At 33.6% G+C, this 72,089-nt stretch overlaps 1 protein-coding gene across 2 annotated transcripts; it reads left to right on the top strand.

The window, feature by feature from the left end:
• The first annotated feature begins 20,433 nt into the window (after nucleotides 1–20,433).
• LOC110442030 (transcription factor Sp9-like) lies at nucleotides 20,434–41,477 on the top strand. Of its 2 annotated transcripts, none has more exons than XM_021485433.1 (2): nucleotides 20,434–20,580; nucleotides 40,073–41,477. In XM_021485433.1, exons 1-2 carry the CDS (start codon nucleotides 20,560–20,562, stop codon nucleotides 41,348–41,350), a joined length of 1,299 nt encoding a protein of 432 aa, XP_021341108.1. In that variant the 5' UTR covers nucleotides 20,434–20,559; the 3' UTR covers nucleotides 41,351–41,477. The 2 variants fall into 2 exon arrangements, with proteins under 2 accessions (XP_021341108.1, XP_021341109.1); XM_021485434.1 differs by having other exon boundaries at nucleotides 20,434–20,584.
• Nucleotides 41,478–72,089: the final 30,612 nt, after the last annotated feature.

Genomic DNA, 72,089 nt, shown 5'->3' with positions numbered 1-72,089 from the left:
TTTAATTAATTTTTATAAAAATAGAAACTATGACGCAAATTGAATTCATTTTCAATACAACTAATTGAACAACTGATAGCTAATGACTATTAAAGAAGACTGAAGCTCTGTAATGATGTTCGTCACAATGGGCAATCAACATTTTAGTAAATACACTTCTAACTTAGTAAAGGTAATACTAACTCACTATTGGCGTAATGGCTACTATTGTTCGATACCGTGGTATTGGTAGTTAAGATAATAATAAAAAAGGTCTATGCCACGAAAGACTTATGAACATTATAGAAAACAGATATTTCCTTTGTGGGTGATTGTCATTTCAACTGTCAAAGCAAGAGGACAGTCCAAAGTTTTGTAAACTGATTTCGCAATATTAAGCACTTGTTATGTTATAAGAAATGACACGAGATTGGTACATTTGTCATTTTGTGGAAAAAGCCTTAACAGTTCAGTTTCTTTGTATCATAAAATTTGATACATAAAATGTCCATGATATGATATAATGTTGTACAGAATATTTAAATACTTTTACATGCACCTGTTTCGTCCTTCTAGGACTCATTCTTGATACTAGGGACCAAATGTTGGAGATCGAAAACGACTTCAGTTTCACGAGCCATCCTCAAACATATATTAAGATAATGACAGAAAAATAACTGTTCCTTAAGAAGGAATTTGCTCGCTCTGATAGAGATTTCTCATGGAAAAATGTGTGGTGAAGGACGGTTATTGAAACTGAAAACTGTTAGGGTACTTCCATATGGATTTTATTGTTAAATGAAGTCAGTATGCATTGACACTTGTACTAAATATATATTTCAATTGCACTGGCATTTTGTAATATATGAAAATCAACCATTTGTATCACATCAAAATAGCATCTCAAATAAGAAAATTAAAATCAATAATATTTGTACATGCAGTGATATGATAAAATTTGAATACAACGTTTCGTTGGTTGTTCTTTTGAATCGTTATGGAAAACTACAACCATTGGTAAGCTGACATGATATACATATTAAGTCATATCTGGTAAAAATCTTGTTTTTAGGGTCAGGTAAGAAGTCAATTCGATGACGAACAAATTGACAGATAAATACAGAGTCTGATGGAGTAATGATCAAAACAATAAATAGTCATCTTCAAACGATTTTTTCAGAAATGAAGAGTGTGATATTCGCTTACCTTTTAGGTACCAAGTGCATTGAATTTGTGTTTGTCCAGTTGGCATTCATATTGTCTATGAATGCCAACTGAAATAAGTTCAATGCTTAAATGCATGATGTTTAGCGTTTTGTTTTGGTACAGCTTGTATTTAAAACAGTCTTGTGTGAAATTGTGATTAGTCGTTGGTTATCGACTGTATGACAGATTTATGTTCCATTCTATGTGTCGCTACATCATAGTATACTGCATTGGAATAGACACAATCAAAACAAAACCTAATCACCAAATCAACGGTCTGGATATCAAAGAGTAGACAAAACATATTAATTTCTTTTTATTAATATAACGCTTCCTTTTTATCCGGTGTCGACTTCCTGTATCTTCGGTAAAAATCGGTAAATATCGGAAATTAATGAAGTGTCATTTTATCAATACTACGAAGGATGATCTTTCTTTGTTTGAGGTCATACTTCGTTAATGAAGTCAAAGATATAAACAGCAATTCACGATTTTCAATTTCTTTTGCATCGAATGATTTTTGTTCTGATATTCGGAAGAGAAGACAGGGAAATTGGACCCACATAATCGAGTAAGTCAATTAGCGAAATTTCCTATACTTCATCAAGAGAAAAACCGAGGAAAAAACGGCAGAGGATCTCGCGAGATTATCGTGTTATGTCCACTGATTTTCTTCAAATGATGACATTAAGTTCACGAAATTATACTAGATTGAGGATAATTATCTTAATACAAGGCGATTAGGGCCATCGCCCCACGACGGAGTAATTACAATTAGGCCGCTATTCTTCTGAACCAACATCTTCACAGCATTAACAACTTCACATCAGGATTAAAAATAATTTCTACATGCATTTTTATGGAATTAATATCAACTTTGTACATTTGCTCGTGTAAAGTAGAAATTTGAGTCATAACTGAACACGTTTATTTGTTCAAGAAAAATCAATATTACAGAAAAAATATTCGTTTCAGATTCTCTTGACAACGGCTGGAAGATGATCAGACACACTATAACGTAGTCTAGCGCGTTTCCAGACTCAGAAGCATTCGCCAATTTCCATCTCTAACAAATTATTTTCTCCAATTCGTCAAAAGACAACACATGCGTTCGGGTAGGGTTGGTGTATTCGTGAGGTTATTTTACATGAAATTATTACAGCAAGGTAGTCATGAAACGAAATATTCATCTAAACGTTAGGAATTCGGTCTTGAAATAGGAAGGCCTGCACATAAAGCATGGGAAATCTGAGTTTGAATATCCTGGCGTTGTTATGATATTGTGTGAGAGTGGTCAGGTTATATCGATGTTCAGGCTAGAAGAACCATGTCTGAATGGCATCAGTGGAATTGCTATTGCTGAGAAATATATTCATTATTTTTCTATTTTGTAATTTGCATTGAGATAACTATCACTTAATAAATAAATCCTTTTGAGAAAAAATAATGTTAAGCATTATTTAACGTAACGATTAGGGCTTGCATGTATGTTTCATCAAGATATTTTATTTATGAAAACACTGTTGCTTTCCGAAATGTAATGATTCCTTATCTTGTTAGCAAAATTGATCTCTTATGAATGAAGTGTATGTCCTAATAGAAATCAGCTGTTTCGATAAATATATCCATGACGGTGATCTTGATTTCTTGATCTCGTATTTCATGAGGAAACACGTTTGAATTGCTTGTAGTAAGGTACTTTATTTTTTATGTTTTTTGAAAGAAATAAACTGCTTCAATAAATTGCCCCTGTCGTTGACCTATTTTAAAATTCTCGTATTTTTCGAAGAAACATGTTTATACAGTTTTGTGCTACAGAATGCATTTTGTTTATAAATTGATATATTACTATTTTTATTTTAACAGAGAAGAAATTTCAATAAATATGTCCATTTTGGTAACAAATTATCAAAATCTTGGGAAACAGGTTACACTGCTATGTACTTATTGTATTACAAAATGTATATTTTAATTGAAATAAGTTGTATCAGTCAATCCATCCACGTTTGTGACATATTGCTAGATCTATCAGGAGGAGATTCATTTAGCCCGAGGATTCAATATTCTGTTTTTCGTTTGCAATAATGAATTAGATTTATTAAAATAAAAATAACTTTTGATGTAAACAACAAATCGTGTTAACTAAATGTTAAGCAGAAATTTAAACTTAAGTATAATTTTCTATACTTTTTCATTAGTAATATTGCTACGTTATGCGAGCGAGTTTAAACATATGGGTGCAATCAATTGTAACTCTTGTTTTTACATCTTTAGAATATTAAAACTGATTTTATTAATTTGTATAATTGATTTACATACCAATGCAAAAACAATTTTGCTGTATGTAATGGCGTAAATAGGTTTTTATCAATCGATTCATCAGTATCAGTATCTTACAGAATATTTATTTAATACGAAGTCTGGTTGTAAATTACATTAACTGAAATTGGCTAACATGAATAATTATGTGATAGTTTGCCTTTATGCATATGGAGCATAATGCATTGTACCCACTCGAAAGGAGCACACACCTAGCAATGCAAACATAAATGGAAACATAACATGTGCTTTGCATTACAAGCTTAATGCAAATGCTTTACTTCTATAATATAATGTTGTTATATTGATGTACTGATATAAGAATGATAAAAAGCATGTTGTGGTTGCACTTGCCTGATAGGGTTTAATAATAATCTAGCTTTCAAAATCCTTAGCCAATAACTCTATATTCCCCATTCCATAACTTCATGAATGTATATTTCTGCTTTGAGAAAAAGCCAAAAAAGTCTAAAACAACGGTTCAATAATTAAATCAACTCATCATTATAACTGTATGATATATTTTTATTTCAAAAATGAGAAATATTGCATCAGTGTTGTAAACTGTCAATTAGAAATTCATTTTAGTTTGCAAAAGTATAAAAATAAAGTATAAAAAAGTGAAACAAATATATTCCTAAATGTCTGTAGAGTTCGGGTGACTGTCATTATTTATGAAAGAAAAATTGAAATATATTAGAAAATATTTTTAACAATTGCATAAAGCTGGTAGTTTCACAGGGTAAATTAAGGGAATTCTTACATTTGTAAATTAAAGTGATCACATCTTTATGCATCTTCAAACGAGAAAAATGTCAATAAAATATATTCAAGATTGTAAAACAACAGGTCTACTAATTCATATGATACAGCAACATGGTGCAAGAAAAATTAATATCTTTGCAAAATGCATATCAACATCATAGAAACATCATCATCTGTTATAAATATTATACCGATTAAGTGTGAGAAAATAAAAAAATCGCATTTAATACATGAGGAAAGACGTTTTTATTGTGGAAACGGATTTCTTGTTAGTAATGTATCCTGATGGGCGTTGATGTCTTTATAATGTTTAATGTGTGAACGTGTTAAATAAGGGTAGAGATATTTCTTTGATGTACCGCATTCCACGACATTCCGACCCTATACTGAAATGGCTACCAGTTATGCTCCAATCCGATAATAAGCTCATTAAATATGTTTTACAAAGCGTCCGGCTAACACTTCATTTGAGCGGTATTTTTTTGCAGGAGGAGTCGGAATTATGTGATTTCACACTTATCTGGATGTATTTAGAGTTATTCCCCGACGTGTTATCTGGAATGTGTGTTATGAGAGCGGACGACAATATTTTAAATTTGTTATTACTTTGTTATTAACAGCGGATGTCTGAGAGCAATAATAGCACTTTTTCCAATATGAAACCACGCTTTGCCCAGGATCACATGCAGGCAATTTCTCCTATCTGATGACACATAGACACATCCGGGTCCTATTTGCACGGAGACGATTTTTTTTTTATGTTTTAACATCAAACAGTAACAGTTTGATATAGGAAAAGCGTTAATAAGACACAGAATGTGACGTCACATGTCCAAAGTCACTGATGATTACATCATGGTACAAAAATCTCACATAAATAAATAAATCATGGCCAAATCTACGGCATAAATGATACACGTTTAATAATCATTAACGTCTCTCACCAGATTATTTAATAGCATGTTTACCCAAATCGTTAAAGGAAGGTCGTTGTTTCAAACGAACAAAGCATTTGAAATATTCTAGTTTTGGACGGCAATATTGCTGATTTAAATGTTACTCATATTCTTCATAGAGGATTTAACATAAAGTAACCAATAAAGGTAAGTACTTAAATACATAAATAATTGAATAAATAAATACATTTGTAATCATAAAAATAAATAAAAATAAAAATAAGAATGATGAATTCGCCCGGGTCTTGGAATATGTCTGAATCTCACGAAGGTAAATGAATGTACCAAGTGACATGGTATAAATGATATTTCGGTAATGTTCCATCATCCAAGGTTTCTGTTGGTACAATAAAGCGTCTTTCTTCTGGTTTCTGTAAAAAGAACGATATACGTTATATAATTGATCTGAAACGTTTCGCACTCATTGTTATATACATTAACGAATCCTTGTAATGATACTAATATCCCCCAGAACCATCTCATTTCAAAACACGAGTGAGCGAGATTTTTTAACAACAGGAAAAAACCGCAAGTGTAGATAATTTATGATGATGGATTGGCAGAAATGGACTTGGCATATACATCCCATGCCCTTCATATTAATTATTTGTTATTAACAATATATTATACAGTCGAAATATACATGCCCATGGTGGCTTGTTGCCAATGGACAATTCATAGTTTCGTATAAAACTGACACCACAATAACCGCAGTAGAAGTAAAGACTTGTCATTCTTTATATATTTTTCCCTCTAGTTAGAGCGTGATATTTCATGTTTACATCAGCTGCTGCTGTAAGTCATGTTAGCTCATAAAACACTACAAAATGTTTCAGTATAAGCACTCAGTTTCGTGTTCGATCCTCACCAGGTATAACGGTTTGTGAATGACGCCATCAAGAGCTGAAATGCAAAAAAAAAAGAAGAGAAAATAAAATAAAAATAAATAAACAAATAAAATAATTGTAGAGAGATGGAAAACAAAAAAACAAAAAGAAAAAAGACTACATAACCGGAAATGTCTTATCAAACATAAAACGAGACACATCTCTGTCACCAAATCTGTTTCTGTCATTATGACGTGATGTAATATTTGGATACTAGAAAAAAACAATATGCCCCATTCATCCACTATCGATGTATTTGAATCTGACCCTGTTAATATGGAGCTTAAAATTGCAGTCATAATAATCCACCCTCAATACCAAAACGTAAAGTTGCAACTTCTTTGCATACAGTATGGAAATTGGATTGAGTTTGTTTACACTACAAGTAACGAAAACACATAAAAGATATTAAAAACTGTAAACATAAGTTTCTTCAACACAAACATTTACAATGGCAAATGCCTTCAAACAGTTCTAGCACCGTAAGCACGAAAAAGTGACGCATATTGTCAGGTTACTTCATTTTGAATAAATAAATCATAAACAAAATAATAAAAAAAAACACGGAAAATACTAATTCATTTTACTTTTTATTAAAACTGTGACCTTATGACATGTATACTAGATAAACCTTTACTCTTACTTGAAATCCTTCTACATTTATCTTGCTCGGGCAGAATATCCGTTCATTTCCCTTTCCCTATAATATATAACCTCTTTTACCCTATATCCTCCTCTTTGTGTCCCTTTTCTACCAGACATCTCATTCCTTTTCCCTCTCTACTTTTCCTTGAATAAACGCTATTAAAGAATTGCTTATATATTGATCAAACTCAAAATGTAAATCAAATCGAATGTACATGTGTAAGAAAATTATTTTAAAACAAAAAGAAAGTATTTTGACGTTTTATATAAAATGCCATAACTACAACATGCATTTATGAAAACAACACATTGATACAAGCTGGTAGATGTGCGAACATTTACCCAGATGATGGTTGCAATACGTCATGTGAAGATAGTTGTCCACTTGGTTGGGGTGAAAACATGTCGGGATACTTAGTAGCGTTGCTTCATTTAAATATGATATCTTGTCCCTCAATTTGATGTTTATTTACAGTAGTTGAGTTAGGTTGTTAAACGTGGTCTTATGAATTTTGTGTATTTAACCATAAGATCGTAAAGGACGTCCATCGGTGTACCTTTGTTAAGTGATAGGAGGTGTTGTGTCGACAATATATATCATGTTCCTTGGAGGAACATGTCGTTGTTTCACTTTGTAAAGAAGTTTATTATAAGTTATCAAATATTATTGTCATTTCATATCATTTTGGTGATTTTATTACATAATATGCAGAGTGTCAGTAATTAATGTAGAGAAACAAAATTGAGAAACATTTCAGCTTCTGATATTAATGTCATCATTATGTAAGTGTTTCCACTGATGATCATGTATTTTTGTTTAGGCACAGTTATCATATTTTTCTGAATGTTATTAATTGAAAATGGTTTCGATTCGAAAAATGTAAGCCTTTTTGCCGAGTGTAAACTTACACGGGTGTACCTTCAAACAACGGGATCTCAGGATTTTACCTTTGCCTGGACGTGTGTAGACAATCTTTTCACACCGTGTCACATCAATTACTCTTAGGTTCAACGTATTAACTGCATCTATAGCGTGATATGTGATGACATTTGACTAAATGATATTTTTATAACAGGTATTTATCATGGATCCAGTCTGTGGTATTTCTGTTCTTTTTTTATTCTAGCACTTTTCTATAGAATTTTAATTGATGCTAAAATTAACATTAACGATACATATTTTATGCTTTGTATTAAGAGAATTGACAAAAAACAGCTTCAAGTTATAATAACAAAAAATGTATCAATGTCATTAAATACGTTTTAACTGTATTGGGAAGAAACTAATTGACAATATGTCCTTAAGATAAACTTCCTGTAATTGTTTCCAGAATTCTGTCCATCGAGGATAATTCCTCCGACCTGACCTGAATATAAACCCCTCGCGAAGAATCTACGATTTACAGCACAAGTATTAAAGTCTCGAAAGGGAAAGCGCGAGTATAAAAAAGGAAAAAACCATTTCAACGCAATGATAAATTTCAACCTAAATTGAATAAAGCGCTAGGATAAAAATGGCTATAAATCCTGGGAACGAGCCTGACGGGGAGGCAGAACTACTTTAGTACGAACCTACACCCAGACACTGTTAGAGCTATCGACTAAAGGCACGGCCAACTTCCATATATATATATATATGTGTGTAGATAAAGAACACACAATAGCCAGACGTCATACTCAACATTAGTACTATAAATCTCTCTCGGGGTATACCATGCAAATTTTGTCAGAGTTTTCCTAGAATCACTGTTGCTTATTATCGTAGTCTGTAGCTCTATCGTATGTAAGCGGCATCAATCAGGCCCCGGTGCTTTTCTATCAATTTTCCTCTCGTTAAAATCTCTCAATTGTCGTGATACAGGATCATATGAAGATGGATGCAGGAAAGCAGTCATTTTGCAGGTAAATTCAGCATCCACGAGTCAGGCTAGCACACGAGATAATAGTCTAGAAAGGGGTTTAAAAAAGAAAATTGTCTTGAGAAAATTGGACATAACCAGAATGTTTTCTGAGATTTACAAGTTTAAAGAAGCTACTCCCAGGGTGGTTTATGGGACAAATATCCCATTATAGGTCGTCAAACGATCAAAATCATTTATGACTTCTCATTTCCAAAAATGAAACGACGGTCCATGACAAGCTTTCAATTGTAAAATCAATGCAGAATCCGAACAAGGAACAACATATGTTATTATTAATAAGACATTATATTCGCTTGAATATGGTAATTTTGATATCACCAGAACTAGACTTCGATTTATTGCCTTTTTCGTGAAATCCCTTTATAGAATTCATAGGATGCATTTTTGCATATTGCCGAATCAGTCATTCAGTTGTATTCACAAACAACGACACAGCGAGAACAAGTGAGGGAACATGGTGCATGGCATGAAAGGCGTTTTACCTCGATATGTCATGTTGTGGAAGGGCATTTATTTTCGCAAATGCGTCTCAATAACATCATATATTTGTGTACTTATGCCGATTATTTAGATGACCTGAACTAAAAGGAAATATAGTTTTGTTTTTAGACGTTATATCAGCAATAATATCGGCTTGTCGTCATCGGATCAACGATCGTTGCACCACCCGCCATGCTGCTTATTCTAGGGGGAGCTGCTTAATGATGTGCGTGAAGTTTTTTTTTAATCTGGTGAAATAATAATGAAAAGAGTCAAAAATGGTTAATTCCCTTTGTAAATATTATAGAAAATAAGCAGAGTTCTTGACAAACAGGATTCAAAGTTTATTAATGCTAATATATGTAGATGTAAATTTATGAATAACAGTGATAAGTAAAACCATTGCATGTGTCTTGGTCATTTGCAATTTTCATAATGTCAGAATCACATCATAATGTACAATATAAACCAACCCACTAGCGAAAAGATTTCATCTTAATGCAACATATTGTAAACCAGTTGTTTAGTTAAAAGGTCCCGATAAAGGGCCATTATGTAGGAAGTTTATGACCACAACATTTTATATAGAGATGTTATGAGTGAAAAACAAAATTAAAAGGGTTTGACTTGGCAACGCATTATTTTCCGAGCAAAAAAGTGCAATGTGCACAGTGTGACCTTTTACCTTGAACTCTGACAATCAAAATTAGTACATTTGTACGCTATGATACAAAGTGCCATACCATGATGTAAATATAAATGCACGTGCGTAACAATCGAACTACAAAGATTTTCTAATATTACATATTAATTACAATAGCTATTTATCCAACTAATAAGATGAATTCATCAATCTTTAAAAACGAAATTACATATACATGATCTATAAAAAGAATGAAATCCTAAAAAACCGAAAAGACAACAAAAAGGATTAAATGGACACCACAAGGAAAGATAGAACACCATGAAATAGACACGATTCGGTTTTTCATACCACATGTTGAACCCATCAGCATATCCTTTTTAAAATGAACTTGACTTATGCATGTTGTCTATCCCACCTAATTATATAAGCTGGTTTGTAGACGAAAGAGCGCACCGGATGTCATTCTTAATCTTCAGAAAAAGCACAACCAAAGCCAATAACAATATAAAATTTGAAAAAAACCTCTATTAACATTAAAACGACGCTGATTTGATTTGACCTATATACACTACAGAGAAGCATATGACACTTATTCTTCCGGAACTCCTGGTCTTATTTTCTTATTGCTTTCTTAAGAGTTTTTATTTAATTCAATAATTTTGTTCAAAATGTTTTCCATAGTTTTATCAACTTTGAGCGCGAAATACGTTTTTACACTTCGCTATTCTCTTGTATATTCATATTTTCATACTACATATTTAATATAAATATTTTTTTATTATCCATTAATACATAAATGCAACATTTCCATTAAATTATTTAAGAGTATGCACTCTTTCATGTTTTTCAGTGCTAATGTTTATGATCTTTTTATACAAGCATCAATGCTGTACTATTAACGTGACATAATGCCACGTGGTCTGTATCTTATATAACTAAAAACACGTGTACTGTACTATTCAATACAAAGTACACACATGTACTCTATAACTAGACTTTAAACTGTAGTGTACTATACATAGGAAACGGTGACATATATAGTCTACAAGTAAACTTTTTTACACCGGTGTTTTATTAAAAAGACTTAGATATGACTAAACCTGTACTGTACTACACATATTAGACATAGCAATACATGTAGTGTATCTGTGGACATATTGACACCGGTGTTTTACCAACAAAATAGACATAGCTACACTTGTCGCGTACTATACATAGTAGACATAGCAACACATGTAGTGTACCCGTAGACATATTAACACCAATGTTTTACTAAAAAAATAGACATAGCTACACTTGTCGCGTACTATGACAAGGAAAAAAGCGAAACATGTCCTCTACCAGTAGAAATTTTGACAGCGATGTTTTACTAAAAAGCAGAAATAGCTACGCCTGTTCTGTACTACACGTATAAGATATAGAAACAGATGTAGTTTACCCGTAGACATATTGACACCAGTGTCTTATTCAACAAAGTACACATAGCGACACCTGTATTGTACTATACATAGTTGATATATCAACACATGTAGTGTACCCGTAGACATATTGACATCGGTGTGTTATTAAAAAAAAGTAGACATAGCTTCACATGTCTTCTACTTACTAAAGAGTAGACATACAGTAGCTACACCTGTACTGTACTACACACATAAGTGTCATATATAGGTACATGTTCTAAATTACACATAGTAGACATAGTAACGTATGTCCTCTACCAGTAGAAAGTTTGACATCGCTTCGTACCATAAAATGTAGACATAGCGACACATGCCCTCTACCAGTAGAAAGTTTCACATCGTTTCGTACCATAAAATGTCGACATAGCGACACATGCCCTCTACCAGTAGACATTTTGATAAAGGTGTTTTACTATAAGAAAAAGGTAGACATACCGACTTATGTGTTGTCGACAGCAACGATTGAATTGATGACGTACTCGGCTCAGTACCAGTATAACTTGTCAGATTTACTTACTTATCGATTATAAATAGTTCACCAAAAAGTTTATAATGTCATAACATCGAAAATAATATCCTACATTCATTGAAATTAATGTAATCCTTTCGTCAGCCCTAAACGATTGAAATGATTTATATGAGATAATATATAACCGATTGGTGGAGTGTGTATCACTGTCTTGTCAGTATTAGAAAATGTACACTTCATGTCGACCCGTGTTAGAATGTGACAGGACTCTAAAACCTATCGACTCTGAAAATTTGCATAATTTTTACTTTTCTGTATATTTTAACAATACATATTGCTAATTAGTGCTGGACGTTTAATTTGGTGGTGCTTTCATTCTTAACGATGACTTCATAGAACAAACCATGTGTGGACTTACTGAAAACTGTCTCCTAATTCAAGCTTCTAGAACATATGTCAAAACAAATGTGCTCATGCAAGCGTATTCGACCGATGCTTGCTCGCGTAGAAGCAACATGCATTGCCTGGCCTCCGCCTACGGTCAATAACATTGTAGAATTTATCTTGGGTTGGTTTGACGTGATATTATTGCCTGAGCTTAGAGAGATTTCTGTTGTTTATTTGAACCTGTTGCAACTAGAAGCATTTGGAGACATCCGCGGGTTTGAAATGTGGACGACAGCTTCGTTGATATTCCAACTAGCACACTGTACAGCATGCTTTTTAGGCACCAGTTCTGCCCTTTCCTATATATTACCCCAGACGGTTCAAAATCCAGGTAATATAAGACAATGAAATATGTACGGATTAATTAAACCGCCTGTACGTATTATACATATTAATTTTCTAAAGCGGTTTTTTTTTACGTTTCTTGGTTAAATGATAATAACATACCACATTTATATAGCGCCCTATATGATTTGCAAAACTACTCTTAGGCGCTTTACAACACATGAACAATAGTATTTCTACAGTGACAGTTATAAATATAGTAGAAATAAAACGCATATTAATAAGCATGATACATTATGTAACAGGACATTTATCTCCATACACATATACAGTGTGCAGATGACGGCTGCAAAAATGACCCAAAAATATAGATCATCTACTGTAAATATTTTTTTCGTGAGTAATTTCTTTACGATTGATCTGTGAATAATATTTTGGCGATGAGTCAAGATTGTCAATTGAAAGTATTTCTTCAATTTATTCCTTGATTGAATATTTTATTGAGTAGTACAGCATGGATTATTATCACACTGCCAACAATAATATGATTCATCAGTGTTTGATTTTTTTTCTTGAGTTTTTCAACATTAATATCTCAGAAAATAACACAAAAATAAAACTTAACCAAGGATATGTTATTCACAATATGTATGCATACACATATCAAACTTCAGTTCTAATTGTATTATTTATCGCTTTAACTTGTGCACATGCTGCCCTTAATTTGATCGATTGTGTGTTCGAATAACAGTTTTGTTGACATTCCGGTATTGTATTTTATATTTGTTTTCAAATCCATGTGCTCTTATTGTTTGATTGTTTGTTTTTATAATTAGTTGTTTGAAAAAATAATGACGTGCCTGGCAACAGGTTTCGACGATTACATATTAAACATAAATATTATTGATATTCCGGTCGGTGTTGATAAGGATTCATAATTGTGCAATACTATGGGTATAATTAATTTATCATTAAAATTTTAAATAAAGAAAATAATTTGCCACTAACAATTGCGGAAATTAAATCAACACAACACTTGTTCTGATAAGTCTACAACATGAGAACGAGTTTTGTGGGCGTGGTTGGGCGTGAGAGGGTGGGTGGACGGGTGTATAGTGAGGGGCAGGAGGGGGAGGATATGGGAATATTCTATAAAGATGATTTCAAATCCTGATACAACGGTTTGCGGATATTGATATTTTAAATATAACTACAATTATTATGTATCTGAACCGTAAATAGAATTAGCGAGAAACTCAAATTGTTTTTGATAAAATCCTCGATCTTAAACAGCACTGCGTTGTAGTTCTTAAAATTAATAGCTGTCATGCTGCTAGAAATATTATCTTACAAAATATATGTTATGGTCAATCAATTTATAAATAACACACTAATTTCTGTGCGATTTTCCGGATTCAGAAATTACAAGGATTTAAATTTAACATAATAAAAGGTTCTTTAATTCAACTTTTCCCCTTTGGAGCCTTCAACCCAATGTATCCGTTATTTATTTGGAGAGCTACACCACCGTACACCCCAATCCACCCAGAGGATGACCGGGAACTCCTACTCCTCAGTTCGGAACTCCTCAATAACAGTGCCTGGAGCATATAATAATGGTCATAGACACTCTGTGATCAATACTGGGGCAGAAAGGTTCCCGCCATCCCGCCAACCCTCGTCACTGTAGGGGATCCTATACGCACGAGTTACTGCATACGTACAATAAGTGTAACACTTATTCATGATGTTTGAATACACAACGGACCATATCTGAAGTAGCTAGATGTTGAAAGGTGCTCGTTATGATATCATCACGGGATCAATTTCTAATGAGATAATTATAATGATGTAGGTAGATAAGAAATTATTTTATACAGAAATATCATCATGTCTTGATGAAACTACTGTGTCTTTATATGTTTTACATCTGTCCTAAAGCATTGTTGCAAAGTAAATATGTAAATAGCTTTTTTTCTTTAGAATATGAATCAAAACTGAAGATGTTTCTGATGGAAAGAATACATAATCCATTACCAAACATAATTTTTAATTTAATGTTAAAGAAAACAAAAATTGACAACTTTTTCAATACAAAGTAATTCATGAAAGGATGCTTATAACATGGCCAACACAAAACGGAACCGTGTTTTATAAGATGTGCTCGTCGTTGTACGGAGTACATGACTCCACACAGCTTTAATGGAACTGCTTCCACAACAAACTAAATAAAACCTATGACACCAAGCCTTGCTGTTAATGATAAGTCCTGTATAATTCTTCCCGGTGGAGGGCTAATGTATGGCCTGTTCAAACACAATAAACAAACCTAACGTACAATAGGCGCAATTTTTTTACCGCTTCGGCTGCTACCGATTCTCACAAAATTCGTTTCATTGAAATTAAATTCACCAATGATAACAGCAAGGACCTTACGACACCGTATCTGGTGTTAAAATAATCTCATCTTTTCACAATGGTAACTGAACACTTTCGTTTAGGATCATCTTTGTCAGGTTATTAGTCTTGATGTTTACGTCATACGAACAAAACATTTTGAGGATAGTGTTGGCACTCTTCCATCATAACACTATAAAGTTTTAAGTGATATTGATTTGTTAAAGCGACACTTAAATATCGACTTTATTTGTCGGGTTTTCTGTTAATCTAATATCACAGTAAACACTTCATGAAAACAGCATTAAAATTAACACGAAGGTTAAACCGTGCGGATGTTGACCCATGGTTTGACGTTTATACGATAAATCTATCCACAGGTTATAGAACCAAATATTTCCCCTGACATATATTTAACACAAACAAAGCACACCATAGCTATTTAATAGATCTCGGCCATAGTTTACGTTCAATACTCTTCAAACTAAACTGTCACTCACTGGTTGTCAAGATATACTCACAGACTATCTCATGAATCATTTTGTTGCTATTCTATTTAAATTATTCACCCCTGAAGACACATTTGGACTCTTCCAATTCAAAGGTTGGAATATTTCATTATGAAATTTAAGGGTTGAATGAGTTAAAAACAACAGGTAGTTAATAGATTTCTTTAGAATCTGCAAAGTTGTGATACTATTTGTTGATAATACATGATAATGACTCTGGAATATCATAACACAGATTTTATAAAAGTTACATGCAGGTATTGGTTCAGAAATGACAGATTGCATGATGCTTCAAATAATAAGATCTAATGATACAGAAAACGAAACGCTTTAAAACATTTTTTTTTCCATAATTTAATTATATCGTTTAATTATGCTTTACAATAAACATCACGTACCTATTTACACCTAACACCAATAATAAGCTAGTCAATGGATATATGATGCCTTGATGATATATAATAACATTTTGTTATAATCTATTGAACTGATATTTGTTAAACTGTTTCTCTCTTTACAATTTTTGCAGCTAACACATACTTATTGCTTAAATTATTATACAACTACTTGTACGCTCAACAAAAGCAAATGTTATAAGCAAGTTCAAATATATACAACAGTACTTGCATTCCAAAAACATCGTGCAAAGCACAGGTATTAACATTTGTTGATTTGTATTTCTGAGACTTGATAATCATACCTGCCTCAGAAACACCACCTTCCTATAGCTAGCTTCAACCTGTCTCTATTTCCATTAAACCTGCCTTAAACATCACCTGTTTACAGCTACATAACTACAAGCTAATCTTTCTAGTGATGTGATGATTTGTGTTATCTCTATTAATAGCTACCACATGTTAACTAAAATAATTTTTGCTTTCCCACTGGAAAAGACGTCGCAGACAAATGTTGACAGTTTAAATTTGAAAAAATTGAAAATTGAACTGGTTTTGTGTAAACTTATCCATACTTACTTGTTTTTCGTTTTCCCCACTTTGACATTCTTAACTTAACACTTTAAACTATCCCATCTTTTAAAATATGTAAAATGTACCATAATAATTTGACAAAAATTATATGAAACGAATATCAAAATAAACCATTGTAGGAGCGTGTAACGGTAGTTTCCCCTCACGATGTCGCGTTATATCAACTGTTTGTGTAAGGGAAGGAGCTGGGCTGTTGATCGCACACTAGTGTACACTTGTATGAAGTGTGAAGTGAAATGCACTGTCAAAGCTAGAGGTCGGCCATGCAACCAAGTAACTTACAGCTAATAATGGTAAAATGTCAAAGTTATACGTTCCATAAGCTGGAACAAATGTGATATTAAAATTAATTACACGAACACTTCATGTGATACCAGCTGAAAGAATACCCTTTGTTCAGTATTGTTCCGAGGCTCTTCCAAATTCAAACATTCCACACAGTGAACCGTATTTATTTTGTACTCTAAGGAATTAAGTTTGTTTGAATTTCATTTTTTTATTTACAGAGACGAAGAAAATGTTTTAATTGGATCAATTTTTGTCGATGATCAAATCAAACAAGCCTTTCTTTCACAATCGATGCTGAGAGTAAGTTGATATTGTGTCGTAAAAAGGCGATGCAATAGTACAGAGACCTTTGTTTGCTTTTCGGTTAGGTGGTGTTGTTCACCTCTCGAAGATCTGTCAGTCACACAATGGCGAATGATTCGGGTCACCGGGGGCATTTGTTGATATGTTATTATTTCGTATGATTGAAGTAAAAATAGATTATTTGTCTTCTTGAGTTTTCGTTTTGTACATGTCCAACTTTAGATAAGTGTATGTCTACAAAAAGCCACAACATACCATTCCTAAAAGAATAATCAAAAGAAATACGAAGTTTGAAATCACCTATTTAGAGATTTAGTAATTCGTTGATGAAAGGCAAATACAATATTTTATTTATTGTTGCACCATCAGGTTATTCCGTAATTTGAAATCACCAGTGGTACTTAAGAATGAAAATGTATGAAAAAAGTGTTCTGAAATGTTAGAAGATATACTGTGAAATGAAAACGTGTCCTATAAAACCATATAACGTTTCGGATGTACAACTTGTGGCTTTAATTCGTGTTATATTCAATTGTATATTATTTAAAATGTGTAAGAATCCATTCCAGCCACAACATCATTGACGTCTAGTATTTTATGCAAAAAAACTATTAATAATGATTTAACATTAAAATAAATGACAAATCTCCAATTACAAGTTATGTCCTCGGTTTTGTATACGTCGATGTTGTCTTCCCTTTGATTTTGGTGTCTGATCAGTTCTCGCGTTCGTATTAGCGTGTCCTGCCTGCATAGTATAATGTATACTTGATGATAAATCGTATCACATAAGTTGTAGTACCAATATGTTATTATCATTTTCGTGTAAATTATAACTATTGCGCTTAATATTGAAACAATTAAAACAAATACTGATACTAAATTGAGAAAAAAATAGTATTTTCTGAAGAAGCCTTTATAAATATGTTTTTTTTGGTGAAAATTAATGTTAATGTATATTTGGAGTATAATAACATTCAGATATTTTGTAGTTTAATTGGAGAGTTGACATATGTATTTAAGATATAATTATAGCTGTATATAACTAACCACAATCTAACAAGGAACATGCATTACAATATATATTTTCCTGTTGAAATATTATGGTTTAATATGTGTCGTTTTGTCATAATCTTTATGTTTTATTGGTTCTCCATTCGATGTAAGCATTCCCTGTAAACGTGTTATCCATAGGCAAGTTTAGTTGAACATTTTTATTGTGTAAGTTTGCTTAGTATTTATAACCTGACGTAGTATACAAAATGAATCAATTATTTTTGCTGACATTTTATTTCTTATTGCAAAACAATGTCATTAATTTGATCAGGGTGGAGTGTCATGCTATCGTGTATGGTATATTATGACACGTGACTGTGGTCTGAACATAGAAGTAAACACGAACTCCTACCACAAGTGTTTACGTTTTATATTTCCTGAAACAGGATTAATAATTTTACTATCTTAATATGATACATGTATATCACAACGAAGAGATCACGCCATTTGGATCACCATAAACATAATATCACGAGCTGTAAAACACTGTCAAATGATAACCGTTGACATCACGGCGGCTTCCATTTGTGAGAATACGTTATAACGGGAGCAGGATTTTGTTGCAAGATTGTATCATTTCAGTGACACCTTGTTGCGTATAGTTTTGTCTAAGTATTACATACATTCTTGTTGGGGCGTTTCCTTCGAGAAGTTAATATAATTTCCTGTATATTCACACTGTTGTTTTGGTATGTTATTGTCACGATTCTGTTGCCAACATAATATGACCCTTTCTCACCCGTATTACAATTTGTATAAGTTTATTGTATATATTGATAGGTTACATATTGATATATTATATGTTTTACTTTTTGAGATAAATGTATGTATACAGTAGTAGCCATGTACTCTTATTCATTCACGTGTACATTAATGAGTTGCGGACGCAGTTGTGGTATATAATTTGAAATGTTAGTCGACATATATTATATAATTTTAAAAAGAATTGTTTCAATTAATACCGGTTCAACATATTTCATAGTATACCAAGTGCTTAGGAACACACCCTTTTCACCTATCTCTGCATGTAAATCGTGAAGAGAAATGTAGACTTGAACTTCAGCATGATAATGATAAAGATATCTCGACAAAAAACACCCCATATCATTTGAGAATTCTTTATGTCATTAATTTCACAAGCAAATTCACAAGTCTGTATGATCACAAATTTAGATTAATAAACTACACCAGATTTGCGAGTTATTTCCACACTTTGGTAAGTATTCCTAAATGCAATCAAATACTTCCCTTATCTTTATCGTTTTACTTACAGCTGGGAGGGAAGCCAAAGATCAGATAAACATGTTCAGATCGCCGATAACAACCAATAAACTTTGCTACTAATGACGCTCCAATTCGCTTAAGTTTGAACTGTATAACATTTAAGTATATTTCCGCTAATAAAACAACTGTTAGTTAACTCGGTTTTGTTGATTTAAACATTAAACAATTATGTTTATGTTCTTTGTGCATGTTTGTTGATTCATCATTAATGCTCTTCAACCTTACTGCAAATGAATTTAATGCTGACAGTCCAACACATTCCTGTTGTAATTGTAATAAAATCCTTTAACACTATTGTCCTATCCTTTGATATATTTAAGTATTATCAATGCCATGTTTATGTACGATGTAACAAGTTACCCTTCGACCTATAGCTGTCCTGCATTTACTAACCTTTGGTTGTTTATGTAACTTGTTATAAAAAATCATATAGCTTTTTTTAAATTAACGATAAATTTGGCAAATATCTGTTGTTGTATTATCATATACTTTTGTCAATATATGTATTTTATATGAAATTTAAGTCTTGAATTATAGAAGCATAAAATTCTTCGCATGGTATTATGCTAAAAGGGACAATTTTATAATTCTATAACGTTTACAATATTATGGTAATACTGGAATACATATTATGGTATTATGAAAATGTAACAGCGGTAAAATAGTTCCAGGTTGGTTGAAAGCTTTTGTTAGGCTGGTCCTTATTTAATCTGATAAAATCATAGAACTAAAGCAGATGTCAAAATGAGCGTATCATATTTTGAAATTAAGATATGGCCGCCTTTATGTTCGCTTTTACGTCCATTGAAGGTATACTCTCCAATCAGAGTTTACGGAACTTGCATTAATTCGCAAACCATGATTTCACCAAACGATTGAACTTAGTGTTATAGTACGGGCTCTTCCGCTATTAACCTTAGGTAATTATAGGTATTTAGTTAATGTTCTGAACACGCAATTCTATAGAAATCAAAACAATTTAACAGCAACTCATGTTTAAAAGTGGGTGGAACAGTGCTAAACAAAGGGGTGTTCCGAATGTCAGACGAGTCGTCAACGTACTCGCACTGCAGAGTCATTGAGATCTGATTGGCTGATACAATAGCCTGTCGTCTGCTTCAAGATAGTCTCTCAAAGGTGCGAGCTTACTTAATATTGTAAACACTCTCCCCACTACCCTACACACGTTTTATGTACAAAACGGTCTAAACTGATAAATGTTTGTAGCGAGTCTGAGAACTTGTGCACCAGTTGGATTCCCTTTAGTATGACTGCGACGCTCCTTGGGGTAAGTAAGTTACATAATATTACAATATTCCTTCCTTCTAACTCCCCGAAACTGTACGATATTTTTACAATTAAGTTATATACTGATACCGTATTCATTCATATTCATCCCTAACTTAATATTATATTGTTCAGTATCTATCATTTACACAACACTGAAAGCTACCAGATATTCAAGTTTATAATAAGTCCGATATTCTTTTCCTTCCAACTCACCAATAATGTAGAATCTTTCTCCGTGATGGTTCATACCATCTTCGTGTTCGATATTCCGAGATGATTTTTATTATCATTGCTGATGTTATGACGTGTAAAACCTTCAAAAATGTAGTGTACACACATAACCAGTGACTATGTGCAATATTGATATTTGAATTCACAAAATGTCTGAGTGCATGCTTTTATGAAATATAGAAACACATTAGACCGAAACTGGATTTGTCGGCCCTGAGGATGACGTGTCATGTGATGTAACAGCAAACAGATGAAAATTTCAGTGGGACTATAATATGTTTATCGAGTTTGAATGAAATAATATTCCACAAATTACATTTCCCCCAAATGAACACAATAGTATGAAATGCATAATTGATTTATTTTTCATTACTGAAATGAATTATAATTTATATAAGAACAGTTGTGTTTTCCACATTTATATCATATTATGAAGTTTTATTATTAATATATTAGAAATGGTTTTTAAAACAGATCACATTAAATCTGTTGATCTCATTTTAGTGATAAAGGCATGGTTACTATAAAATAGTTAATGGGAACAGACATTCCTATGCATATTGTTGAAAAGTTTGAAATTGTATTCCAACAAAAAGATTATCATTAATAAATCCATATTTCTCGAAAAATAAATTACAATAAACGTTTTGATTCACAGTTTAACGCAGATGTGTTTACAATCAATGAAAGAGGTTTGATATATACTAATTCTTAATATCATTACTGTGCAATTTATATTTTAAGAGACAACGATTTCAAAGGTTATCATAAGGAATAAGTGTATAACATTGCAAAGACAGAACATGTTCGATATTATTTGTATCATAAGAGTTATAAATTATCTAACATCCATTTGCGATAACCTAATATGTTGGCGAAAATGAATTAGAAACCTATTTTTATCCGGTCTTATACGACTTTGTAATGTAAATCCTTGCTTGTACGCCGTATGAAATGTACATCACACATTATTGGATAACCCACATGGTGTATATAATCTTGTTGATATTTCACGGGAAAGGACAAATATCAATAAGGGGAATGAGTTGTAATAAATTTGTATGCTTCAAGTGTGATTTTGACTAGAAAATATGTACTGTTCATCTTGCGTCTGATACCGGAACCTCGCATCTTTGAATGGATTAGGCTTAATGTGTGGAGCTAGCTGCATATTTGTTTAGTTATAATAAAATGGATGACATTGCAAAATATAACTTTTTCAGTTTTGCAATAATTATCTCACATATAAGAGTCTTTTACGCATTTCTTGTAAGAAAACCACGCTAATAGTTCATGGTCCAATGTATAACTCTGTGATGTAAAATGCTAATCGTTATAAACTTATAGAGACTATTATAATAAGATATGAAAATTCATTCTATTGGCTTTAAACTTCGTTTTCCTCTTTTATGCATATTTGTCACTAGTTCAAATGTATTATTTTTGCTTAATTTTTTACAATAAAAAATAAAAGAAGTAAAAATTTCAAACACAAATTGAATCCGGACTATTGATATCATTTAATAGTGGAATTATCGTGGTTCTTTTTCTTACTAACAATAAGAATAGTTGAACTAACAATGAGTTTTAATAATGAAATAAATTGCATGACCGTTCTTCAACGATATCACATGTCCTTGACAAGCCATTACTACACCGGCAACATACAACATTAGTCACGCCTAATTAAGAGTCGGTGTTAAATTTAACTATTGTGTTTCTCTAATTATTTATGTGTATGGCATTTGGAATTGTCATTCTAACCCCGAATAATATTTTTAACGATAATTATGATATGTGTGTTTCAGATTTTCAATACAGTTAATATATTTTTACAAAATATTTATTATAGAACTGTTTCGAAATCTTATTGATATACTATGGAATTGATATAAATACGAAAGAATAAGAAAATTAGATATTATACGATGATCATATCTTTATGTTATGTGAAGGTCAAATAATATTTATCTTTTATAAATATACTGTATATAATTAATTTGTAATCATAAGTAATTCAATACATAAGATTGTAGTGTGTAGCAGCCAGAAAACATTTAAGTAGAACCTTCTACAGCATATTTTTCAAGTTTTATGTTTTTTACATTGAAATGTATACATTTAGCAAAATGGAGAAAAACCCCTCTTTTTGGTAAAATGAAATTTCTAAATAAAGACCGTTTACATGTTGACAAATTTTCAGTAGAAAATTTAACAAATATGTAATTAATTAAACTTGCCTCAAAAGGATAATTCAGTATTAAAAGTATATAGATTTCAATTAAACCCGCCAAAATTATATATTATGACAGGAGTTACTGGTATTGATTAGGAATACAGTATGTATAATTCAATCAAATGTCCATTAATCATTGTTCATTTCCGATTGAAAATAACAAAGAGTACAAAACGATTGACCTCAGTTATACTATTTTTATCTATTGCGTAAACTAGATTGATAGCACAGCCACAAAGCGCAATGCATCAACAGTGTTATTTTATGTTATGATACTTCCACAAATTAATTTATATATTTCTATTCCCTAGGTATTCCCTACGATCACATCCACATCCTGTAATATCCTAGGTAATCTTTTACAGATCCTCAATATAAGGATAACTAAATAAGTGATGTATATATCATAAGGACCAATTAAGTCTCTTTCAACGTGTTCCTATTTCACAATTAAATAAACGGTGCACTCTTCTTTGCTAAATAGACACAAATAAGTGATATCTGGTACTTACATAAACATGCAGTTATGTTATGCATACATAATTCGTAACAATTAATGTATATATATTTACAACATTATTTTAACAATACACAGAGATCTGTATCCGAAAGAGTCTTAACAAATATATACTTACATAAAACATCAAAGTTAAACATTATCAAGACATTGACTGATGCGTTTGTTACCGTCTTATAACGTAATTTATTAAACCTAGCTGGCAAAATAGGAAATAATTGATGTTTTCTTAAATGACTTATAGTATTGTCTTAATAAAAGACCTATCCAGGTCGTCAGAACTTTCTATTTAGGGGCACCTATTTACCCGTGTATTTGATATCCATATCTTCTTATCAGAGAATCACATCCAATATTTATTATAACTCAGTTAGCGTTATGGGAACCTTTATCAGTACGGCGCGTTGCAAGTGCTCTTGATTTCGTTCTGTTGCTTTCAATACATATTAACAGTCATCAAGCAAATGGATTTTGTCGTTTGAAAAATAATAATCATATGTTTACATCATATCTGTTGATTCTATAACTTGAATGCATCAATAGACTTATCTCTCTCTCTCTATACATATATATATATCATCTCTGTTTTGAATACATAACCTTATTTGGCATAGACAATATCCTTTGCTTTACTGAGTGAAGTCTGCTAAACATCCCTTTACATACATTTTGCAATACCATATAAAGTACGCTTTTGAATCCATGATAGGTGATCGATCTTTTCTAGTTTGTATGAAGACAACATTCTGTAAACGTTATCGTCACTGATAAGATTCGTTATCTATGCAATATACAGCAAACGCTATTGATAAATCCGAGATGAAAAGCTTTGGTGTCAAAACAGCCATTTAGTGATCACGTGGTATAATAATATCTTCGTGACTAAAAGCGTTATCTTTTTAAATGTGTTAATTTTGAATCCTTCTTAAAACTTGACCTAATACTTTGTATACATTTTAAAGTTGGTCTTCACAGGGTTCAAACAAATTGAATTATTTTAAATATGGCATCATTATAATATATATTATTTATGATCACTACAAAAACGAAGTAAGATAGCACATATCAAGAGAATTATTATGTCAATGCCAAAAGCCAAACAAGGAAGTATTTAATATACGAGTTGACCATGTCATACATTGGGTCATTACCCACAGAAAGTATAATAATATTGATTTTTATGATTTATTTTTTGTCTGGATACGATCACATGTACATATGTATATACGTATAAAATATACATTTTTTTATCATAGCTTAAGATCATTTTTGGAACCCTACTGTACATATTACTATTCAATATATGCTTGATTAAAGAATAAAACTAAAATAGGTTTCATTCAATAATAGATTCGTTTACATAACGCGATATTTTACAATTCACACGGAAGTAACTCCGCATGAATTCTATATTTCATTCAGTAGAAATATATGTATTATATTGTATTCCAAAAATATCAATAGATATTCACTGAAAGTAATATTCATCATATTGAACATTATTAGGCCTTTAGTTTCTTCTTTTTAGTATCACAAAAGATGACATGTTTGTAGCAACAAAGATACGTAGCAAATCAAATGAATGATGAACAAATATGTTGCATATTCGCACAAGAAATATATCAAAGTATTTTTTATTTTTTTCACTATAAACCCAAGGCTCAGATAGTTGATATAACAATCATAAAACACGCATGTTATTGAATTATGACGAACAAAAGCGTAACAGAAACAATTTTATCAGAAGAAATTGTTCATCCTAAAATAAATTCCTTCAGTTAATGTAGTCTTATCAGGCTGAAGTATCCGATAGTCCATAAACTGTCCGACTTGATCACGTTTTATGGGAAGAATTTGATAGGTTTGCAGACTGACGTTATACCAATGAAAATGTTATAAATTTGACATTAGATGCCCCTGTTTGCTTCTGTTATGCATTCTTATCCAAATCAGATAAAAAAAAATAACAGCACTTTTGAATGTTACGATAAAACTATAAATCAAGTTTAACGCTAGTATTCTCCCTCATAACTCATACTTTAACTATGTTTTTTAACCCCATATCGGGACCATTTAAGGTTGATTATCGTTTTCTGGTTGTTTTTTATTGCCTTCTCAATCTCCCGATAAAACAGCCAACTGACAGACTTAAGGGCTATTTTGCTAGGTATCAAGGAAATTAACCACGCGCTTGCCAATATCATCATCTGCCCTCGAGGTGGCAGCAGAGCAAACTGGCTATGGCGATCGTCAGGACTTTCATCATGATCAATCTAAAACAACAGGGGAATACTTGTAAAATAGACTGCTCCCGTTTGTGAGTGAATGAAGTACCTAAGTGGATTTGTCCTTTCTAAATTAATTGTATCCCCCACTTCACTCGCGGATATCATCACTACGTGATTGTGATGGGGAATTCTAATAACATTTTTATATAAATAGTTTACCCGAATGTCGCTGTGTCCTAAATGGAACATCTGTCAAACCTTGCTCATGTTTGTTCATCGTGTGTCCACTTAATTAAATATCGGTCAACCGATTTGCAGACTTAACGGCATCCTCGCTGGTTTGTTAACAGTTGATATATTATCCAGGGATTTGCGTGCTCATGCGGATATCAAAATGTTTAAACCACGAAATATAGAGAATAAAAACAAGATGTATTATGGGTATTTAAGTCAATTTATGTAATAAATAGATCGGAATTACTAAAACAAACCACCGGATACCAAAAATCTGTGGTCGTTTTATCTTTACGATTATAACAACTTTTAATACGGCAATATGTCCCTTTCATTCGTTCTGCAGGTAATATGATTAGTTGTTCTTGTTTAGAATTGAGGATTTGATTGGATCACGTTACCAACCTTAATAGATTATAATAGCTTCTTATCATCTTTTCCGTTTTTGATGAAAGGAGTCTTCCTGTTTCACCATATGCTTTGATGTACCTGTTGCATATTCTTATCGTTTCGGTCTTTGTGTTGACAGTGTGCTAAATTTTACATTTTGTTTACTTTTGAACAAAATGTCGATGTACATACTCAGCAACGACAATATACTGGCAAACATTTAAAATTCAATAAATGAGTGGAATATTGAGATTCACTGCAACTTGACTTTGAATTGAACAAAAACCTTTTATATCAACAAGTTTGTCAAAGTGTTTAATGTTTCTTTTGTATTTTTTTTATTGATGTGAATTCCCCTGTGAATACAGATATTGAACCATTTCTCATAGCAAATGAACACTGCACAAATTCTTTAAATTAGAATAGTTTTTACATAGAATATAAGAAAAAAAGAAAATGATACCGATGGACTTATTGCGAGCTTTATCCCCTATACCGCGTTTTATATTGCTTAGGTTAACGTAGGTATTTTTTTCTCTTGTCGACTTTAAAAACACTGACACTGAGATTCAAAAAAGCCATATCGATAAATGCTGAAATATACCTCTTTTTTAAATTGATAAAAACATTAAAACATTCTTGAGGCATGACGTTAATTATATAATTAGAGAATTACCAAGTATTTAGTTTGTACATTTATCTCTACACATATTTGTTTGCAAAAATATTCACATTATAGAAAAATACCATCAAACCTGTATACAGTTCATTTTATATAGTAACATAAATTTGTCATATGATATTTATTTTAAACGAACTTCTTGTGCAGTCTCTGTTTAAAAAAACCCAACAACTATGTGCTGCTTTAAATTCACATATCACATCCGCAGAATTTCTTGACAAGTTACCTGCAATGCAAATCACCAGTGTTGTACTTTATATGTTTAGAAGCACTAAGAAATGAGATATTTTGCTTAAAAATGTTACGATACATAACATTTGTTGCTTTACCACATAACTGTCATATCAAGAATAAATTAAAGCCATACAGATATGAATTGAATATCATGAAATTTACACCTTTATATTACCATGACTTAATCCTTTTGATGTTACCCGATTATGTTATTCAGTAAGACGTTCTTTTCAGGACAGGTTCTAATATTTCTCCTTAAGATGATATTCAATTAGGTTTTTACGCGTCCAGCCTTTTTCTTCGTTATTGAAGATTAGATAATTAGTTTTCAGAATAGCGGAAAGTAGCATATCCTTCCGTCTGACAGGTGTGAGAAAGGTTATATAGCAATTTACCTGCAAAGTTGTTTACCTGTGTACGTATTCCGTGACTGGTTTCTCTCAGGTCAATGATCAAAAGGGATACGAGAGGTACCACCAAAACACGACAGTCGCTAAACTTCCTAAGGAATCAGTCGGCGTGTCGGTGGAGGTAACCGGGCCTGAAAAATTGGCCACAGATTACAGGCAAAGCTAGGGTTCTTAAGTTCAATGCTTTTTATCAAATTTGAGTGATCAGTTTAACTTGAAAACTTTATTTTCCTAATATGAGTTACCATGTGATTTTGTGTCTTTAGTATCCTATTTTAAATTCTAATGTAGAACCGTTTAAGTGATCATAAAAATCATCACAAAACTAAAGTTTTTCTTTCATGGGAAAAGTTACTGATATGAGAAGCAATGTTCAACATTTATTACAAGAAAATAGAGATAGAGTCATTGGTTTTATGATGGATCAAACGTACGGAACACAATGGTGCGTCTATTCTTTCCGAAATTGAGTTGTGTTTGAAATTGAAACTCCTATTTTAAACTTGACACGGCTGTGATATACCTATTACAGTATTAACTTTGTTGTATATTAGGTATAGCGTTATGACAATAGTTATACAATGTTTAATTAACCATTAAGCTATATCTAAAATGAAACTTATTATAAATAAATAATTAAACGCAAGTCTATTAAAATATAAATAAACTAAACTCAATGCTAGATTTTACCCTCCCGGTTAGTTCAGGCTGATTGTTACATTGCAATCTTTAACTATTGCATTATGGCACCGATATTGTACATATAAGAAACTATAATATTTTCGTTGTTATTGCATTTATGTAAAATAGATATAAATGTACCACAACGTCAGCAGACACAAACAAAGCATATATTTCGGTATGAAGATAAAACAAATGGAACCGGGAAGACAATGTAACAAAAGGGAAACGATATAAACCTTATTATTGGTTTTTATATTTTTAAGAATTTAAGAACACAACAAGGTTCAAAATGTTACGCAATCCTGAAAGAAAACATGATGCTATCGTAACATCTTAAAAAAATCTAAACAAACATAAATTATGAATAACGTAGGATGGACAAGACACCAACATTAAAGGAGAGACAACATAACCTACACAACAATATGAAGATGTTCAAGAATAGAACACATAACAGTTGTAGGTATAACGCCATCTTGAAAACAGGATATAATCGCAATATCTAAAATGTTCATAACGAATACAAGTTATCATTTAGTTAAGATAGACAAGACACCAACACACACGAACACAACATAACCTTCACGAAAAAATCTTTAGATGTTCAAGAATAGAACACAAAAATATCATTATTAATATTCTTCAATCTTTACAACAAACATGATAAAAATGCAATGTCTTTACAAAAATCCCATCTGAAACATAACGCATGGTTTAGTGAGGAATTGGGAATACACCAAAACAAAAGGGAGCACAATGTAAACCTACATAAAAGCTTTCTAATTTTCAAGAATAGAACACAAGGTCCTTCACATAACATCATTTCGAAAATGATGATATAATTGCGATACCTAAAATAGATCAATAACAAACATAAATTAAAGATTATTTAAAAAAACCAGTTATCATTGTATCGAACCTAATTAGATTCTGCCATAAAAGGACACAGTATGCGTTGAGGCCAACACACTGTTGCCTATTTTAATTCTCTAGGTGTATCTAATAACAGGCTGTTTCTTCTATAAATATATCATTAGATGTATCAATTATTATATATATACAGTGAAATTCAAGTGCGAACTCAGGTGCTCCGACAAATAAACTAATGAAAATAGAAAATAAGAGTAATTAATCGTCGATTGTTCGGTATGATTAATCTATTTTTATTTTTCACAATCTTCGACCTAACGTAGATAATTGGCTCAGTGTGAGCGCTACGACAGCAAGACAAGCTAGTCATTTTCGTCTTTTGTGTCATTATTTTCGATTCAATAAAGTGAAATTAGGTCATTTTTCTTTAAAGGAACAGATGCAAATTGACAGATCTAGGCAGATTGAACAATACAAGAATTTCTAAATCCAGTCTTATTGAGAGAAATAAATTACACTTCTGTTGCATACGGTCGTAAATCAGTGCTACGCGTTGTGGGGTGGAAATTGCATTCTTTTTCGAAGATCCTTTATGAAATGAACCACATTGAATCCTCGCACGTGTAAGAGGGCCGTGTTACAAATGATTAGCTATGAGATTTTATACAGCTAATTTGTATCAACTGAAAGAATCTGGCAATTTTCTTAGCGGTGAGCCATACAGACATTTAAAATTACAATTGATTTGCTAAAAAGTTGAAAATGTCTCACATTCAAATGAAGCATGTTCACACAGTAGACTTCTTGGTTGTTCTCAGCATGAATGAGTCGAAAGGCGCCAAGCAGATACAATGAAATCACTGACATGTTCTATTCCCTACTTTATACATGATGTGTGAATCGGAAGAAATCAAACTGTGGAGTTATTATTAATATTAATACTCCGGTTGAAGTGCCTTTGAGATCAGGCATAGAGATCCACCTAATGATGCGTCACATTGGATTAAAGAAAATACCCCACAGGACGACAAAATGTCTTCCAGTATGGCGCATCTATAACACAGATACAATTCACGGGGTCCATCATGAGATGTATGTCAACTTGTGTCTGTGTCTGATTGATGTAAAAAAATGCATTTCATAGACCTTTGTGGAGTATATGTGTCCCTGGTTTAACAATGCAATCAGTCATTCAAAAGTCTTGCGTCAATCTGGTAAAATGGCCTCTTTGTTCCTTTTCTTGTCCTCGTCTACCGAGTTTCATTTTCAGTTTTATTCGACTGTTCTGAATGTATGCTATATTATTCACACGTTTTATTTCAGCATAGTCATTATAAAGCTATTTAGGTATAGATGAATATAGTTGAATTGTTTTCGAGAAACTATATCGCTATATAAGTACCATCCTTACTGAAAAGAAACATTTCTTCATTAGGTCAGTCCTCTCCTATCCTCGATATTTCAAGCTTTCATTGTCCAGGCCGATAATTAAAGCAGGTAATACAAAAAATAATGCACATTGCACTTTTTTTGGTTCAGAGTCTTGCACTTTCGTGCTTTGCATTCATTGATACTCACATTACTATCAGTATTTTGAGGACTACAGTATATTACTTATATTTCGAAAAAAGAAAAATTCAAAAAAGAATATCCTTTTTTATACCTATTTTCAAGGCCATACAATGTTTCATGAAATTTTGCAAAATAAAGAGGAATAGGCATGTTGCTGATTTCTATTTTTCATAGAAGCTTCAAGTTGACTATAGACTTATCTATGCATAATGCATTCACATACATCAGAGGTAAAGATGTCAAACACGCGAAGAATGTGTGAATCACTTTCAGGCAAAGCAGTTTACCCATTTACAGAATCGCGCAAGTTACACAAGACTCAAAGTGTGTAAACAGATACAACCGTAGCACTTGTTCTATACGTCATAAATAAGGATCAAATTAGGAGAAATAATTGTGCAGCTGTATCGGGGCAGAATTATCTGCCATCTAAGTTGATCCCTGGTTAGAATTTCGAATATTCATACGTAGTAGAATAATTACAGAGTGAAATTCCAGTGTATTCACAAGTTCTATTTAGATTTGAAACATACTGGATAAAAGTCCGCTTGTTCTGATCTCGCGGGAAAAGTGCATTGTTATCTTAACTGTATATTTAGATACAAATCCTTTACTTGAAAACATTACTTCACATAATATTCAAATTGAAACATGCTTCATTTAAATAAGAGTATCTTCACAATGCAATGATTATGAACATAGTGTTAAGTAAAGAGGAATACAAGTTATACTTCTATTTTTTTTTGTTTGTTTTGTTTATTTAACGAAACTTTTCAGCAACAACGACAACAAACATCCATAAGATTTCAAAAGTCTGGAAGATTTATAGTCAAATTTATATTTAATTGGCTTTTGTAAACAGTGTTCTACCTAACAAACATATCATAGCATTAGTGTCAGGTTTTTGCCCCAATTTTCATAATTTACTGGCCTCAGTAATTGAAATGAGTCAACGATTACCATCACAACTGGGATTAGAACCTCCTCATCACAACAGACTTTCGCAAAAGGTTTTTGGTTTGGGGACATTATCAGGTATTTTTGCTTTTTCTTTAATATCGCATTGGGTCCTATTGTTATATTACTTGTAAAATGTATGAAGACGCGGTAGTATTATATCTAATTCTGTAATGTTGCACGTTTTCTACTTTTCAGGTGTGATTTAAGCATCAGCTACAAAAACAAAACCGTCTCTTTTATAACATTTCCTAAAATAAAATGTCTGGGGTACTAAATATTACATTTTAAGTGAATGAAATTTTCTACAACATCATTTATTTGTGTCACAAACTCCATATTGCCATACCTATTAAGTGTTGATTTTCTGTATATTTGAAATAGTAAACTTTGTTTGGTAGCTTTTAAATGGGTTGGGATATAAGATTCAAACGAAAAAGAAAGTCTAATACCAGCAGCAGCTACTTATTTATAAAACTAAATGTTCAAATATTTAATATCTAATTTGAATTAATCTTGTCCCATAGTTAGCTTCAAATCCAAACCTTGTATTTAAAAAAAAAATCATGTCTAATTTGAATTGATCTTTTTCAATAGTTCGCTTTAAACCTAGATCCTACCGCAAAATATAATGCGGTGTTATTCTAATTTATGTGTTGTTAACTTAAAAATCGACAATTCTGCTGGCGGTGACGGAAATATAAAGGTGAATAATCACAAATACAACTCGAGAATCCAATGAAACAGTTGTGCATTTGATCCCCGGTGTATAAGTAATTCAATTGGACGCTTGAATTAACCTCAAAGGAGAGATTGTAAAGGCGACAAGGTTTTCGTTATGTTTATTCCAACATTTGAATTTCGTGATTTCTCACTTATTCGTCGATATGTTTCACATTAGCAAATTATTACTTCATCTAAAGATTGAAACCTTTTAAGGGATTCTTCCTTTGTGGCAGTTTCTACCGTTGAATTTCTTTGATTTGCTTAGCTCTCCTTTGAACTCGACTTCTAATAATAAAGGGTTTCCGCACCATTTAAAACATGTAGTTACGATTTCTGATTCCTTTTGCATTTTTCAACAATAACGAACAATGCTTAAGAATGCAGGAAAACAAAATTATGTTCAAACATATCCTAAGGGAAAAAATCCCTCCATTACTGAAAAGTTATTTGAATTGTTTACAACGCGTAAACACCATCCATATAAAACAAGTTATATAAACGTTGGTATTCAGTAAACATCACACAGAAATGACACACAAACTACAAAAGAATTTCTAGGTAGTTATATTTTCAGGATTGTAAATAAGCCTGGGTAATATTGCTTTGGTAATAATACGGTTTGGTAACATTTTTATATACTTAACTGACAAATATTCACATAGTCCCTCTAATTAACTTGCATCATTGAAAAATATATGTATAATTTTAAAACATTTCAATCAATGTTTGAACTCTAAAATATTGATATCATTGCAAGTCTGTCTTACATTGTTAATACAAATCAGTACCATTGAATAGCTTAAACTAACATTTTGCGCGTTTATTTTTTCCATGTCAAACATTGATAAGTAAATGTCAAATATCTATAATAAGGAATACTGTAAATGCAGTTTTAAATGGAATTATACTAGTAATGTGCTGTAATATTAATGATCGAAAGGATATGTCAACAATATACGTTAAATGCATTCTTTGATGACAGATATCCATTGGAGCAGTTAAATTTACAAAATGCACAATTATATCATATACTTTGATCTGATATGGTGAAATACTTAAAGTCAACTACGTAAAAATGATACCAATTATTAATATGTGAATTTTATTTTTAATAATCTTATTTCATGATTGAAAAATAATGAAGTATATTATCTTTATTTATCACAGACAGCATGCAAAACGTTTGTCGCATTTTATGTGTACATTCTATGCTAAAGCATTGTTTTTGATCATCATAAGCCAGGATAATAGAATTTGTTTATTAGATATTATTGACAAAAAATTAGCTATTTCACTATGGAATTGTTTTAGATTCCTATTTAATTCCTGTCTGCTATAGGAATTATTTGGTAATCCATTACAAAATATAATCTGTTGACTGTTTAATGGAAACAAGTTATCCAAATAAGGAGACGACCTGTATTGAATTTTAGGAAGACTTTCTTCCTGGTTTCCCCGACACCAGAGATGCCATGTGATGTGTTGTGCCTTCATCAGGATATTCGTAACGCTAACCTTAGTTAATTAGACCAAATATAGACACGGAAGATAGCCGGAGAAACAGCTATCGATACTAGATGGTTTTAAACATGTCTGTCTCTATATGGGAATATCAGCGGCCACATGAGATCTGTCTACAGACACATTATTTAGAATACTTATGTGGTCATATCAAGGACTTATTTTTGCACGCGTCTGGCCCCGAGACTGATCAATGTTGCCTTTTTACTTGTTGATACTTTTTTACATAACATTCATGCAAGGAAACTGACAAAGATTACATTATGTTATTATCCTGACCACTTTCTTTTTACAATACATCCAAAATATTAGGAGGCGTTTATTGATATTTAGCAAAAGCAACTTCCTTGTCTTATTCTAGTGTAACAAATAGAATAGAATTGATAAAAGTGCTTATGTTTTCATAGCTATAAACATTGATTGCTGTTACTGTAGGGAAAAACAATTCTTTGAGGTTACTTATGTTTACGAGGGCGAAGCTCTATTGAAACATGATTAATCGAGGGGGAACAAAGAACCGTGATTCCTTACTGCAAAAGTAATAAATAATGTAATCATGCCTGACAAATAAATAAGTAAAAAACAATTAAAATATTTTCTATTTTATGATTTCCCCCTGCTCAATGTGGTCAACTGTATCATCAGGTCACTCAATACTTAAAGTATTTGTTTATTTTTAAATTCCCAATATTTCTTATTGACAAACATTGTTACTTAAAGGAAGTAACATGCATCCTCACATTCTCCTGATCAACTCAATTTTAGTCGCTCAATTTCTAGATCTGATAACTGATATAACTGATTATCTCATTTCATGTTTTTACTTATAAAATTTACGTCGTAACACATGTGGTCAACAACTTCCCAAAAATAAGCAACAACAGTTGTCAATCCATTTTATTTTTTAACAATTTCTAGAATTATGATTTGATAAAAGAGGGCCCAGCACAGATCCTTGCTGTAATTTCCTTTAGCATTTTGGATTCCAGCATCTCTGATAAGATTGTAATTATTGAACCATGCATTTGCGATGAACCAAGACAGGTATTTCGTATGGTTTAATGTAAACGCTGTTGCTATAGATTTTTCCTGATATAAACAGGTTCGCTCGACATCAAATCTTTCCTAACTATCCACTGCGATTTCCTGCGTCTTTACTATATTGAAAAAAGACTATGTGTTACCACGACAGCTTAATATTTATGTTTTTTTCTTCTAATTTTTGAATTCCCTGTAGCCTCCAGAAAGGTTGAACTGTTGAATTTAATTTGAATATGTTCGTATTCTCTCCTTAAAACGTAATGTATCTGATCGGAATAACGCAAGAGGCAGCTTATTCGTATTTGATGCAGTTACAAATTCAATTAAAATTCAGGTAAATATTACGGTGTATACACCTACCTGGCATATTGGGATATTTTTTATGATAATGCAAATGCTTGGTCATATTTGTGTGTGTCGAACGCAACAGGTATGTCTTATCTTACATGCTTCGTCATCTCTCTCAACGGAAGTGGTTATTTACATTGTTTATCCTGAAATCATTGAAGTGCTGCAACACCGTCATGAGCTTTGTATATATAACGTGACAGGACAATTATCATCAAACAGTTTTACTGTCGGATTTCTAGAACAAGACGTAATTATGTTGCCGTTTCACAGATAAACATCAATCGAAATCATTACAGCAACCCTGTTTTGCTTGGGTTCTTAATCACCTGGATCACCTGGTTCTCCCACTCCTTGTTTCCGCTTGTTTTTGTTGTTGTTTTTGTGTCGACTTGACTTCTGATTTTGTGACCATTGGTTATATGCTTTGTCCAATTATAATTGACCAACATTATAAAACAGTTCAGTTATCAATTGACAATTAATTTTACCCACCTATTTATAAGGGAAAATGATAACTTTATAAACTATTTTAATTGCCTGCTCATGTATATTTGTACTTGTTGAAAATAACATTTGATTACGACAAATATAATCACAATAATATGAATAATAATAAAAGAATTACAAGTTTAAAGAGTATCAACCTTTCTTTTATATTGTGAATCCGATATAATCCTCATTAGAATGCATTTAAGAGTTTTACATTAACAAATACGTTATTCAATATGCAGTAAAGTAAGAACTTGACAACATAACTGTATTTGGTGTCTTGCACAAAATAGCACAAACCAAAATTCCAAATAATTATTGTTAAGATATTTGAATGTGATTATAAACAGAATCCTAAATAAATTCCGGACAACAAATTCCGGAATTGTATTTACGTCGACATGAATATCGTGTATGAGAAATCTCCAGGGTAGGCGGATGGGGGTCGACACCTCTGTTCAGACCGCCCTATTATCAGAATGTCATTGAGTGTAGTGTTACGAAGTGGTGACAGCGTCTCTGCTTATTCACAAAGTATGACCAGAGCCACGGCTCCGGTCAGGGTGGGGTATATTTAACATGTACTTAGTGAAAAAATAAAAAAATAAAACATTCTGACCATAACTAGTCAGGCATGGTCTTCTGACCCTCCAAGAAAAACATTTGTCAAAGTCTGTGCACCAAAGGAATATACTGAGTGGATTTACAAAGCAGTTTTCATATTTGTTTTTAGGAATTATCATAACCATAAAATATGGCAGTTTTAATCTTAATAATAATAAGTATTGTAATGCTAACATGCGGTTAATTTCATATTCAGTGCTGGTGGGTCAAGAGAGTATTAAGCTTCAGACACCGATTCGATTTCCGGTATGAAAAAATGTGTAATCCCAGAGGTGTTATGGAGCGGCACAAACAAATAGAAAAAACATGAATATATACACAATTGTGGAAGTTTATTCTCAATAATATATTTTCAAAATAATACGCAGCACACCTTAGAGTTAGTGTGGGCATGTCAGGGAAATGTGGAGCTACCGGTCTTCCGTGCAAACCTCGATACGGTTCTCAGCTAGTAATGCACATTCCCAAAGGAGGTTTTGTCTCTGTCCACCTTATAGAGCTCTTCGTGGATCATTACAAGTATAGTCCCTCATAAAGGACCTGTGGACTGAACGCACGTTGACAAACATCTGTAGAAGGAAAAGAGGAGTAGTTTTAAGAGTTCAGAAATAACTCGTACAGATTGAAAAACAACAACAACAACAACAACAACAACAACAACAACAACAACAAACAAACAAACAAACAACTAAGCGTTTATATAAATTCATGTATGTTTAACATTTTGGGTTGATACGGTTGATGACAATACATGGTATAACAGTTTGCAAAGTGACGAGTTTGCTTGCTTAACTAAGTTTTCATAAAGATTAAGTATGTTGCTGATTCGTTTAAGTAAGCTGGTGTGTCGATTCAGTTAGTTTGTGTGTCGATTCAGTTAGTTTATATGAAATGATGCACTTGGTGACGATACATATTCAACATGTTAATTGAACGATTCAGTAATCGATGAAATAATTACGTTCATTGATGAAGCGGTTCAGTTGATGGCATGACTTTACTATAATTTATCACTGGGTATTACTTATTAAATAGATTTTGTTGGAAAGATTCACTAAGCTGTTGTATATTTTCACTTATTTGATGATATAATTCAGTTAGTTGATAGAACGATTCAGATATGAAACGACACTTTTTATGAAACGATTCAGCTAGTTGATGAAATAATTCAGTCGATGTAACGGAAGGATTAGTTATTCTTGGAACAATTCATTTGAAAAGATACAGTTTGTTGAAAATCGATTTAGTAAATTAATGAAATTATTCAGATGATAAACTAATTCAGTTGTTGAAATGATTCAGTCTAAAAAACTATTCAGTAGTTTGATAAAAATGTTCTGTATATGAAGAAGCGGTTTATTTTTCTTGTTGTTGATCAACATTTTAAATTTACCTCTTAATTATTTGCTGATTTTCCAAAATCGTTGTCAGAGATTATTTTTAATTTATTATCTTTTCGAAAACTCTTTAAATATTTTATCTTTAAGGTTTCATATCCCTCATAACAGGAGTTATTTTTATTAATCTTACACTGAATGAGTGTATTTTCTGGTGTATTATTTCAGATAATTTAATCATTTAATTTAGTTTAGTTCTTGTGAGTTGAAGGACATATCTCAATTAATTATTGCCAGAACTGAAATATTATTATATCGTTATACACTGACAGGCTTATTACCATATCGACCCCTATACACCCGCTGTTACTAATACTACTTAAAGAACAGATTGACAACGAACGGGATGATACCATATAAAACAGATTGTCTTTAAGTCATACGGAAAAGGGAAAGGCATTGCTGCAGACCTTTGGAAAGCAGGCGATATTGCATTTCAACTTTAGCTGTAATAAAATCTCATCAAGCGTGTGGAATCATCCTAATGTCTACCATTGTATTGTTAGAGAAGAAATATGCCTCAAACCCATCAAATTAATAGCAACTGCTTTTTGCAAAATGAGCCTGGATTCGGCAGGCAGTCAAAGCAAATCAAATACCATTGGTACTAAAAGGGTTCACATCCTATTTGTGGGTAAGCCTCTATGAGACATGCACGCGCAAATTTCAATTAATAAAAAAGGGAGGTTTGAAGATGAATACATATCTACTTCTATTATTTCAATACAATAAGAGAAGGCGGCAGGATAAAACTAATCATATTAAGGACAATAAATTTCAGGAGAAATTTGTATAAAGTGATGACAAGTAAACTCCATTCGACAAATTAGAAACGCCAGAATTTTCTGATAATTTATTCCGAACCACCCCATCAGTTGATAACTTATGGGAACATAGCCGTGTGAAACCCTCTTCATCAATCGGAAAATAAGCTGATTGATTGAAGTGTTTACAAATTACTATTGTCTCAATGAACCACATCTGTTGTGTGCTGAATATTGGCTCATAATCTTATCAAATGATACGATTTTGTTTTCACCACTGTTGAAAAGCCACACCCATTGAACATCAAAGAATACACAAATGGCAAATTCGCTGTCATTATGAACAAAGAAATGTTAATATATGTACATAAATGTATATCGAGTTTATAGAAACTGGTTGGCATGTCAGTACTAGGTGAATTTGGTACATAATAGTGAGCTAGGTGTTTCCCAAAATAACAGTTGTTCCTTAAAGGTTGATTAAAAGACGAACACTTTCCAAGAGAATATCTAGACAAAATATTGTTACAAACAAATGAAGGCTTTTAAACAAAATTAATTAAAATTAAAATTAAATTAAATTAATACTCAGCAACTGGCTTCAATAAATGTATATATCGTATGTATATATTAAACTAATAAAACAACGATCTTCAAGGTAGGGTCATGGTTATTCAACAGTGCAATTTTAACGTCATAATGATGATGACGTCAGCAACTGGGTCATGCCTTTGTTAGTTAATTGATTTTAATCGTCTTTACGATCATAAAGCCTGGAATATTTAGTATATATCCGTTTTATGAATTGCAACCTCATCAATTTCTCTGCCACATTGCTAATGATATTTCCTTAAATGAATAATTTATTTCAATAGCCCAGAATGTGGTATTTAATACGTTTTTAGAAAGCTCTTGTTTGTTTGTTTATTCCTTGTATCTTGATCAAAATAACTTTGTTTCCTTACATCTAAATAGCTTTATTATTTCACAAAAATAGAAATGTATGCTAGGGGCTTCATTTTTCATAAGCTATCAAGCACACGAACAATTTTTATTAGTTTCAGAATTAAAGGACTAATGAAACATTAAGATATAACATTTGCTAGTTAATTCAATGATAAGCGGCATTGTCAAAACAAACAGTTTTTGAAGAAACTAAAATTAAATTTAAAAATAGCGTGGGATACACGATCATGGTAACCACGCCATTGCAGCTGAATCATCCTCTTTTAACAGTTTTTATCCACATATTTAAGAAAACAGAATAGTTTAAAAAGTTTAAACCAAATAAACGTTATTTGTTTAATTGTGTTTTCATTGTTTTTCTTTCAGGACGCTCATCCTTTCGGAGGCACGCCGTTGGCTATGCTAGCAGCGCAGTGTAATAAAATCAACGACAAAAGTCCACCGCCCCTAGCAGACGCCGCCGTGGGTAAAGGTTTTCACCCTTGGAAACGTTCTCCTCCCATCATGAGTGCTCCCTGTCCTATAACACTTAACTCTCAGAGAATGTCAGCTTTAACTAGCTCTCCAAACTGTTCCTCGTCGGGATACTCATATGCTAGAGGTACCACTAGTTCTAGTTGTACGGGTACAGGTTACGGAAGTGACGTTTTATACCCTGTGCCAAGTACGCATGCGCAAACGGATAATACTCAGTCATCTTTACTACACAAAATGCATTGTGATAGCGGATTAAACGGTTCTTCACTGAGTTCGATGTATTCCCGGGTGCCCGGGGTCACCGCACACCCTTATGAGTCATGGCCGTTCAATGTTGCAGGCGGTAATACTCACGGTATCAAAACAGAAATGACGTCATCAGTCAATCATGCATCATCATGGTGGGATATGCATTCGAATCCGTCCAACTGGCTGACGGATATGACTGGAACTGCTTCTGGACTTCATTCACAGATATCAGCTAACTATTCCGGTTCTGAGTATCCGTTGAATCACCCTCTCAGTTCGGGATCCGGCCCTTTTCTATCGTCGGGTCAGCATCTTCTGCAAGACTCTTACAAATCAATGTTACCCACACAAGGTGACATTGGTGCGTCAACGGTGCCGAACTTCCTATCACGTCCCGCAATATCCGGAGTTCCTGGATCGCGTTCATCAAGACGTTACAGTGGTCGGCCCTCTTGTGATTGCCCTAACTGTCAAGAGGCTGAGAGACTCGGACCAGCTGGTGCTCATCTTAGGAAGAAAAACGTTCATAGTTGTCATATTCCCGGATGTGGAAAGGTTTATGGGAAATCTTCTCACTTAAAAGCTCATTTAAGATGGCACACAGGCGAACGCCCTTTTGTGTGTAACTGGCTTTTCTGTGGAAAACGTTTCACGCGCTCGGACGAGTTACAGCGCCACTTGCGCACGCACACCGGAGAAAAAAGGTTCGCATGTCCCGTATGTAACAAACGGTTCATGCGCAGTGATCATTTAGCTAAACATGCAAAAACCCACGCCGAAGGAAAGTCGGGAAGTGGTTCCGACTCCGAGAACAGCAAAGACTCCTCCAGCCTAAAGACAGCTAAGCCACCTATTGTACCCGGATCTACCAACCAAGGAATGAACAGTCTACAAATAAAGAATGTGGCCATGAAATAGCACCGATTGATATTTAAGTTACATTTTGTCTTTTCCTCTGACGTCATAGGTGATTGTTGGACATTCTGTATTGAATATATGTGCTTTGAGTATTCATTTTCATTTGTGAATAAATTTATATACTCTATATTTATTTATTAATTTCCTTTATATCGAACATTTAAAGTAATGTCTATACAGATCAGGTCTCTGGTAAAATAAACGCAAGTATTTCAGAATATAGTATAGGCAACATTTAGTCATTGATGTAAAGACGTCACATTCACCATCGAGGTGCATAGGGCAAACATTCATATATTTAAAGGTCGTTAACGTCCTTGCACTGCCAAGATTATATGAGTACGGACGGTGCTATAAATCAAAAACAGCAAACTGAAAGGATACAATTTCAATATTTAGAATTCAGAACTAATGTAAATTTGTAATTTCTTAATATTGTAATGGAACCTTTTTCACATTTCTTATATTTGCAAAATCGTCATTGTAAAACAATTCTAAGAAAATATCATTGTATCCGTGACCTATAAATATAACCGCATTCTTGACAAATTGTTAAACATTAGAGAAACTTATACCTAGCAAAAGTAAAAAAGAATAGGATGATATGTACAATTGCCTGGGATTGATTATTCGGCGACGTCAGGACAACACGTGAATAAACAAACACAGTACTTGATTGCCCGCCATAGCAAAATGTTGTCTTCTAGTTCAATATGGAATTGTTATAATTCAATACTTACATTGTAACATCAGAACGGGACGCCAAACAAAATGTAATTTTTTCGTAATATATTAAAATAATATATACATATATATGATATATAACATATCACATTTATAAGCGCTGCTTCATTTGTCATGTAATAAACATTTAAATGGTGCTAAATTGATTAACACAAATATTAAACAAGAATATTGACTACTGCTAATGGTGCATTCGTTATTCAAGATAGGGTTACGATAAAACAACAACAATTACAGACCAATTGTGGATTCAGCAACCAAAATGTATCACTCAAATGTCGAGGACTTAAGACACATATTTCCTGTGTTCCCCAAAACAGGAAAAAACAGAATTGCGACACTTTAATAGCTACACATATAACACATATTGGTATCGAATGCATATTAACAATAAAATCTTTTAGAAAGGAAATGACAACTATAATGCTATATTGTTCTTATATTTTTTTTTTACGGTTTCAGGATAATACGAATGCATCAGAACTTTAATATATAATTAGAAGTTAAAAATCGACATACGAATAATAAGCTTCCATTAACATTAATGCTGTTCGTTATAACATAAATTCAAATACAAAGAAAACAAATAGAAACATATGTCTAGTATGTCCGAAACAGACTTATTTGTTAATTTAACATCGCATGTAGATTATGCGGTTTTTCAGTGTGATGGAGAATTGCCAGGATTTAGTGTGACTTGTGTGTTTTACGCCGACAAAAATCAATCTAACTGCTCCCATTTTTCTCGCAAAATCAATTTCTATACGAAGTGTCAGATCACGGAAAGACAGAAACGAGTGTATATGATTTCACAGCGTCAATCAAGATCGAAGCCCACTCTCACTCTTATATTGAACACCTTGTTTAACAAATATTCAAATATGAAAATGTTTAACTTTGTAATATTTTAAGAACTGAATACAGCTGAAGTTCCGAGCAAACAAATTCACAAAGATTTTTGTCACTTCGGCAAACTTGACAAATTTGTACTTTTCTTGTCCTAAACAATTATGTCGTCATAAATGGATCTATTATCAAACTTTAAGCTGCTACCCCATACATTTGTATGTATATCTTACGTTTATCTAACTTGTTGAATAGAGATTGAGTTAGGGTATCTCATATGCTCTTTACAAAGACTTTATATACATTCTACTTTACATAAACTCTATTTCAGCAAACTGAAGTACTTATCAGTGTACTTATAGATTGCTATCATTTACAGCACAGAGTTAGGCATTGTCGGTAGGCTGTTACAGCTATTAACAAAGATTACTATAAGAGAAAAGACATTTTTCAATAATATTTGCAAATTGCATCATAAATGTCCAAAAATTACATTAAAACAAATGCAGGTTTGTGAATATAGATATGCTTGCTTTGGTTTCATCTGGTATTGTCAAGAGTATATTCAAGATATATATTGCCATGTCTTAAAGCAGTCATATATGTCAAGTTTGTCTTATAAACAGTAACATAAAGAAATTGATATCAATTAAATCTGATTGCAAGATCCAAATGAAAATGCGATTTTAATAAAGCTTTTATGACCTCTGCATGACAAATAGATACGAGACCAATTCCAATCTCTTACTGCAACAGACAATAACAATTATGTCCATAGATTTTTAATAATCTATATGCATAAAATAACAAAGGTATTAGAGGACCAACGCTTACCTATTTGGACATACAAGTGTTAATCAGAATAACACAATATCCGATGATAAATAGCAAAGCAAAATAAAAATAACTTCACATGAACCTGTAAACGTCTTAATTTACTCTGCAAAGAAACGTTTCACTTAATAATAATCACGAGTTTGAGTGTTTGATTTAAGAACGGTTTTGTGTTTTACTAGAAATATATGAAGCCATAGGTAACACTTGTAATCTTAAAACCCAAACATCTTTGTGAAAGATGAACGAGACAAATGCACAAGTGACTACACCTGTACAATTTAGTAATAGATTATAACGTTTACAGTTTTTATACTAGATTTTTTCAATAATATTTTCTTTCTTCCAACTACATTTTTCGTCGATGCGGTAAGAAGGTCTTTCCTATTCTTTAATACATACCCGCAGCTATTTTGCTTTTTTATCAAGTGAATGGGAAACCATATGTGAGTCAGAAACATGTTTAGCAAACTGGAACTTCTCTCTGCTGGAAATTGCAACAAAACGAATTTTTTTCAGAGTATTTTAAAATTTAGAAATTAAAGTTTTGACAAAATATGATTACCAATCATCGTTGGTAAAGGTTTTCGCATATACAGATTAAAATCACCTAACATGTTCAGCTAATGTTGGAAGAGCTCTGAAGGGAAGACATGTACAAGCACACTAAGCATATCCAAGATTTACATGTAAGTGGTTACATTCTACAACGCTTTTAACAAGAAATCCATGAGGTTAATTTTAGATTTATACATCTATTTATCCAGCCAGACCAATTCGATACGTAGCCTTGATTACTCTACAAATGAACATGACTAAGTGGATGAGTAAGTTTACAATGTTATCTTTATTAGAATGAATCAATACAGACAAAATGTTATACTTATTCTCAAAAACAAGCTTGTTTTGATAAAGTTAATAACAATAGAAATGAAACTGAAGCATGCCATTGACAATGAACAATCATCCTATCGAATAACATTGTCCATTCTAATAAAAAATATGTTTTCCTTTACACATAGTACGTGGTATTATTCAATAAAGTCATCAAGTTATGAAACCAGAAGTATCGCTTGCTAAGCTTGGCAAATGGTAGCCAAAGTAAAAGAACTAATATCTGTTGGTTGAAAATATATATGATAATAACAAAATGTAAACAAACCCGTTCTTTGAATTCAAAATGAATGAAAGTATGGCAAAATATTAGAAAAGGACGGATTAACACGGACACCACTGCAGAGTACAAGGAGAATAAGACCAGGCGTTCCGGAAGGGTAAGCAAACCATAAAAATAGAAACAACGGATTCAATATACAGCCAATAACAAACTCAGATATCAAAACAACCGGAATAACATCAAGAACCTTAAATATAACGGATACAAAGCCTGGTGCTCTGGAACGGTAAGATTTTCCGTCACCATATATGGCGACTTTCGCTGTGTCTTCTGTCAATTTCAGGAAATAAGATCGGTTTTCATGGGTCTGAGTTAGCGTATGATCGTAAATTTGAGGTTGACAGACGATGAAATATCACTATCACATTATCACGCATGATCAAAGCACAACAATCACCTTAAGGTGTTATACCAAAGAGTTATATATCACAGAAATATGAATCAATGATAAATTCTTTTTTTTTAAAGAAAATATTTCCTGGACTTCTTGATTACCGGTATAAAACAGGGAATGTTCCATTGCACAACAGGTAGCGGTATTTGTTTGTAAATATGTACCTCTCTGCAATATAACTCTTAATGATATCAAACATTTTAATTGGTTAAAATGGATCGCAATTTGTAATTATTTTGTAGCAAGATAATGCAAGTAAAATATGTTTTACCTTTCTTTTTTAAGTGCCTCCATACAGCTGAACTGTGAGGAGACTACTTTAAACAGATCAGGGACTGTACATATTGTGTATTGTAGTAAAACTTGTGATTACCTTAATATTAACATTTAGTATTTATAAGAACGTAGAGTGAGAGTTGTGTATTTTATGTACGAATCCTAACATCAGAATCTTGGCTAATTTGCCTCAGGACTAGATAATACTCCGGACTTGTTTTCTTCTGTGCTAACTTCGAAGCCTTGGTGCTCCACATTTAATACAAGAACAAGAGAAAAATGAGCGCGAAATAGCGCATATAATCAATTTAGTTTAGTGTATGATAACTTAGTAAACTAGATTAAGTTCAAATAACAACTTTTAAAATCTGGTAAGAGAATGATTAAAATTGCAATTTTTAACATCCCTAGGATAATAGTGTATATGGACGATGTGTTTAGACATGGGTGGACTCATGTAGGCGAAAAACCCGTCAACCAACCAACCAACCATGTATTTAGTGTTTTAAGTTGCATCATACATATTAGACTACTTTCCCTCTCTCCTGAATTTGTACGTATTTATTGGCGTACATTGATATGTAAGTTCACTCTTTTTATCGTTGTTACCACTAATGAGTCTTAAATAGATGAAATAGCAATTTGGTGCAGATACAATTTATTTCGTCAGGCTTCTTCCTCGATATGTTTATTATTTATTATATTCATATGTAAAGTTTTTTTTTAAATTTGGGCTTTCTTACGTCATATTTCATAAACTGTTACCGTCTAACATAATAAATACATAACATATGATATAAATCTAATATCTACCGAATCATAAAGTATAAGAGACACTTTATTGATGATATTAATATATCAAAGATATGTAATAACTATCTTTGAGCGTTTATAAATATGTCATCTGAGTCTTAACAATTTAGCCTTAATATTGAGGATTGATTGTAACCAAACGTATTTAGTGAACTCAATTTTGATGGTTTCTTATACATTTCTTGTATTGGAAATTTCAATATTCATACGAATTTATACCACAACGATCAGGGCCCAGTTATTCAAAAGGTGGTTCGCTTCATGACTGTTTAACGAACTTTTTTCAAACTTTAATAATTTCGTCAGTATTCAGGGTAAAACCTCACAATTTTGCATGTAAACTCACTTTACTAAACATTTGATATCTGGAAAGTTGTAACTAATGGTTGTGTTTCAAAGTTACTTAAAAATCACGGATTAAACAAGCTAATTACCTTTTGAACAAATGGGCCCTGGCGAATGTGACATCGAATGTATCAATCCTCATTATCATATGTCCTGCCAGTGCGGGTTCACTAATACATTAAGGCACTCTGAACACATCTTACGTCATAGCAGATATTGATACCCCATTGTTTTAAGTGAGGCTTCCATGACGACATTAGAAAATTGTCATCGTAGATTAAATATGATCTGGTAGAACATGCTCTGAGGAAGCAAAACAACTCTTAAATGTAATGACGAACTATCCGTTAAAAACTGGTATGTTACCAACGAGAGAAGGAAAGTGCATGCACGTGAAACCAAAGTAGTCACGTGTATTACAAGGTAAAATGAAACCATGGGTGAAAGCCAAAATGTAAAACTTATTTTCAGAACGTGCTTTGGATGAGCAGAGTAACTTAATATAAAGTCCATATGCATGCATAGCTTGTAAAGCTAATATGTTACTAATGAGAGAAGGTAGTGAACGTTCATCTGATTGATGTATTTCAAAAAGTTCGGTATGTTACGTCTTTAAGATAAAAACAAACCTGTTGGAAATTCGGAAATTCGGAAATTTGAAACTGACAAAATCATTGAGTTTTTAATTGCAAGTTTCGGAGAAAAATAAATGGCAGAAACACTCACACAGTCAAGGTAAGTAAAAAAACAACAGCAATATAACCGAATGTAAATGATACGATAGTGGTTCGACCATCCGCAGATCTCAAGCATTACTAAGCAAAGTTAAACGCTTGGCTGGATTAAATTAAGCAAATGTATGTATGCTAGGTGAATAAGTAACCAACTATTGATACCAACACCCCACACCGTGACAGACTCAAAGCGTTACACGTTTGTCAAGTTTTTCAGTAAACTCAATAATTGAAAAGACCAATAAAAGAGATAATCTCGTTTGTCTTTAAACATATATGTGTGTTTTTTAAACAACAGTGCCAGGTACTATGATATGTGTGCGCGTCCGTGACAAACCCACACCTATAGACCAAATTGATTATGCATTTGTATTATAGGTTTAGCATTAATGTGAGAATTTTGAATATACAAAACAGACTTTTTTGTTATCATAACGATATCAAATAACATAATGACTTAACTTCACAAAGCAAAAATCTATATAGTTCTCATCATNTTGACTCAATTTGCCTATCATATGGTTGTTTTGTAGAAAGCATTATTAATACTTTTAGTAAATTGTGACTTTTACAATATTTTATTTACACATACATAAATGAAGCTTCGTTAGAAAAATTAGTAAATAAGTATACGTGCGATTGTTATTAACGTGATTATATGTTGCCATTTCATCATCGTACTTTTTATATATAAACATATAGTACAAATTTCTATTATTGCGTTTGTTTTTGTTTCATGATTGTTTTCCAAACTATGCGATTCTTTTTATTTACATCAATTATCCACTCTCAACTCGTATACTCTATCAGGACATACTATTTCATTCTCTTCCACTCTCGCGTTTGTGTTAAGTGCTGGTGATGAGTTTTAAAGTTAATTTTGTTAGTCAATATTTGTCAATGATAGTAATATACATTCATTTTTAGTTTAATAGCTGTACATGGTTACCTATGCGATTTATGAGCAGTCTGGGTGGTCGGGCCATTCCCTACCGACAAAGACATACTCGTAGATTGAGATAATTTGATAATCATTGTATCGATGAACAGTGTTATGTGCAGTCTAAGTGGCCGGGTCAATCCCTACCGACATAGACATACACATCTATTGAGATACTTAAAAAGTAAAAAAAAAAAAAATTAATAAAAGTATAACCATACATTGCGATACATCTATATCCTCATGAACAGTAAGTTAAATTGTAGTCCGATCGGTCGGGCCAATCTATATAGTTATCATCAATCCCGTCTTTTCGTATTGCAGAGTTATCTTCTCTCGTGAGCAGGTATTGATTGTTCAGTCATTTGTTTGTGAGAGTAACGTCATCAATGTTTGAGAAAACGACGTTATTTTCTCACACAAACCAATGACGTAACAATCAATCCCTGCTCACAAGAGCAGATAACTCTGCAATACGCAAAGACGGAATTAGACAATGATTATTTTGTTACAACAATTTACACTAATAAAAACACCAACTGATTGGATTGAATAGCTTAAACCTTTTGAAAACCAAAATATTTAAAATATTTGAATTTTTTATTTTGTTTTTATATTTCACTATACAACTGTTTGATTGTGGTGTGAGAATAATCCAGCCAGCGGCTACATGCAACTGGAACAGGGTTTGGTATAAAAAAAAACTACACGATGGAAATTAAGATAATATTACTACTGTGTAGTTGGTAATATTCGTTGGTAATTTGTTTTCACTCTATTCGCAGTCACCAAACATTGCACGAAAGTAAATACTTAGCGAATATTAATACCATCAATTATAATCTCCGCGAATGTATATTTAGAGACATAAAAGAAAAACAATATGGTTATCCCTTTACCGCCAAATTATGACGAAAAAACAGCAATTAAATATCTCATTTTACTTTATTTTTAAAAACACTTATAAAATAAATATCATTTCCCAAATATTAGAGTACCCTCGTAAACGCGATTTTCATACCTTAAAATGCTGGGTGAAAGTTAATCCCCACGATCTACTTCTGATCGGGATAACCGCAAAATATTTAACACGGCAAAAATAAATTACTATACAGTACATTAGAAATTTATAGTATATAATGTCAATCGGTTACGCTTAAGTCGACTCTCTGAACAGCTGACGGTGGTAATAGAAACCCGATGTTTGAAAGCATGTAGTAATAAAAAAAATTGTCAAAATAAATATAGGTTTTAGTGTAGTATCACCCGCTGAAAATAGAAAGACAGATAGAGCGCAGTTGACATTTCCATGAAACAGTGTAAATTGTTACCTGCGCGGAAGATTAATCACTATATTTGTATATTTCTAGCGCAGACAACAGTTTCAACTGTGTCAAAACAGTGACATATCTGCTTAATTTCTCTTGGTATTTCAATCATGTGATAGACTTTTTTTTATAAATGTACAATCAGTTAATCAAATTGATAAAAAAATTACTTGAAATATCATACTATTAGCTGTATTTTATCAGTCTATTTAATACTTGTATTCTTAAAATGTGTATCAAATTATTCTGATGTATATTGTTGATATGTTTACACGTAAACGTTGTTACCCTGAAAGTGACTCAGGGTCCGTATTCATGAAACCGTTTTGATGCTCAAGCTCAATTTCTTGTTCCGGTGATAAGTACATTTAAACTCAAAAATTAGTCTAGGATTTGGAAGGATTTTGGAAGGACTTCAATCGGAATGCCGTTTCAAATGTTACACATATCAGTTTTTATCAGTTCACATTATTTAAGCGAGGTACCAGATAATTGGTTGAACACAGAATTCATGCTTGAGCATGAAAACGGTTTCATGAATACAGGCCTAGGACCCTTTTTACTCGGGGTCTCCTTTCAACGTAACACCGGTCCCGCGATATCGATGTCGGTGTTTCAAATTCTGCCCAAGAGTTCGCTTGTATCTTTGACAAAAAAAACTAGTATACATCGTGCCTTATGTCATCCGTACTTTAACATCTTTGCTTAGAGTGAATCTTAAAAAAAAATCTAGTTCATCCTGAATAAAATCTATATGTCGATTTTCCTTTATTTCCGATATGCAGCTAACTATATCGAGTCTGTCGTTACCGCCAACAGTTGATGGGAGTGACGGTGAATACGGGTGTAATTTGTTCCATGTGATGTTGCTTCTGGCCTGCAAGAGAGGGAGAACGATATTGGCAGGGAAAAGGAGCACGAACAAACTTAAGGAAACGACATCTCGTAAAAAATAAATATTGGCAGACATTCATAGAATTTCCGTTTGAATCAATAATTCATTCAGAATTCAGCTTAAATGCAGTCCGTTGCATTGTTAAGAAAACTTATCACTTGAAATACGAAAAAGAAAACAAACATTTAAAAGAGGAGAAAAACCCGACATAACCAAGCATTTTAAAAACTTGTATATTTTATATTCATTATATAAATGTGAATGACAGCTGCGGAGTAATATTTCCTTTCTCTATACTTGATTGCTGTTATAAAGTCGGATTCAGATCTGCTCTATCACAAGGAGGTAAATACACCCTCAGCCCACCTCCAGCACACATTAGAGCACAAGAACACATTAAATGACCTTAGCTGTTGGTTAGACGTTAAACCCTATAAGACTAAGTAATTGTCTATTTTAAAATCATTTACTCCTTATCAATGTGAAGGAATCATTAATATGTGAAACATTTTTCTTCTTTGACAATCGAACCAATCAATGATACCAAGGAATGTGATCGATTAGCTGGCCACATGTTCAGTTAGTAATTCTCAACTGATATGAACAAGTTAATTTTACGTTAAAATAACTCACAAAACTTAAAAAAATCAATTAGTTTTTCGTTAATATGGTAACGAGCCAATAGATGCAAAATACTTAAAATAATAAACAAATGTATAAAATGTCTTCAAATTCTTCATTGTATTAGACAACAACACATTCGGGTCTTTTTAAAAGCTAGGTTTCAGCAGCATGCGTGATGCACGTTCGTATGCTGTTTTTTTTCTACGTCAGACAAATACACAAAACGTGTTATTTTACTTACACGAGGAAGCAATTTAAAACAAAAGGAACATAGATAACAATAAGTTTTCACTTTTTAAACTTTTATTTTCGTTTGAAAAAATTCAAACAGTTACTTGTCTATAATTTAATTCTTTTTTTCATTAAAATAAACTCTAGAATGCTAGTCATCAGCAGGATAGCACCGCTCATCACTGAAACACGACCTGCCTGCGCTATGTGGAGCTGGCGCCAATTTCGTGCCACGTAGAATAACGTATAATTTCAGCGCATCCAAACTCGACAGTATTTACCAAATTCTTACATAAAGAACCAGCATGTTTATAGGTCTACCAGAAACGAAAAGTCTAGCTCATTTTTTTCTCTCGTGAGTTACTACTTTTTGCCTCTATTTGCACCTCTGGCGCTAAGTGTTTTGGCGGAAAACGTTGACGGTTTTTTTATTGTATAAAATGTACCTTTGTTTGAATGTTTTTGTTCGCATGTAATTTATAGGTTGAGCCGCCCTTTATCTGTTAAAATGTCTTCCTCGTGTCGCTATACTTCTGATTTTGTAAAATATATACTGTTCCTTGTTTCTTTAGCACAACAGTGGGTATTGAACTCCTTTCGAAGATGGCAATTATTGGCTATATGGGTGCCAACTGCATTACATGAAAACAACAGGAAGCACGCTACATGTTTAATTTCTCTGTAATCAACAGGCATTGATATGGATTATATGTGACATCTGAAAACGGTTCAATACTGAAGGTCAGTGGATGGACAATGGCATTTAAAATTCTATGAACGTCATTGCTATGGTGTCGTTTACTATAGTGGTAATACCATGTAAATGTAGACGTCATTAGGTCTATTTCAGTGACGACATAGTCTAAGAAGTGGCGTAATAAATATCCTAATTTTTAAATGTTCCATCAAATCAAAGATTGTAATTATTTATAACTTTACAATTTGAAATGATATTAGCATATTTAACTTCACTGATATATCACTGTTGAACAATTACCGAATCTATAATATACGTTTACTTTATTGTCATTTGATAGAAAAAATGTGAAAACATGCATCGTATTTTTAGGAATATATTTCTTAAAATATGTATAAACATATATTTCTATGTATAATATTACCAATGTCTTAACATATTCTACTCAGCATATAAGCAATATGTGTTATTGGTTGAATTTTGAGATAATACATACAAAAGGATAATATTGAGATTGTTTTTTTAAGTTATGTTAAGTGTAGTTTCGTTTTTTCTTCCTCGGTTTTTCCTTTGAGGACGTGACATTACCTGGATACGACCTAGATTCGCATGTCGCGTGTCAACTCAAACAACCCAGGTGGAGAATAAATTGGCATGGGGTGGATGTTGCGGTATCTGTGCTGAAGCATTCAAGTGATGTGGCACTATAAATGATGCCGTTGGATGCACGGTCCCACTACAAACAGAACACAATACATCTCAAGCACACACGCAGTCATACACACACAGGTAGGTTTTAGCCAGGTGACATAGGACTAGTAGTTAGCGCCTGATAAAGCAGCTCCTGTGAATTCCTCAAAATTGTATTGATTAATGGATATGCTAATTGTATTAATTGTATATCTGTGTACTGTAAAACACTTTAGAACGCCTGATGTTAGCTAGATAGGGCGCTGTATCAAATGTTGTTTGTTAATATTATTATTATTACGTTTATTAATGATTCAGCAACAAACATTTACCCTTCTGGAACACCTGGTTTTATTCTTATTGTTCTTTTCCATGGCTTTCATGTCATTTTTCTATGTTTCCTATGTAGCCCACGTTTCATCAAAGTTTCGTTCGAATTATGTTTTTTTTTGGGGCTTTGTTAGCGAAATAAAATACGAATCACTGCTAGTATAATTATATTCATGATTAGGATAACTAGCTTGTTAAAATACCAACACTAAATCATTAAAAAATATTACTCGGTTGTTTTGAGTCATCAAGTTGGACATACACAGTTATTATCAATCAAAAGTGCATCCTCTTGAAAGGTAGGGCCGATAATCGCCAGTGTATGACACAGTAATCTGACGGACGTCAGAATTCCTGTTAAACGTCCCATCGGAACTACAATGCGACAACCCACAGGTACACTAAAAGGAAATTGATGATATACATCGAAACAAACGAAAAAGGATGACGAGCTATCTAAAAAACAAAAACAAAAACCCAGAAAGAATCCAAGCGTTCCGGAAGGGTAAACGTTTCAAGAACAATAGAATATATATACCACTTGAAATGGTGTTTTTTACAACATATTACATATAAGAAAAACCTTTCCATACAATATTACCACTGTCAATGTTATGTAATGTTGTATATGTAATTTTCTTCAGAAGTTTTCGATTTACATCACTTCTTGTAATTCACATTACAAAAGTATAGCGATTTGAAGTTTCATTATTTAAAAGATATTTTTTAATTAGACAAAGAGTAGAGAGGTCCAAACTAAGGACCTATTCGCTGCAAGTTACTTTTTAGGAATACGTTGCGCATGGCATCAATATTTACATTTGCTCTGCATCCTTCCATTGCAGTGCATTGAGAAAGCAAATGTTGTTATGAGACTATAACAATATTTGTTTTTGTAACGTCATCAATCTCTGTTGTGACGTCATCAATTTTATTGTTGCCAATACTTGTTTTGCTGTTCAAAAACTGTTCAAAATAACTAAATCAAGCATAACTACTATATGAAAATGTGAAAATAAGTAATGAATATTTTAGCAAGTATTGTAAAAGTATAGCGATTTGAAGTTTCATTATTTAAAAAAATAGTATTTAATTAAACAAAAATTACATGGGCCGAACTCTAGACCTATTCGATGCACTTGACAACAGTTGCTATTTAGGAATCAGTTATGCATAGCATCAAAATAAGAGTAAAATATCTAGACAAGATAAGTAATTTTAAATTAAAAAAAATATATTTAAAAATGTTGTATACGTCTGCAAAAACTCTGAGGCGGAGTTCCTTTTCGCAGTTATAACGGCAATAGTACCCACCACCTTAAGCTACCTATCCCAGAATTGTACGGCAAATTGTTTAAATGTGAATTTAATAGAAATTCTTCATCAAATTATTTTCAAATGTTTGTCGTTTAAGTTGCTAACTATGAAGAACTGTTAAACGTATACTGGTTGGGACCCCCTTATTGTCCGAAGGAGAAAACACAAATTAATCCAGTTTTATAAGATTGTTCATGGTCAGTGCCCTTCTTATCATGCTAACGTTCTACCTGCTCGCAATTCAAATATACATACTTACAATACAAGAAGAGCTAACAATTTCTGTCAAGTCAACTGTCGAGCTAATCTATATAAAGACTCTTTCCTCCCCTCTTCTGTTGATTTATGGAATGCACTACCAGATAACGTAAAATACAATCCCCCAATTACTAACCTCAAAAAAAATCTAAATGACGACACTCTCTCTGTTCCTCAGCACTCTTACTACTGCAGAAGCAGACAAGGTCAAATCCATCATGCACGACTTAGGATGAACTGCAGCTCCTTAAACACTCACCTGTTTGCACGAAACTTAGTTGATAGTCCCATGTACTCATGAAATTTGTCTACTGAAACTACAGAACATTTCCTCTTCCAATGTCCTAACTTCCAGCAGCTGAGAATCCAATGTTTTAGTCGCCTACTTCCTAACTATAATGTAAGATTTTTACTTTATGGTAGACCCGAACTACCAATTCACTTAAATGAAACCAATTTTGACTGTGTTCAAAACTTCATCATTCAGTCTAGACGTTTGTAAAGAAAATTTAACTTAATTCATATCAGTAATCATGTTTGTTGTGGTGATACTTGCAATTACTTGGATATCGCATTGGTCTGCATATAGAGTTACAGATTATTAGTGCCAGTTGAGAATTGCATTTGTAGTTTTAATTTGTTTTCATAACATACTACATAAATTTCCCACAACATGTACAGACTCAGTGCTCTTTCATCAAATATCGTTCGTATTCATGCTATCAGCGTTTGTTCTCTGAATGCAGTTTTGATGCCCATCGCTTCCCCATCAAACATCATCCCCATCCCACTTTAAATCCTTGCTCCCTTTCTCTTTCTTTTCCCTGCACATGTTATACTTTATATATATATGTATTTATTTATATGAATTATAATATTGTCAGTACTGATCTTGAGCTGCTGTTATGTCTATAAGGAGACGGATTTACATAAGTACTGTGTACTTGTTTCTGAATCCTTTTCTGTATTTATAACCATGTACTATTGTAATTTAACATCAATAAAATAAAGTTTAAACTTAACGTGCATTACAAAACGCGGTATTTTGCATCTTTCAACTGTGAAGAAAAGAATATCAGAAATAATTTGCAGCATTGAGTTCCAAAAGTGATAAGATATTTAAACAATGATAATTATGGTATACTCTATATAGAATTTCGCGAACAATTAATTTCAAAATCTGACCTTTTTATAAATATTTACGAGGAATTTTCTTCGAGAATCACTTAATGTGTATTTCTTATGCTATGTACAAATAGCTGTTCATGTCATGTTAACATTTGCGATTACGCAAAGATCAGCAGACACGTTCGTTAAATTTACAAACAAAATAAGACTTCTTTTGCCTAATCATATAGAACTGCGTTGTACTCATAATCTTGTGAAAAATGCAAACTTTTAAAAGTTAGTTTATCTGAATTTAAATCCTTTTATTTGTAAATATTACTCCATCAGCCCTTTCATAAAAATCAATTATTGTAACGTGTTTTTTTTATTATAATTAGCGGATAGTGTGATTTATCAAATTTGTTATTTTCAACAATATCACCTGAGAACTATTTCTAGTAGCACAAGATTTGTTTAAAATTGAAATTTTTATTTTGTAAAAACGTTGACACAAATTAAGAGCAATTCCAAAGACGAGAACAAAAAACTACATATCCTTGGTATTTGTAAGTCCCATTCATTTTCATGCAAGCAACCACACGCCAATTACAGTAATAACAAAGAGCGTTGCATTGTCCAGACAAATATGTTTCTTAATGTATGAAAAATCGCATATCCTATTAAAAGAGACTCAATTTGTGAAATAGCGTAGAAAATTGGAGCTTTTAATCAAAACCTTCCTCCTCAATTACAAATGTTCGCTGTAATTTCAAGATATAATTGATAACTATAAAATCATACCTAATCATGTTATGGAATAAAAAGCACGCGCCGTGTAATGCTGAATCGCTAACAAGAAAACCGGAAAACGGAGAACCGGATACACGATCGAGCGAAAGCGATTTAAAGAAGAAGTTAAACAGATCAAAACAATTTCATTTGATTTTTTTTCTGGTTTGTGTGAACTCAATGGAAAACTGTTTTCGTCTTAGATACGCACAGTGAGATCTTTCTTGAAGATGAATACAAAATTGGACATATGTTTCCTGTTTTCTAATATTCTGTTCCACAATGTGTCGGATGATGAGAAGCGCATGCATAGAAAATCTTACAGAATTGTTAAATACACGAAGACTATGGTATGTCAAATTTTCAAAAATCCATGCATGAATAGTCTAACTGTTTGACTTGTTGCGAACTTAAGCACTAAGAAATGAGCAAAAAAAAGAAAACATTTTTGTCAAATATTCGGATGCCGACGCAGCAAGCCAAACAGTATTACTTTTGCATTTACGAAATCCATTGAACGGTGTTACTTTCTTCACTCAAGACGTCACAAAGCGAAATTAGGTTTTTGATGTTGTGACAAGAACACTTTTTTTATTATATATTTGTCGTCTTAACATGCAATTGATCATTGTATGTAAATTAATGTTTCTGACGATATTTTTTATAGTGGCTGTATAAGATAAATTAGAAAGGGTACACCCAGTGACAACACACACAAATGTTGGTTTTCACTTTGTTTTATTCAACTTTTTGGCAATACATTGAAATACAAATTGTACATTTTATAGAACAGAAAAGGAAACAAAAACACGTGTAATTACACTTATGTAAATGTATTACCTGCTTGATAATCAACTTTTCAACACTAGCTACAGGAATGAAGTAATTTGCACAACAGAACAAAGGCGGGAATAGGGAAGGGGTTAATGAATGTTAGTGAATGTTATACAGTTGAAACCAGGGATGAATAATATATCAATATACATAATAATGATAATAATGATATTTTATTTAAGTGTCACACATGTGATCATCAGATGTTTATATCATATTGGCATGGGTATGTGGAACAAGATTCTGTATAATATAACTATGTTATAGTCGATGAAACTTTCAGCAATGCTGTAAATGAACACTGATGACTGTTAAACATGCATATACACATTACATATCGTAAAATAACCACTGCTTAACTATTGACAAATTAAGTAGGTCACCAATCACCGCTATGATTATTAAAAATGTTGCACAATTGTTTTCATTGATTTGACATAATTATGTGTAAATACAAAGCATGCCGTTAAAGCAATCGTAGATTGAAAAATCCCCGTTAGGAAACCCTGGTTATGTTAATGTTTTTATCAACCCGATGCATCTTGATTTTTTTTCTCTCCAGAAAATGTTGAAAACAATTACTAAACGTAAGAAGGAAGCTAGCATCGATTTAGGACACATATGTGGCGTTGAAGTTCAAAAGAATGACAATCACAGTCCAATCTTGTCTGAAACATATGTAGATAAAGCCGTTTTCACGTTACAACTTAACAACATTTGCCAAAAACACATAATCTAATTCTTAAATTAGTCTTTTTTGAAAACTGTGCCAGAATGAATTTGGACTTGGGTGTTATGGGTCATTTTCGACCTCATAAGAAGTAAAACTTTCAACTTGAATTTATAAACCAATTTGTTTCATAAACGTCATAATTAGTTAATGGAGGCTTTCTTTTCTGGTGCAGATTTCTATTGCACATGCGTAGATGCAACACCATAGCAGCTGAATTGCGTGATATGTAGAAATAACCCAAATGTGGTGTTTTGGGACAGTTAGCATGCGAAAATGAAAGCCCCCGCATGTGACAACCAAAATTTCCTTTATATAAATGAACACTAGTATGACATGATTAAGCATATCAAATATTTATTTGGTTGGTGTGTGTTGAAGCTTTCAAAAATTGAAGAGAGTTTCGTTAATTTGTTTCAAAATGGCAAATTTTTCAACGTAAATATCGTACAACAGACGATATTCACGCATTATATTTTGAAATATGCCATATTTCTTATATAAGTTGTCGAATTGGCATTTTTATATTTGCGTACTTCACTAATATAAAAAGACTAATGTTAAATCCCTAGGCAGCTACAAGCAGTAAGCAAAACAAAGCATGTTTACTGCAATATATATCATTTTGTCAACTAAGGACTCGTCAGTGGCATTAATGGTCAAAAGAATAAAAATCCTTATCAAACGTTCTCCTGAACAGATGAAGGGATGTGGCAAAAGACAAGATACAAGATACTAGAAGATACAAGAAACTTTATTTAACGTCGCATATAGGTAAACAAGGAACATTAGCTCTTGAGAGCTATTATTGCGACAAATATATGTAAAAATAACAATAACATATTATATTATAAGTAAAGGGAGATCATCACATATATTAATAATAAAACAGTAATAATCATCACAGAAAAAGAAAGTATACATATCTCAGGTTTCTAAGTGATTGGGAGACCCTACCGACAAAGGCCCCGGGAAATATATATATAAAAATGGTGTTAATATATGAAAAGCATTAAATGTGATCACAGATAATTAGTATATAGAATAGGTAAGTAAAAGACATAGTTAATAGTGAGTGAATACTTGTATATCACACAAGAATTACTTAGGACTTAGGATTAAAACACTATGAAGTGGAATATTCATACAATGCTAATATAACAAAGAATAAAAATTGTCAGAATATACACTATTAAAGTGTGAATTAAAAATGATACCGAAATCAATTAACAAAATTTATCAAGTTTTGTAAAAATATATATGTTAGAAAATATGGAATTAAAATACAAATAAGATGCAGCAAAAATATAGAATAGAATTAAAACATATAAGAAATGAGATAAGACAATAAAAGTATCGCACAATCCAAAATGTCAGGTGGCAGAGGTAAGACGGAAAGGTGCCTTGAAAAACCCTAACAGTACAAAGGGCTTTTCTGGCTCTGGTTTTCTTTGGTCCTCGAATGCTGTAATTTCTAAGTTCAATGCAAGATTTTGAATTTTGATGCAATTGGGGGCTAAAAAAGACCCAAACCATTCATAATCCTTTTGCTAAAACAAAAAATATATTCTTAAATAGACATTTAATGGAAAGTGTGCCAACCTCTGGTATGTACTGATGGTCCATTAACAGACTAAACACCATGTTTCGTAAAACCATTAGTATAAAGAGAAGGTAAAGAATATCACCCAGAACGGGTCTGAGGTAGAAAATCCACCGTGACTTGTAACAATATCACAAGTAAAGGAGGCTGGTGTGTAATGGTTTTATATCTACAACATCTGTTTTGTATAATAACATTATTGTTCACATAGCTACATGGTTAATGTAACCCAGACCTATTTGGTTAATGAAACGTGATGCATTTCTTGGAAACAGAAAGGCGAAATTTGATTCTTAAAGCTTTCACTTGAAATTATATAGTTATGTCGATTTTTTTAATCAATCCCCATTATGCTTAAATTAGTTCTAATCTTTATAGAATTGCAGTGAGTGTACATAGCTCTCCCAACCCGTTTATTCGGCGCGATAAAATATCGTAAAACTATTAACAAATATATAGTATGTGCCAAACATGTCTGCTCTTTTCGGCGGTTGAATCTATAAGATGTGTTACATTCCAAAATAAAACGAAATAACCACTTCATAATGGTGTGAAAAATATAATTTACTGATTTTTTTTCGTCTTTAGGTATAGCATATGGTGTCCTCTTCTTTGATCCCGGGCCCCAATCTCACACCATAAAACTTCAATGATAGAATAAACGGTCATGTAATTCAACGTTTCTTCTGGTTGACTTAGGTTTTAGCGAAGAGGAGAAAATGATTGCATTTGAAATCTTTGTGGCGTCATGAATATCTATTGAGTTCATGTGACACGGCTTATTCTGTTCACGTGATATCGATCAACTAAAGCTTACCTGTAGGTCACGTGACAAACTTGCATCTACTTACTGGTCACGGGATATACCAAACTAGTGTTTATTCGTAGGTCACATGATACATGTTCAAGTTCAAGTTCTTTATTACCTTGGGTCGTTTGACCCATCGGTTTCAAAAGTAAGATATATTTACAATATCTACAGACAATACAATACAATACATGCAATACACACAATACAATACCAGCAATGTACAAACAGTATGGAGAGTGTTACAAATTAATTAGTTAACATGTATTTAAGACAAGCGCTTAAATTCGTCATACAGGTCACGTGACATAATTGAAAATCACGTGATATCAGAAAAGCCAGAATTCTCGAGCGGAATGCTGTTATGATCACTGGTAATGAATACTAAAATAAATATATTTGAATTCCGGAAAATCATCCGTCAAAACTTTATTATGTCCATGTTCAGCCGTTGGTTTTGTAATTTAGAACGGGAGTATTATTTTCCGGCTGAAAATAAAAACACAAGGATGGATGAGAAGTTCGATATTATCTATAATTTTGAGAGTTTGCCCGAAATCCTGGGATAAACAGATAACACCTTAGTGCCGTGGCATTTCTCGTAATATAATTTTATGTTAACATTTCATTTGGTTACCTACACAATCCTCAAAATGTTCGTATAAGTATTGATGTTTAGTTTGGTTGACCATGGTAGTAATGTTGAATTGAGCAACATGATTTATGCTTTTTAAAACTCAAACATTTCCAATTTTCGTGTAGCTCTTTATTGTTGTTGCAACAAAAAGTCTATAACTTTATGATTAAACAATACATGCCTCACTCGTTGTGCTTTCTATACCTCCTATATCGTAAGCACTCTTCTTTTTATCTGATATATTGTCTTACCAGAATGTCGGGGATATTAAAAGAGGCAGCTAATATGAGAACTAGGGCTGTCACAATATATCGGAAAACAGGTATATTGCAATACGCATGTATATTGTATCGTACCACAAATGATGAAATATTGCTGTATCGCAATATTTTTCAAAAGCATATTTTTATGTATCTGCTTGGTGTTTTAACTTTGCAAATTACTACAAATTCTAACACTTTTAATAGTTCAAATTTTGAAATCGATGGTTGGTTTGACAAAAATCTTAAATCTATTTGATCCATATTATAAATGATTAAGTTTGATAACATTCTGACAACAACTTATTATAAAATTGAGCACATCCTTCCTATGACAATATATCGGGATACGTATCGCAATTTATTCATTCTGTATTGCAATATATCGTGATACACTCTTGGCGTATTGTGACACCCCTATTGAGAACCCCCTGTAGAATTTTAATTTTGTTTTGTGCCCTTTAGGACACTGAAGTGATAATAATATATCTGCTCCACCCTTCACAACATTTGGGATCTTTATATTTTTCTCTTTTCTTTTTCTCTTTTTTGTTCCTTGTGCTTTGATTAGCAATCCCTTACTTTTGACCACAGTTTTGAACGTTAGTTCAATCGGGGCAGGCAATGGGTTCTGTCACCAAGCCAAGACGTACACAAAACGTTGTTAATCCCTACTAAACGTTCAGGATTTAGGGGAATCGCAACGACTTATTAAGCCGTTGTCAGTATAATGCGACCAGATGGAATATTGTAGCTTTTCAGAGTGCAACTTTATTATTTTTCGCTGTTTAGTTCACTGTATTTCTATTCCGTCTTTGCGTATTGCAGAGTTATCTTCTCTTGTGAACAGGTATTGATTGTTACGTCATTGGTTTGTGTGAGAAAATCACGTCGTTTTCTCAAAAATTGATGACGTTACTCTCACAAACCAATGACGTAACAATCAATACCTGCTCACAAGAGAAGATAACTCTGCAATACGCAAAGACGGAATACATATTGTACAATTAAACTTTATCTTGCATTGCTTGTTGTTTAGTTATTATTTTTATCTCATAGTTTTCATTCATTCACTCTTGTATTGCTTACTGACTGTGATTACATATTGTCCTGGTTTTTACTGACCGATTTCGTGTATTTATCCGGTATCCTGTTTCCCGTTTCATCAGAGTGACATTTATATTTCGATTCTCAGCTTTGTAAATGTCTGTAACTGTCTCACATATGTATGAAGTCTTTCGGCTTTCAACAGTTAAATCTTGTTTAAACTCACACTAAAATTCGATTTTGATATAATTTCTATTGAACTAAATCGTTGACCATGAAATAAAATGTCGGCGATTCTAATCATACCTGACTTTAATACCTTGGACAGGTAAATACTATCTGATGGCTTGTCACGGATTACAATAGATAGTCTCACCTGTCCAATTTCCTCAGGTAAATGATACAAATTGAGAAACACCGAATTAGGAATTTAGATCTTGGGGGAAAATGTTTTTCTTTTTTTTCCAGCTACCCAGTGAAGATACATTCGGCTCCCTATTGTGTCCGATTTTATGGTATATAACACTGTAAGAGATATCTTAATTGTTTCATTTTGTTGAAAGTTTATGACTCCGGTGAGAGAAACCTGATAACCTTATTACCTCAGATATTCTTTAGGAAATTCTTGATTTTCATGGTCAACTGCGTAGAAGATGTCAACCTACTCCGACAAGAAAATTATCCAAGGGTGAAATCCGATTCAGACTTGAATATTTTCTTCATTTTCATTTTTTTGTCAGAAAACGATACTTTAGTTGGCGAGCTCGCACTGCATCCTCTAATTGAAGACCACTAACAGAGTCGTGCAAGAGGTGATGACCTTTTATTTAGATTAGCTATGACGTCACAATGGCGGCCAACCTTCGACAATGGTGTGGGTCTTTGGAAATGTACCACGGTTGTACTTGGGAGTCAACGCATGTATAGTTTTCATACCGTCACACAATTTAGTACGTGTGGGTTTTTATTGTGATATATGGGGAGGGGAAAGCTTTACAAATTATTTTTATAACAATTTGGTGTACTTTGATCCGTTAACTTTATTTTAATACTTATAACAATAGGGTAGCGGATGGCATAACACCTATCATCATAGATGTATAAACCACGCTTGGAATTTGCGAGGTCAGATTAAGTAGTCGAAAAAATGTGTAATGCTGTACACACAGAAATTGAATTTTTTTGGGATTTATTTTTTCCTTCAAATTTCGATCTTAACTTTAAAAAAACTTAATTATGAGTTATAGCTTGATTTTTCAACAAAATACCTCAGGAACTGTTGAATCGTTTACTGATCTAGCTGTAGCTGAATGTTTTGAAATATTTTAACGATCATTTTGCCATTGCCAAAAACTCATTTGAAACGGATTTTTTTCGGTATGACCATAGCTTTGGTAAATCATTCATAAAAAAAGAAAATCATACCTTACGGGACTTTAACCAAACATAATCAACAATAACGTTTTGAATGAAAAATCATTAGGATTGGACCCGGATTTAAACCCTGGACTTCAGGTTATCGTACTGTCACTGTAACCGACTGAGTTATCTGGTCAACGGAAGTGACGTTGCAGAACTGTGCTACAGTTATAACAAAAACGAAATTAGGAAAGGTTCCTTTATGTACAAAAACACACACTGTGGTGGGACATGGATCCTTAATGAACAGATGTAAACGTGTCTGTGAAACAGTAATTGCACAGGTCGAAGTTATATTCATTATAACAGAAGAGCATCAGGGCCACGTAGAAAAAAAAAAACGTTTTTCGTGTTAATAACTCTAGTCTAAATTTCGACTTACTTACTGTACTTAAAATTTCGACTTCATAACTCGAAATGTCAATATAATAACTTGAAATTTAAAGAAAATAATTCGAAATTCCGATTTGCAATCTCGAAATTTCAACTTAATAACTCTTAATGTCTCGAGCAATTAACACAAAAAAAGAAAGATTTTTTTCTACGTGGCCTTAATGTTCTTCCCAGTCTAGTTAAAGTTGTATCTTCGCATCGCTCCCGTTTACTGATATGTCGTGCTTCATTGCGACATATCAGTAAACGAGAGAGATGCGAAGATATGATTTTAATACATAATTAATTGACTATATAAAAAGAGAGATAAAAACAGGGACGTTTTGAATATTTATCACATTTGTTTTAAACGGCGCTAAATATAAGAGGATAGATAACAGGGTCTGTGTCAGGATCGTCAGTCTGGACGATAACCTTCCTTCCGATATAAACAATATTTACAATCAGGTCGATGCTCTCTCACGGGAATCTAACGAACGTGGAGACTGTTTTTTTGATGAATTTATTAGTATTTGGTGTAATGCGTATGAAATTGATGGTTAAAGGGCGTCCAGTAGTGATAAGAGCAGACAACAGGAATTTTGAATTGAAACCCTAGGAAGCAATGGTCATAACAAAACCCTGTGCCAATTAGTGACCTTCCGATACACTATAGGTCCCCTTATTAAGAGAACTCTATGCATGGTGTCCCAGTTTTGTGTTTTTCATATTAGAGAGCATCTTGTGTGAGCTGAAGAGCTGCTTTATACTCCTCTAAATCAGAATTTTAAAATCTTTAATCCTAATCTCTATCTTCGTTATCGCAGCGTGAGAATTAAGATCTTTCCGATAAACCTCTCACATGGAGTAGAACTCTCCGCTCGTTAGAGGTAAGAATCCCGTTGCAGGTTGTCACCATTAAGGTGGAATTTTAAGCCGAAGCAGAAAGATTTTTTCGTTGATAGAATTACAATTGACATTTCACTTGTACACTGAATCAAAAAGTGCGAACAGTTTAAAACTGTCCCTAATTTTCTCTAACTAGACGTGGGAAATGAAAAAGGGTCTCGCTGTGCTGGACTTCCAGTGGTCAACTTCGGACAAAGGTCATCAAATGGGATTTTGTTTCCGCCAGTGAACGTGTCCAGATGCCCGTGGCTCGGTCAGTTTCGCTCCTCTCTAATTAGGCTTGCCCGAGGCACGAGGCAGCCAAACAGCTACGACAAAGGTACAAGACGGTTCGCAGTGCTTGACCAATACTTGACCATTGTCCGAAATCAACCTGTGGTCAGTTTTTCTGGTTCCTTACACGACGTCACGCGGTGCTCGTGACATAAGAGACTGACCAGCTCGACAAATTTAGTACTTGTAACTTAACGCTACACGAAAACGGGTTCAATGGATTCGGGAAAAATTAGGCCTATAATAACTACCATTATCATTTAGCGGGTTTGACTCCAAACCTATTGATGGCCATCTGTTTTGTGGACATTTCATGTCCTCAAGATTGACCATTGTAACACATAACCATTATCGTTACTGACCGTGCACCGTCCGCCATTTGCAATTGTTATGAACGGAAATGGACCATTGCGTAGTTTTAATCTTTCGTAATCGTGATATTAAACGCGAGGTAATCACATCCATTTAAGCGTCTAGGCGACTCTGTGACGTAACACGTCAACTTATGGCGTTAAATATCCCGTTATAAGTACTCTTATTCATAACAAACACTTTAAGTATCTTCGTTTTCTTGTTTGCTTCACATAAGAAAATTTAGATTTATAAAAATTATATGCGCTGGAAATTATCGCAAATATACTCTCGTTCACCAGTAATGTTAACTAGATGATTTGTGCATCTTATGTGTTATTTGTGTTGTGCTATCTGTCATTAAAAATACCCTTTTAAGTGTTACAGAATCGAACTTGGCAATTCGTAAAATAATCTTTTTAATGTATGACATGTATATCTTAGTGTGCCGTTTTTGTGCAAAAGGGGACGCATGTCTCAACAGTACAAACATATCTATACGATAATTAATACATATTATGTTTGAAGATGTTTTGTCGCCACCGTTATAAACATTGATGTCCCGATAGGATGTTTCTTGAATACTATTGTGCAAATAATGTTTCCAATGGATCTTGTAAAATAAAATGTTCAATTAATCATGATTTGCTAAAGGAGATAAAACAAGATAATGAAATTAAAATAGTTAGCCGTATATAGGAATGTATGAAATGGTAAGGTGAAATATATAGAATGAAGTAAAGATTTAACGTAAGTGGTCATCGGGTGGCGCAGTAGATAGGGTACTTGCCTGTCACCAAGGCGGCCGGGGTTCGATTCCCCGATTGGACGTGAAAAGGTATGGGGTCACCTGCCCAACCGCGTGGGTTTTCTCCGGGTACTCCGGTTTCCTCCCACATTAAGACCCACCGCGAGCTAACATTCGGGCCAACAAGAGTGATTAATATAAGTGTTGTTAAATAAATAACATGTATATATTAGTTATCAAACGATGGACATGTATATAAGACGTAAAGTAGTTAACTCGAATCTACACATAACCTCATGTCTCGTTATATCACGTCTGGCGTTGCGGGTAAGCCGGTATGCCGTGTTTCGTCCGCGTTGGACAGGATATGGCATGTATCGTCAAGGTTGGTCGGTGTGATGTCTAGTGGCAGTGTTAGCCGGTATGACGTCTAGTGGCAGTGTAAGCCGGTGTGACGTCTAGTGTCAGTGTTAGCCGGTGTGACGTCTAGTGGCAATGTAAGCCGGTGTGACGTATAGCGTCAGTGTACGCCGGTATGACGTATAGCGTCAGTGTTAGCCGGTATGACGTCTAGTGTCAGTGTTAGCCGGTATTATGTCTAGTGTCAGTGTTGGCCGGGGTGACGTCTAGTGTCAGTGTTAGCCGGTATAACGTCTAGTGTTAGCCGGTATGACGTCTAGCGTCAGTGTGCGCCGGTATGACGTATTGTGTCAGTGTTAGCCGGTATGACGTCTATCGTCAGTGTGCGCCGGTATGACGTATAGCGTCAGTGTGCGCCGGTATGACGTCTATCGTCAGGTTGCGCCGGTATGACGTCTTGTGTCAGTGTTAGCCGGTGTGACGTATAGCGTCAGTGTGCGCCGGTATGACGTCTTGTGTCAGTGTTAGCCGGTGTGACGTATAGCGTCAGTGTGCGCCGGTATGACGTCTAGCGTCAGGGTGCGCCGGTATGACGTCTTGTGTCAGTGTTAGCCGGTGTGACGTATAGCGGCAGTGTGCGCCGGTATGACGTCTTGTGATCAGGGTTGGCCGGTATGACGTCTAGCGTCAGAGTTGGCCGGTATGACGTATATCGTCAGTGTGCGCCGGTATGACGTCTAGCGTCAGTGTGCGCCGGTATGACGTATAGCGTCAGTGTGCGCCGGCATGACGTCTATCGTCAGGTTGCGCCGGTATGGCGTCTTGTGTCAGTGTTAGCCGGTTTGACGTATAGCGTCAGTGTGCGCCGGTATGACGTCTATCGTCAGGGTGCGCCGGTATGACGTCTATCGTCAGTGTGCGCCGGTATGACGTATAGCGTCAGTGTGCGCCGGTATGACGTCTAGTGTCAGTGTTGGCCGGTATTACGTCTAGTGTCTGTGTAAGCCGGTGTGACGTATAGCGTCAGTGTGCGCCGGTATGACGTCTAGTGTCAGTGTTAGCCGGTATGACGTCTAGTGTCAGTGTGCGCCGGTATGACGTCTTGTGATCGGTGTTGGCCGGTATGACGTCTAGCGTCAGAGTTGGCCGGAATGACGTATATCGTCAGTGTGCGCCGGTATTACGTCTAGTGTCAGTGTGCGCCGGTGTGACGTATAGCGTCAGTGTGCGCCGGTATGACGTCTAGTGTCAGTGTTAGCCGGTATGACGTCTAGTGTCAGTGTGCGCCGGTATGACGTCTTGTGATCAGTGTTGGCCGGTATGACGTCTAGCGTCAGAGTTGGCCGAAATCACGTCTAGCGCCAGTGTTGGTCGGGATGACGTCTAGCTTGATTGTTGGTCGGGATGACGTCTAGCGCCAGTGTTGGTCGGGATGACGTCTTTTGCAAACGGACCTAAGAATTTGTTACAGTCAGTATGTTTTAACTTAAAACTAATATGTAGATGTTGATATTGGAATTTTTAGAGGTTTAAATCAACACTCGGTAAAATACCACCCGATGATGGAATTCATACGAGAGTAAATATAAATCCCTAAAACTTCCAACGTGACACATTATTGGGTCCCTGTGGTCTAGCGTCAGTGTTGGCCGGGGTGGTGAGATGTTTCTATACAACAGAATACATGGGCTGATACACAAAATACGGTCTAAAAAATGACAATTAAACAACACTCATGGCCATTAGTTAAGGCGTGTAGGGAGTGTCCCAACCCCGTGTGGGACTTAAATAAAACTCGCTGACCACTCACAACTGGACACACACGCGCTTGTCAAGCTGACCGCTCGGCCATTTGGTCTCAATAATGTCCGAACGATAATGTCCAGTTTTATGTTATTTATGGACAAACATATGATGGAAATGACTATAAACAAGGGCCGTAACGTCCTGGACTTCTCCTGACCTATACTTCCGGCCAAGAAAGAAATGTGTCGGTTATTAGTTGCCCATAAAGTCATTAAAAGGGGCGTGGTTTTGGCGGGAGGAATGTGATGGCTGTGCCTCCCTGCCTTGTTTCTCGCACCTGAGCGTTGAAGAGTTCCACCTTCAAGGCCGATAAGGTGACGTCAATGTGTTAGTAGCCATGTTGCCTATATTACCATGATGTGTCTAACGCAAATGGATGTCCATTTCTGCCCCGCCCCCACGACCCCTTCCTCATCTCCTCTCGTTCTTTTCGCCATAAACTAGCTTATACATATCGGGTATTGGTTAGCTGAAAATAGAGACAACTGAGTTATATACTACTTAGTACATAGTAGTGGCACTATTTTATTGAACTATATGTTTAACCAAAATCTATCATAAAACAAATAATAAGGTCTACATATATAATTAGAAAATACGAAATAAAACTTTTTATTTAATAACAATATATACTGTAAAAAAAACAAAACGTTATTTGTTACCATCATCATAAACATGATTGAGTGACGTCACTGAAAATGCATAATACATAGACACATAATCATAAACAGTATGAAAGGTCATTGGAATGTTTAAGGTTTTGTTATATGATCATATGAAATTTGACAACATACTTATAGCGCATTATATATCCACACGACACACAATAGAGACATAATAAAAAAAAAATACATGATGGTTATCATATTTATGTAACTCAAATTAGTTAACCTCCGAAATGCATTGAGACACGAGGTTTAATGGGTGTCTTTAACAAGTTAAAATAAACTAATGGGAGTTAAATAAACATGATAACCAGCCATCACACGTTTGAGGACCCTTTTCTCTCATAAGATTTTATTTTAATCTTGAAAACCACATGTTAATCTGGAAAAACATTATGTTTGTTTCCGATGTGAGAAACAAATGCCACGAATCATGACGTCACAATGGAAGATTGCGTCGCATTGTTACTTGACGTCATACTTAAAAGATTGTTCAGGGTGTTACCTACTAGCAAATAACCAAAATGTTGACCAATCCCTAGCAGGTTTACCAAAAGAGTTGTGATTGGGGAAATATATAATGGTTGTAGGAAGAATATTATTCTTATATTATATGACGTGAGCTATAGCACCTTAACTAGGTAGAAAAACGGTCAATACTTAGTACGACACACTGTAAGTCATGCAAGCAGTGCATCATGACTCGCACCTTGTAATGAAGTTGTGTAAACTTTGATTTTCGTAACTATCCTGACTGGTCAGGGGTCATTCTGACAGTAAGCCTCAGTTGAAATGGTGAAAAATAATAACAAAGCACTCTAGGAAACCGGAAGTCAATGACAAGAAATGACATCTTATCCGGTTTCTGTTTATTTGCGTATTTCGGATGAAAGCTTCTGGATTATTAATTTGCATAATTGATCTAGATGAGGGTGTTAAGTTAAGACATTCGATACCCTCCTTTACAATGTCTTTTCCTTTATTCAATTCATCCTGTCCCGGAGATGTGCTCCTCGGGTTTCTACCTTTCTTTTCTCATGCGACTTACTAAATGTTCCCACAGATTTTTTCACGCTAAACGTGTGTATCTTTATTTTTCTGAAAGCAGACATCGTCCTATGATTCAAGTGTAAGATTTTAAAAGCGTGTACGTTACAGAAAATCTAAGTAAAAGAATAGAAATTAACAACCAGAATATGCTCAAAAGCTGTTTTATAGGTACTAGTGTTCGTAACGGAAATTCCCTGGAAGTTCAGATAAAGCCTTTGGTGGAATATTTGTAATTGTGTTGGAATGAAATACATTTATTTTATAACTGAAAAACAAAATGGAAATAATCAAAGCGCCTACCTTATATGGCAACCCTACTTATAGTAATATCTCTCTAAAATCATCTGCCATATCCTGCCTGTGTTTAGCATTATGCATTCATTGCCTCACCTGTCATATTTAGCTATAGTACATCGCCTTATCTGTCATATCTACCATGTACATTGATACCTGTCGTTTATACACTCTACCTGTCGTATTTACCCTGTACCAGTCGTATCTACTCTCTACCTGTCGTATCTACCCTGTACCTTATCTTACCTGTCGTATCTACCCAATACTTGACCTTACCTATCGTATCTACCCTATACCTGTCGTATCTACCCTGTACCTGGCCTTACCTATCGTATCTACCCTTTACCCGGCATTACTTATCGTATATACGCTATACCTGTCGTATCTACCCTGTACCTGGCCTTACCTATCGTATCTACCCTATACCTATCGTATCTACCCTATACCTATCGTATCTACCCTGTACCTGTCGTATATATCCTGTACATTACATTGCCTGTCGTATCTACCCTGTACCTGTCGTATCTACCCTGTACCTGGCATCACCTGCCGTATCTATCCTGTACAAAACTACCTGACATCACCTGTTGTATCGACCATGTACCTGACACCACCTGTCGTATCAACCATGTACCTGACATCACTTGTCGTAACTACCCTGTACCTGACACCACCTGTCGTATCTACCTTGTAGCTAACATTACTTGTCGTATCTACCCTGTACCTGTCGTATCTCCCCTGTACCTGACATTACCTGTCGTATCTATTCTGTACCTGACATTACGTGTCGTATCTACCCTGTACCTGTCGTATCTACCCTATACCTTACCTTACCTGTCGTATCTTTCCTGTTCCTGTCGTATTTACCCTGTACCTTACACCACATGTCGTATCTACCCTGTACCTGACATTACCTGTCGTATCAACCTGTACCTGGCACCACCTGTCGTATCTACCCTGTACCTGACGTTACCTGTCGTATCTACCCTGTACCTGACACTATCTGTCGTATCTACCCTGTACCTGACATAATCTGTCGTATCTACCCTGTACCTGTCGTATCTACCCTGTACCTTGACTTACCTGTTGGATCTATCTCATACCTTTCGTTAACTGCTGTATCTTTACCTGAGAATGCCTGATTACTTTACCTGTTTCGCCTCGGGGTGTATCACACACCGTGAGAACCTTAGCCTTGCCTCCA

This window comes from Mizuhopecten yessoensis, unplaced genomic scaffold, assembly GCF_002113885.1.
Source record: "Mizuhopecten yessoensis strain PY_sf001 unplaced genomic scaffold, ASM211388v2 scaffold716193, whole genome shotgun sequence".
In the NCBI taxonomy this organism is placed as follows: domain Eukaryota; kingdom Metazoa; phylum Mollusca; class Bivalvia; order Pectinida; family Pectinidae; genus Mizuhopecten; species Mizuhopecten yessoensis.
This window is presented reverse-complemented; position numbering and strand designations above follow the sequence as displayed.

Excerpts from the sequence above, each read along its gene's own strand:
- LOC110442030 (XM_021485433.1), top strand. The coding sequence starts at position 20,560 with ATGACTGCGACGCTCCTTGGG. Across the intron at positions 20,581-40,072 it reads TGACTGCGACGCTCCTTGGG|GACGCTCATCCTTTCGGAGG; the intron begins GTAAGTAAGTTA and ends TTTTTCTTTCAG.